Source organism: Megalops cyprinoides, chromosome 13, assembly GCF_013368585.1.
Source record: "Megalops cyprinoides isolate fMegCyp1 chromosome 13, fMegCyp1.pri, whole genome shotgun sequence".
NCBI lineage: Eukaryota > Metazoa > Chordata > Actinopteri > Elopiformes > Megalopidae > Megalops > Megalops cyprinoides.
Window position 1 is genome coordinate 29,270,753 of NC_050595.1, and position 72,089 is coordinate 29,342,841.

Consider the following 72,089-nt stretch of genomic DNA (forward strand, 5'->3'; position numbering starts at 1 on the left):
GGGGTGTCCACATACTTTTGGCCATATAGTGTATGTTAGTGTAGGATGACCACATGGACGTTACCATGCCTCCATTAGTTTAGAACCCCTGGCTTTCATCTTGACTTTTTTCCTTTTTCCCCTTCATGCAACCATGTTTTACTATCTTCTTATTGTATATTTGCCTCTTATCATCACAATAATCTCTGCACTTGTGCAGTAGTGCTTAAGTGAGATGCATGCAATCCTCTGATACACTCACATACATCCAATGGCTATTCTTTGTACTGCAAGACACACAGTGCACTGCAGTGGAATGGGCCTTCATTGGAGGATAGGCACCAGTCTGCTGTTGTCATCCGAGCAGCTCGCAGGCGCCTGCTGGTGCCAGGAAGAGGTGAGACGAGGAAACCCTGGCTGAACCAATCCACCCCTATCCCTGGCGGAACAAAGCCGTTTCGCTCTGTCGCTGTGTGATCCCAGTCATTGCTGGCAAATGATATGGCCAGCAAACCCAGGCCATAGCGCTCAGCCTGCGCTCAAAGCAAAATCTTCATCTGTTTCTTGGATACAAGCTACAGGATTTAAAAATCTATATTTTAGTTTTAGTTTCAGCTCTGAGCATTGTAATTTTATTCTGGGAATTCTATACTTTTGGTTAGCTCCGTTGCAGTTTTGTGAGACTAATCTTTATAATTGTCGTAGCTATTAATAATGACTTAGGAACAATCCATCATATTCATCATATTCAGTCAGTAATACTCAATTAGAAAGACTCTGGCTCTTAAGAAGAATTGAAATGGTGCTTTTACCATAGTGTGGGACATTCGGTGCTAGGGGGCCAGCCTGCTGTAACCATTTGCAGCTGAACACTCATGCTCTGAGCTGCCTGTGTCCAAGGCCCTGCATGTTCTACTACTCGACATGATTCACTCACTGGGAGAGGGGGTGAACGCGTAAGTACCAGTTTCAGCTCTTTACTCATGAGCAAGAAGAACTCCTCCTACAAGCAATTCATACAAAGCAATTCAAAGCTGCTCTTCTGCCGCCTTCTCCAATCAGTCTTTTGTGCTGACTTTGAAAATTTAAAGGAGCTGTGCTTTTCATTTGGATTTTAAGGTGAGTTTTTAATATGCAAAAAAAACATTACACAAATGGTGTGTAATGACTGAGAAGGAAGAACTGAGTTGGGTGAAAGGAGAGGGACAGAGCTACTGCAGGCAGTATGGTATAGGAAGAGAAGACATATTTTTCTTTCTTCATCAGTTTGCATGTATTGATGTTCAGATACTGATTCTAGTGTTTTTTTATTATTGTTTTCTAAAAACCCTCTTTAATAAAATCTCAACTGATGAATAAAACTTCATAATTTGTATTTTGTTTGCAATTCTAATTATTGTTGCATTGTCCACTTGTTTTTCCATTTAACATTTACATATGTATGGAAAACAGCATTTCTCTGCTGTGCTGGTCACACTCATAAAATCTGAATTACAATACTTGGGTCTAAAAGTTCTAATAAGCAATGATGCAATTTCAGCATTTAATTAAAGGATTACGTTTTATCCTTTATGTTAAAACAGGCTTGTTATAAATCCTTAATAGAAATACAGTTTAACAAGCTTTCTTTTTAAACTTCAGAGGAGAGGCCCTGGTGTGATGGGGGTTTGTGGAAAGCCCTCAGTAACTAATTTGTGACTGTTGCCCAGTGAAAACCATAAAAGGAGCCTCATGTTGAAAAGCGTCTTTTGGGGGCACATTTCTCTCATTTTTCCTGTTCAATCTTATCTCTCAGTCTGATGCAATAGTCTTTAAATATTTCTCTGGGTCTGGCCTGCCAATATCTCTCTCTCTCCCTGATGCTGTAGAGCTGCGTCTCCAGATGTGTCCTGGGATGGATTGTGTCAGATATCAGAGTTCACAGAGGGCCTGGAACTCATCCACTGGGCTTGATGCAGGGGGAAGGAAGGCATGTGGTCCTCTGCGTCAATAACTGTGGAACATGTTCGCAATTTAATGCGTCACAGATCTTTGGGGTCTATTTTCATTTACATATCCATTTTGCATTTTGTGCTTCACATTTCACATACTGGAAAGAACTGGAAAGAAACTCAGATGAAGAGTAATTCAATTACATGTAATTGAATTCCATATTTCAAGCAACATAAAACCTTTGGTTCTACTGCTGCTGCAAGAACGGAGGTGGCTAGGACTTGGTTGGTAAACCCATTGCCATCGTGCTCAGTCTAGATCCACAGACAGGGATTCACTGAAGTTACCAGACAGAAAGGCATTTTCTGCCAATGTGCTGTCTCATTTGAAAACCGCAGGGGGCATGGACTGCTCTCTGTGTGTTTTCACTGTGGTGAGCCAGGCTGCTCTGCCACACAGCTACACTAACGTTCCCCAGCCCCCCAGAGTAATGGCCAGTATGATTTGCTCCTCATCATCATAATGTGTGAATCAGATGTTCCTTCTGCCCTCATCAGCTTGCCAGGAGTGGCTAAACATAGGGTTATTCTGTGTGCTTTGGAAAGACTCTCTGAGTCATTGCTGTTAACCCTTGCGTGGATATCATTAACAGCTCCATTCTAGACACAAGGTGAACAGTGACAGAAGTGGACCTCTGACACTGACTGATCATTCTGTTTGATTTGTCCCATAACTGCTGTTATAACCTCTAGATGGTATGGTACACTAGGGACTAGAGGCCGCTCCTGAGGGAGGACTGACTAATCTGGGAATTAATGTTGGGTAAATTGTTGTTGACTACTTAATGGGTGCTGTTGATGTTGGACTTTAGACACCTCAGTCTTCATGTAAAGTGTACAAATCACATTGCCACAGCATGTTCTGCATTAATATCTGAAAATGCCATTGTATGGAACAGACACATTGAGGAGGTCTGTAGATTTTGGATACATACTAGAGTCAAAGTCAGAAAGACACTTCAGGGTACAGCACTGGACCTCCACAGTGAATTTAACATTACAAAGCTGATCAGAGTGATCTAATCCCTGAGAAAGACATAGGATCCATTGTATTGTTACGAAGCTGTTAAAATCAAAATGGCTTCCCCTCTGGTTCATTATACACTAGATGATCTGGGATCATGATCCTCACCTTAAACGCATGCATGACACATATGTTAATTGCAAAACCATCATTTACTGACCACCTAATTCATAGTTTGCTATGTTTCAGAGCACATAAAATAGATTTACAAGAAGTATGTCACATCAGTTAAGATGATCTTGCAGGAGAGCAGATGTTCTTAATTTAACATTTTACAGTAAGGCATGTCCATGCTTTCCCTTTGTTTTTTCTTTCTTTTTTTTTCCAAATAGAGCCCAGTGGTAATGAAAGACAAGAGGGAGTGACTGGGCTGACTAACTCACTGAGTGCTTGCTATATTACTTACTATTAGGAGCCCCTGAGAAAATAGCACGTTGGTTTGTTATGGGGATTTTTTAATTTGGAGAAAGAGAGCAAGTGTAAATAAAATTCAAAATATTAATGCTTCTGCCTGCTCTTGTCAAACCTGAAAGATATTTACAAAATGCTAATCAAATATGTAGCTGGAGTCATGTGCATTAAAATTTTTAAGATAGTTTTCCACATACTTCAATGAAGGGATCACTTCTGTCATTTGGTGGACTGGCAGCTTTCATATCCTGGAGTAGCTGCCAGAAATGACCCAGTGGTAGGGTGAGCATTTACTACAGGGAGAGAAGCTGGAGTTTCCACTTAGATTTTTGCAGTTAGGGGCAGGCCTTTTCACAATCAGCATGTGACCAGACATTGTAGCGCTGACTCCTGAGCTCCAACTATTATAAGGGTATAATGAAAGACATCAATGTTGTGTCTCACTTTTAGCAACTTCAAGAGCTGAAATACAAGAAATGTAAAAAGTCTTTGTTTTCAAACCTGGATTTACACTAAAAGGCTAATCTTGACAATTGGCCCCTTAATACTCACATCCTTCTCATGCATGAAGGTAAAAGTAATTGGGTTGCAAGTCATAAATGTAACATATGAGTAGGAGCCAGAAAATAATAAAATGTTCTTTGCTGTCTGTTAATTCACGCAGGTTTGAGAATACAATCCAATATGGAAAGGGTTCAGCAAGTAGAGACAGAGATTTTATTACCGGTGGAGGAGTCAAGGCTTCTTCCTGCGGGGAAGCGTTAGTACTCTGCAAGTCTTTCAACTCCAACTCCAAGTCTTTCTTCTCAAGCCATGGTTTGGTATAACTCGTTTTGTATAAATCCACCAAAATGTAATTTCAACCCACAGCTCTTCAGACGTAAGACAGCGACAAACCACGGCACCACGCCCTGCTGTCACTACCCGTATAATTCACATGGCGTAATTGATGTAATTACTGATATCCCAGGGGTGGGTGAAAGCTCAACTCAAAATTAAGTTGCAGCCACGCCCTGCCCTTAGTTTCCCCAGATAGGGAGACAACCGATGCTGAGCCAGGATTTAAACACCAGCTTTAGAACTGGTTGGTCATTCGGATGTAGATCGAGGGCCCTCATTTTGGCTTTCCAGGGTAAAAATAAAAAGGCTTTTGGAATTGCTGAGACAACCTCAGAATCTTTGCAATAAATAGCACTGGTGAAGCATATGGTGAACCAAATCACAGTGACCAAGACAATGGGAAAGATTTCACCTGGACCCTCTGCATACTAACAGCTTGCACAATTCTGAACAATATCTTCAAGCTGCACACTCACATTGGCATATACAGGATTTCCTATCCTATTGTCCTGGGTTGGGGGAAATGACAAATTAAGGCAACCATATTAACTGTAATCAAGTTACAAAACAAAGTCTAGTCAAACATTTTATTATTATGATTATTAACAAAAACAATTTAAAAGATTTTTTTTGTTGCTTTCAAGTGGACCGAAAGAGGTAACCATCTGTGAGAATTGGTTTATTGCTATTTATTGACATTTATGAAATGTTTAATCGTGTTTTTGTTGCTTGTCGTCATATTACTTTTTCCTTGGCTGCAATTGTTGGCGAATTTCTCAACATTTGGGACAAACTGAGAAGCGTTACATCCGCTCATTTGCGACATTTCACATGTTGTAAAAATGAGGTGAGATCTACCTGTAGGAAACGGACTTCTACTGAATGTAGTGTAGTACAGCAGCACAATAGAGCAGGCGTAAGAAGCTTCTTGAATAGCTTTCCACTGCCTACTTAGAGGTTGGATTTTTCTACTCCTGAAAGAGTTTTTAGCAGCACTCCTGTAATCCTGAGGCACAGCAGCAATGTATGTAATGTATGCTGGAGTATCAAATACACTTTACATTTGAATCTTGTCTGACTTTTCTGGCCTTTGACCTGTGTGATATAAAAGTCTGAAAGATTTCTAAATCAAGCACTTCAAAGGGGTTACAAATTGAAACAGGGTCCAAATGAGCAGCTATACTTGCTGGACTTCTCACACACTGCTGCAGCCTCACTGAGTCATGCTTTCACAAGTCAGGATATTTTTAGTCTGATCAGATTCAGCTGACGCCCTACAACAAGCCCTATCATAACTACGCTGCATATGAAAGTCATTGGTGATGTAAGGCATTTTAATTGGGTCTGAACTTGCCTGAGAGGAGAGGCCATGGCCAAACAGCCCTGTTGAGGTCTGTAACGTGATACCAAAGCCAGTCCATGTCCATACAAGTTGCTGTAACTTGATACCAAGGCCTGTCCATGTCCATGCAGGTTATTGTAACTCAATACCAAGGCCTGATGATGTTCATACAGGTCATTATAACTCAATATCAAGGCCTGTTCATGTTCATGCAGCTCACTGTAACTTGACACCACAGCCTTACCATGTCCATGCAGGTCACTGTAATTCTATACCAAAGTCTGTCTGTGTCCATGCAGGTCACTGTAACTCGATACCAAGGCCTGTCCATGTCCATGCTGGCTTCTGTCTGCACTGTATTTCATATTTAAGTGATAAATCGATACTGAACATTCTAAAACAGAGAATAGCTTGACAAACATCCCTGAATACTCCTCTCATGCTCCTGATCTACAAGTCTTAAACAGTATAGGTTATCAATAAACTATATTCGCAATCTAAGCATTTCCTCCTATAGGAATCAAGATTTTAATGGTATTGGTAAAGCCAGGCCCTATTTCCAATTGTATTGAATTGTAAGGGTATGAGCAGGGCTTGCTATAAACCAAACCAACAGTTTGGTCCTGTTCAGTCCTGTTTGATCCTGTTCGGGGCGTTTGTGGAGACAGACACATCCACAGTCTCTGAAACCACAGAGAGTGACTTATGAAAAGTTCAGATCAGAAAGTAGATTTAGTTAGCATCACAGTATGCAGTGAAAGCATGTCACTGACATGTCAGAGTAATGCAGAAACAGGAAGGGAAATACATTGTCTTCCTAAACGGAATCAGCAATCACCTGTAATGTCCAAGCCATAATTGTGACATTTCCTTGATATGTAATCAATATCTTGCTAGGATGCTGCCTCGCTCTTCAGAGTGGACCTTATTGGCTCCATTTGCTACATTTGAAATGATAACAATTTCAAGAAAGCTTCGATAAAGGCAACTCAAAGGACAGTAAGATAAATCATGAAAAACAAAGTGGCTTGGTTCCACTGTAATTTCCTCTGGCGCTAATTTGTGTTGTTTTGCCCAAAGCAACCAAGTATTAACCAAAATTTCCTGTAAAGATTACGGTAGCATTAATTCTGGTACCTTTGTCACCACTTTACTTTGCTATGGATGTTTGATCCTTTGTACAATCACGGCAAAGCTCCTAAAGGAAGAAGAATAAGAAGCAAATTCTGGAATAATTTTTAACTCTAACAATAGCTCTGTGGAGATATACACAGTGAAAGGAGCAGGATGATTTTCAGATGAAGCAATGCAAGATAGCCTGTGCAGTCACAGCAGGAGAAGATGGTGATCAATGGAGTCAGGGTTCACCCTGCATGGCCTCATTGGAAGGGTGCTGTCCAAGTGCTGCTGACCCTGTTGCTCATCCTGGCTCAGGCAAATGCCACTCCATTGTGCCTTCAGTAACACAGCACATGGAGTGGTTCATTCCATCCTGCAGTCACATAACAACATGAGGGTGCTGACATCTTTTTGGATATGGGTTCAAAGTACTACTCTAGAGGCCAATTCCATCTGGACAGTGAACTTGTAAAATACAGGCTTTGATTACTCTAGAGATCATACCACAATTTATTCAAGCATCGCTCCTCCCCAACAACCAGTAATAGTCTGGCTTAAAGTTCCTCTCAAAGAGTTGACTCTGCTTTGTATGTATGTAGTGTAGTGTTTAGCATTGATTGTGTTACACTCTTCTCCCAGTGCTATCCACATAGCCTCTTCAACATGACAACTTTTATATGGAGGAAGTAGCACATCATTTTGGTTAAAAGTAATGTTGCAACTTAATGAAAGAGCATGAGGTTTTTAGCCACAGGATACTGAACACATAAATCAGCTATCTTGCAGTTCCTCAGGCCTCCTCCTGGGGGACTTTCGTTTGGAACATGCATGCAGATTTCTGTCTGTTGAGTACACTCCCGTTAAAAGAATCAGTCCAGAAAAAATATCTGCCCAGGACAATCTGATTCTTATAAATGACTCATTCTTGAAAGTGCGGCTCCAAATTAAGGAGTAAAATTGAAATTTGGATCTCCACAGTACCAATTTGCACACATTTTGCTCCACAGTTTGCAGGGTTATATTTAAATAATTCAAGATTGTCATGTTATTTTTAATTGTATTTAGTAAAGGTAGTAAAGTACTTTGTAAAATACTTAGCACCTCAGTTATTTGAATGCCACCCAGCTGGCACTTTGTTAGATACAGTTCCATAACAGTCAATTCACTAAATTGAAATAAAATAATAATTTCATAGTAATCATTTTTGAGTGTCTTCCTTATAATTGGTGCTATGGTGCCTTGCAAGTCTGCATTTGTTTTCACGATGTGAGGCTTCCTTTGTTCTTGATAGGCTATATAGTGTAGGTGTTTGAATGCCCAATACTTCAGCTGTATTTCTTTCCCTGGTATTAAGACTATCACAGCACTCAAGAAATCAGTGTTTTTCCATCTGTAGACAGTGTCGTTCTCATTCCTGCCTTGTTGACTTGCATCCAGACACTTAGTCGACCTACAAAACTTCTTTCTCAAAATATTTTACTTGCCAGGTGCTTTCATAAACGGAATAAAATATGCTGTATCCAAATATGAATGACTTTTGTCATTAATTATGCACCTTCGCACTCGTTTGAATACCATATTACATGTTGCAAATGAGCCTTAATTTATTCTTATACATGGATTGCTTCATTTCTTCATTGCTTCAGTTCTTGTCCTTTTCAAACAGGTCAGCTGAGTGAAATGACAGTGATGGCTTTGGATGGGCACACTGTAGCACAACCCCTCTGCCCCTTTTGGAAATCAAGCCAAAGCATGAATGGACATCACTACACTGTTTGGATGTCATCATCCCCACTGACAGCAAAAAGACTGGGAACCATATTTAGTTTAGGGAGCGCTCTGTCAGTTTCAGGTCTTGTCATTTCTGAAATGTCACTGGGTATGTCATTTCCCTTGTGAAATAGTGCTGCTCATCCAGGCATATATTATAAAATTATGACACAGCAGAAAATACATGCAAAAAGAAGTTAATGAAACTGCCATGCGTCATGGTGTTTATAAAACTTACCTAATTAGCCAATTAGTTTTCAGGCCACTAGTCCTTCTTCACAGCATCATGCATGCTTGATGTTCCGATAAAGGTCTAGTGATTGATGCTCATATGAAAATGCATGCTAGTATCAGACTTTCTCAGAGTATCAACCATTCTTATACATGGATTAAATTGACCAAAAGGTTTTCTACACACCTGTGCAAAGTTTGTGCTGATATTTTATATATATATGATCATTTTTGATGGCAGTGTAATGTGAAATGGATATAAAATTGGAAATGTATTTAAACTATTGAAGGGCATGTTGCAAGTTAATATAAAAAGCAATTTAATTAGTGTAGATATTTTTTGGCCCAAAAACATTTTGGATGAATTACTGTATATTATACATATATTACTGCTCAGGCAGGAGAAAAGGTTGTCTTGCAGAAAACATTGACTTACTGAACGTTCTCAAAAATAAGCATAAATAAATCAAAATCTGATCTCCTGACAACAGATATTACCATGAATAGAATTTTTTAACCAAAATGAAAATGCCATATATTAGTTTATCTGAGGCTATTAGAGTTACCTGATTAAGCGTGACTGAGTACAGTTTGGGCAGCATTCTCAGTAGCCTGAGATGACAATTCAGCTCTCAATTTTAGAATTTCACAGCATACAGGCAAGTATGGTCTATATTTTCTATTTCACATTTTCACACTCGTTCCTCCCTGGTTTGGTGTTCACTAATCAAACGTAAAGCTGTTGCCATGGTGTTGTGCGGTCTGGTATCGGGGAGTGACGCGTTTCTGCTATGATAGGGGAGAGAGAGACGCTGATGAGCCTTTCCCTTCTCTACTTCTGGAGAGAGCGATGAGTCAGGGAGAGGAAGTTTTATTGTGCTCTTTGACGTCATAAATGTTAGTTGCACATATCCAGCTTCTCTGAAAAGTAAATTAGGATAAACCCACTATATAAAGTGGAGTAACCTTGTTAAAATTAGGATTAATCGAATCTTTTCCAGTCAACCAGAATATTAACTCTTTGTGCCTTTGCATATGTGTTAATAATGCGCTAAATAATGTACTAAATTTGTACTAATGTACAATGTTCAAGTAATGTCTTTCCTCATGAGAGTCATGTATTGACTGCATCTTAGAATAGCAAGCAGACAGAAAAATGGCTATAAAATGATTGATTTATAGTCTGAATTTAGCATTTTGGGCTCCAGTGCTGGGCCAGATACCTGCTCCTGTAAAATTCAGTTGTGTACATGGTTTACAAGATGTTAAGGCACTGTACGTCACACTAAAAACAAATGTCATTGTAATAAGGTACTGTACTCAGCCATGGTTTAACACACACACACAAACACACACACACACACACACACACACACACACACATATATATATATATATATATATATATATATATATATATATATATATATATGTTACATACATATATATATTCACATGTATGAACAGTAGGTATTTTCAGCAACTTGACTTGTTACTAGACAGTGATCATTTTGACAATTGCAGGATGTGTTTGGACAGTAATGGAGCAATGGTACATTCAGTAACCAATGTCATGCCTTTAGAGTTAGAGGGCATATTTGAGAAGGCCTTAATCTCAGAGAAGAGGCACACTGCTTCACATCGGTGACCTTCTTTGTCTTGATAAAGATTGGAGGCTGAGTGTGAATGACAGGTTCCTGACACACCTCAGAGGCACGTGGTAAAGCTGCACAAACCAGCCCATTGAAATATTGAACTACAATGATTGGTATCGAGACGCCTGAATTACGGACACCCGAGCATCGTTACAAAACTACGCTTTGTGTGATAGTCCCCACAGTGCCCGGTAGCACAGGGTTATTGTTACCTTTAACATAGCTGTCTTTTGTAAATCTACCTGCTTCTTTCCACCTGCCTGTATCATGTTGTTGCACCTGTGCATCAGAGTAGCTTCATGATAGCTATCACCGCCTACCTTAGTCCATACACAGCTTTTGTGATTTTTCATATTCAGTGGAGACACATAGGGTGTTTTAGTCGGACCAAGTAAAATGTAAAATCACCATGATAATGTATAAAGGTATGCATCTTTTCCCATCAAAACAAGTACCATTTCAAACAAAAGGACATTTGTATTGTATTACTGTACATTAGAATAGCCACCTGTCATTTTTCCTTGAGAATGAGAGGTGGTTTTGTATAAACTTTAAGATGGACATAGGTTGAAATTGTGCAAATTCCCTTTGGGTTATTAAGGTTAATTTTGGTGTGTTTATAGAGCCCAGTGTGTTTGTCTCTCTGTGGGAGTATTATTCAGCTCTGTTGACAGAAAGTTTATCTGCCTTGCCCACTGTAGATACAGTGCAATGATAAGAAAGGCTTGGTATCATTAGCACTCTGTCCTCTCTCTAGTATAACCCACTACTGAGGTAGAAAATGGGGAGCGGCATTTTGTTGTTCAAATTTACCTGAAAAGAGAGTTTTGATTGCACTTCCTTTAGACATGAAAATGCTGTTCACAGCACAGACACAAGAAAAAATCAAGACATGAAACAAATGTGAGAGAATAACACCTTCGATACCTGCTGCTGCAGTGGACATAATTCGCCTCCTCGAGAACAGTTGTGGTGCCATAGTGAGGAAGAACTATTGTGAGAGTGCTATAGTACCATGCATCTAAACAGATCTAGATTTTCTGTTGTAGTCTGTTTGAATTCCTTTACATAACGCATATAACACTGCATCAGTTTGGTATTTTTTGTTTAACTCAAGTTCAGCAGCCTGGGATCTGACATTGTATGGTTGTAATTTTGAATCCCCAACTGCCCTGAAATAGCTACATTAAAAGAGAAAATGAGGTAGTGCCAGTCTGAAATTTAACCCATGCCCATCTGGTCTGGTTGGATCTGAAAAGGCAGATTTTGGTGAGGGGAGTGCCACTGAATTTAATGTGTATCTAACTAGTTTAATACTGTAGAGAGTTATGTTTGTTTATAGTGTATAATGACAGCCCATTCTCTCCGCAGCCTATAATTTAGGGCAAAGAGCAAGACAGCTGGGATGTTGAGCAGGATTCTTTTAAAAGGGCAAGATGCTCAGGGTGTGAACGACTTATGCTGTTCATATCGCAAATAGCTAGCTATAGGCCTAATACCTACTATATACCTGCGCCATTTGAGCTGCATACATTTTTTATTGGCTTAATTTTAAGGGTCTTATGGTCCTCACTAGCTGCTGAGGGCCTATGTGTCTTTGAAGGAATTAAGATGAAGTGTCTAATTGGTAATGCATATTGCAGATCACGAGAGAAGGATAATGAGTTTATAACAGGGCAGAACACCCACAACCCTGGGGGACACACACACCGACAAGATCAGCCCTGTCAGGCATGTGCCCTGGATCACCTCCATCATTAAGTAAAACTGTTTTAATGTCAGCTTCCAGGTTATAAATACTACCATTCTGATGGCAGATTTTTAGAGGCAGGTATCCTTCTCTGTGCAGAAACAAACCTCAGTTTTTGTGTGTGTGTGAGATGTTGGTTGCCTTCAGCAACCCTTTGTGAAGAAAACCAAAAAAGACAACTCTGAACAATCAGCCCAAAGGAATTGCCTGAGGTCCTCTGCTGAGTAGTAAATCAGTTGCCTTGCCAGTGTCTGCAAACAGACACAAAATGGTTGCAAGGTAGCTGATGAATCTGTAGTGTTAGCCTTTAACTGTACAAGTATAACCATTCCTTTCAATAGTGAAATTTCAGCATACTTGTGCAGAATTCAACTTCCACTTCAACTGCAATACAGTATAAAACCAAAGTATGAATGAGAAAAGCACACAATATAATAGCTTAATACTTCATAAATTATATTAATGCATACATGTCTATAGCAACAGCACAATGAAAGCGGTCATAAAAGGCTGTCCGTGAGGTACTACAGCATAAAATGGCCACAGGGGAGAGGACTCCAGATCCCAATGACAACTGGGAGGAGCACACCTGCAAGTGTTTAAGCCAGCTAATTGCTACAGGAGAGAGAGAACTCACAAAAAAAGAAAAAGCTAGAAGTAGTAGTGGAAGGAGTATGGTAAGCTGAGCACTCTAAAAAGCAAGTGATCAGGTGGGAAAAGAAGGTTACTGTTTAAAAATAAGTGTTCTGAAGGAATTACATTTCCATTTATTCATTTAGCAGACGCTTTCATCCAAAGCGACGTACAAAAGTGCATATAGTGGGCAAACAGGCACAGGCACAAGGGCAAGATGTGTACAGGTCAAACAAAGCAGATAGCACTGAAGCTGAGCACAAGGTCAGTGTAGCGAGACAGAACTAATCTGATCTAAGGGTGCATATATCAAATACAATCACTGGGACAATAAAGTACCATGGTTTCTCCTATCACTGCTATGCTGATGACACTCAACTGGGCCTCTGTCACCGCCAGGAGTGCCGTTTCAGTTGAGTGCCCGGGTCTGAACCTGGACTGGTGGGGATCCAGGAGGTTGTGCTTGTGGAGAAAGGGAGACAGTTGGTTAAGAACAGCACGTTCCAGGGATTTGGATACAAATGGCAGGAGGGATATTGGACGGTAATTGTTCATGTCAGATGGGTCAGTGGTAGGTTTTTTTAGTAGGGGGGTAACCAGAGCATTTTTAAGATCTGTGGGAACAAGACCAGTAGTTAGAGATGAGTTGATGATGGAGGAGAGATATGGGGCGATCTCACCAGACACAGACTGGAGAAGGGTGGAAGGAATGGGGTCCAGAGGGCAGGTTGTAGCATGGTGAGCTGTGATGACTTGAAGAACTTCTGCGTTGCTGAGTGTAGAGAAGGAGGACAGGCGGTGACTGGATGCCTTTCCGGTGGATGAGGTTGGAGCTGGAGGAGTGAAGGAGTCCCGGATGCTGGACACCTTCTTCTCAAAGTGAACCTTAAAGTCTTCTGCAGAACGAAGAGAAGGGGAGGGGGGAGGAGGAGGGGAGAGGAGAGTGGAAAAGGTAGAGAAGAGATTGCGGGGGTTAGTGATGTTAGCGTTGATTTTGTTTTGGAAAAATAAGGACTTAGCTGTTGTTGTAGTAGTCGTAAATGCTGTCAGCAGGGAGTGGTAGGATGCTAGCTCATCAGAGGATCTGGATTTCCTCCACTTTCTCTCAGTGGCCCGCAGCGCAGCTCTATCGGAGTGGAGGGAGTCAGTCAACCATTAGGAGGAGGGCGACGGCCGTGATGTTAATGTCTTCAGTTTGAATTGCAATTCTTTTTTTGACACTTAGGACATTTTTGAGTATTTCCTTTTCACCTTAGACCAACCTTAGGCCTGCATAGAAGTCAGTGTGTGGCCACAGTGATGTGCAATGTAAACAGATGATCAAAACATAAATTAGTAAACAACTAAATACAAACAAGCACCCATGAGAAGTGACATGGAACATTTTCTCTGCAAAGGAGTATAATGTGGGTTTTAAGAAGTTAGGAAATAATTGTTAATAAGTGTTAATTGTTAAAGCGTATGTGGCAGGCTCCTCAACTTAGCCTTTCCCAGGTTGTGTTGAAGAATGTCTTCTGTGTTGAAGAATGTAATTTTACATGCTGTGTGTACAGGCCAAATAGTTTGCTTTGCACATTTTTCCTGTATGTGTCATCCCTACATACAAGTAAGCTGATTAATTCATTGTTATTCATGTTTTTTTTTCAAAGGAACATTTCAGGTACTCCTCTTTATCTTCTTAAAATAAAAATACAGTCTAGATGCTTCCAAGGCCACAAGGATGTGTGCTAGGACTTGGCTGCAGGGTTGGAATGTCATGCTTTAACCCCAACATTTCCATGTTTTTCCTTAATTTAGCACGAAGTACATCAACACGTAATACATTTTACTGTACAACAGAAAACAATTCAGTATCCTCACAGTCTGTGTATGCAGCTGAACTCTATTCAGAGGTAGAGTGATGAGTCCTAATTAGGCATGCTGGGTGTAGCTGGCTGACTCACCACAGCTCTATATTAATATAATATCTTTGGGCTGCAGATGAAATGTCATACAGTGATTGAAAGACATAGAACAGACAGTATGTTACAATGAACATGCTGTTTCTCAGTGCAATCCTCACACTCACTCACAAAAACATATCAGGTATGCGTTATTATATGCATTAAACTTGTGTTTGCATCTACACCTACAACACAGATCAGGTGCATGAGCACTTCTAGATGGTTTAATATAAATGAGAATTAGAAATATACGAATTGAAATATCAATGGCTTATTGTACTGCTGATTTAATATCTCTTATAAACCTGTAGAACCCAGACTCAGTGATTGGAATTGACTATACCTGGACAACATCACTTAAAGTGTGTCTGCTTTATTGCTTTGAGAATGTGGAACATTTCATTGGATCACTAACAGACAAGAAGTCAATAAAAGAACACCTTCCTCTTTCTCTAGCCCATCTGTACCACGCGGTGCTATACTTGACCGCAACGGATGGAAGTCCGTATCATGATGTAACTGCAACGATTGTATAATGTCTATAACAAATACTTTTTTGATTGATTGATTGATTGGTTGAGCGAATGCAAAATAAAGTATGGTGCAATAATAGAGGAAAACACTATCCCAAGCTGAAACTGAAGAGAGAAAAAGAGCGAGACAGAAATAATTACGCGCTGTCGCTTTAAAAAGAAAAAGATAGGAGGGGATTTTGGACTGGAAAGGAAATTAGGGAGGTACTTACATGAATATTAATCAAATGATGTGTTCCTTAGAGACTGTCCGCAGCTGGATGTGACAGATTTGGTTGAACCTAGAGAAGACCACATTGTATTACTTTAACAAGATATATGAAAATAACATTCGCATAAGAAATTCACGTTGAGGTCTGCGCAAACTATACAGCCTTGCTTCAGAGCATATCCTGTTCCATTTCCAAAAAGCAAAAAATTCGAAAGCTTAGACTCATTTATTTTTTAGACAAAACTTTATCAAATAGTCAGTTTTTACAATACCTTTACAATGGACACAATTCTGGACAACTTCAACTCGGAGAAACTTTTCCCGAATTCTAACCTGTTGGACCTTGAGGACTTGAATGAAACAGATTTTCTCACCAATGTGGTACGTTCTGACTCATTTTCTTATACAACAAACTCGTTTCATGATTGCAGCATTTCAAATGGTGTCTTTCCATCATGCTAATCATTTATTTCAACGTTTTCCCCTCCCCCGACAAATACCTACTGTAATTTCAAGAGTCGGCTGCAATTCTTTGTAAACACGTGCGCATTTTCCAATATTCGAATTGTTAAAAGACAATTTGCTGTCAAATGTTGAAGTATCAAGAAATGCTTAGTAAATATCAGCAAGTAAATCATTCAGAAATTGTTTTGCAGCATGTTAGTTTCCGCGGTGTGAACTGAGATAGTTTCTTCAATGAAAGCGATGGACCAGCTGTTTGATAAGTAGCTGCTGTCCTGCTCCACACTGTCCAGCTGGTCTCATAATGGCCGTAGGTGATGCAATTCTTAAACTAGACCGTTCGCACACCCACATCATTTCTCGTTACCTTCTCACCACCAGCGGAATAAAAACGTATTCATTACTTAGATGGTATCAACTGGGTAATTAATTCAGGTTAAATACGGTAATGTAAAAATGAAAAGTCTGTCTACACTGTCTGCATTATGTACACTAAGATGGATTAAAGTGTTTGATGTATATGTGTGACGATGTAAGGATACATGGAGAACAGGAGTCTGTGCATGACAATACATAGGTTAGGATAAGGGTAACTTAATTTTCAGTTTGCTTCACTTTGGTAATTGTTTTTGTGGTATTGATAAAAAGTTTGGGGTGACCTCAGTTCCAAATCGTGAGCATTTTTAATCATCTGGAAGTGTAGGAGTGCAAAACTGAAGCAGATAACGGTGTGAATTTGAATGAATAGATTGGGAAGCAATCCATGAGTCCTGTCTCATATTGTTTCCAGTGTGACTCACTTTGGGAGTTCATGGAGTGCAGCTGTTTTGACTCAGACAGCTCCTGCAGAGTGGTCCCATGCTGTAGCAGCAGTTGTAGCATTCAGGGCTCAATGGATGATTCACTGGCCATCTTGCAATTTGATCCATGCACTCCAACTCACAATAATGATTGGTTTTGCATCTGGGCTTGTGTACAGGGCACTTAAAATTGATAGACCAGCAAGGGTCATACATTTATCTTGGAGTACACTCAGATGTCTTTCAGCATTGCTAGCAGTGAAGGGCAGTTGTCAGAAAAAAGCCTCAATGGCTTGATTGTAGCGCTCTGCTTGCACATAGGGACACAGTATGAGAGAGGCCTGTATTTCTGAGACTCGGCTGAGGCTGGTGGTTGACTACTCTCTCAGTGCTGTGTTAGGCTGAATGCAGTTTGTATCGCAGAGGCCTCTGTTCCTAACAGGTCCCTACACAGACTCCTGTGCAGAAAAGGCAGGAGGCAGCACCATTCCTGTGAAAGGGTCCTTTTGTGCTTAAATTGGGAACCTCAGACCCCCGAACTACAGGTTCTATCTGCATGCGGGTACTCAAATGAAAATGGGCGTTTTGTGGCAGTGTCTCTTCCTGCCATACAGGTATATATGGGGGATGGGGGGCATTTAAATGTTCCAGCTTGTGAAGGTTTTACTGTGGCACTTTTCATTTACAGCCTGGAAGACATGAAGGAGTCAATGTGGTATGTTTGTGTGAGATAGTGCCCTATGGCTATGCTCTGGTAAAACTTGATGCCAAAACAGGAAGTGTTTAAAATATATCAGAGAAGCAACAGCATGTGTAAAAGTCTAAATTGCAACAGTAACACAGTGTTATGTTATGCAATGTAAAGTTGCAATTAAGAGGGTCTGTAAAGGGACTCAGATTGTGTTCCATCATTGTCGCATCAAGCTCCGGTGCAAAGGAGAACAGCAAAAATCTGAAACCAAAACAACCAAGAGTCTAAATGTTTCAGAGGAATGTTGTTAATTCCTAACTGTCAGTCACCACCGCCCTGTTCTTCAAGCTTTTCTTGTCTTGCTGAAATGATGTTATAGAGGAAGAGAAATATATGGAGAAAGTACATTTTAAATGTTGTTTAATTTTCGAGTTGTAAATGGCTAAAGCATGTGTGGAAATCATTTATGAATATTGTCAGGCGTACGTGTTAACAGTGTTACTAAATTAGAAGAGTGATCAAAGTTCCTTGTAGTCTAGATGCACCCAGGACACTGAGTAATTCCATGAATGCTCAGAAGCTGCTAAATTACAGCTGTGCATTGAAGGACACACCTAATAAAGAATTTTGAAAAGTCAAACCCACTTCTCCAATTTACTGGTTTGAATTTGGATTCATAATATTAGCATGTGATGAGTTAGAAAGCTTTTCTCTAAAACTTAAAAAACAATATGATAAAATACCATTCAATAAACAGGTATGAGTCTTTTGAAAATTCTTCTAATATATGCAGAGTTGGTATTTGGTTTGAATTAGTGTTTCTGCCGTTGATATATTTCTTTCCCACGTTTGATCAAACAGTGTGATAATCATAGCCTCGTTTAAGATGAGTGCTACTGTCTTTTTGTTAAATATATTCAGCAGAACAAGTCTATGTTTTACTTATGGAGCATTTAATTGTCTCTCCATGATATCAAACAACACAGAGAGATAAGCAGATAAGCAGGATGCTTCTGTGCTGCATTTGTCTGAAGTTGTGGAGAGGAAAGGCTGTAGTTCTAATTACAGTACAGTATGTACTTGTTTCATTTATACTGAAAGTCAGTGTGTAACCATTCTCAGGTTCTGAGAAGCCTTGAAATGCAATAGGGCCACAGGGACCAGGGATTATTGTAGTTCAGCATGCAAATGTGGGCACATAAGAAACTTCATCTTTTGAAATGAGCTGTTTGGTAAGTGTCTCTAGGAGGAAAGCCTTAACAGAGCTATTCATTTAATTGTGGAAGTTTCTGGTTATTCTGGAAACACCAGCTCAAGAATCTGCAATGCCTTAAATGTGCTGCTTAACTTAACATTATCAGTTGTAATTGACATTGGCAGCAAAACCTATAATCTCCTGTATATAATGGAAGTGGTTACTCATAAAATATTGCAAATAATATCACCTGTGGTTCTCTTTGTGTCTCCTCTATGACTATTGACCAAGTGCCACTTAGTGAGATGTAGTAAGGGTATGAATAACAGTAACAGGGTGGAAGGAGGTCTTAAAAATATGAGCCAAATGATTTCACCCTAGAGGGTTTTGTTAAATAACAAATGAAAAGAGTATCTAACTGTCACATTTACCCAGCAAGACCCCTAATCCTGAGCGTTGTGACAGTGCCAGGCAGAGCTGGATGAGGAACTCTGCTGCACAGGCTTCCCCAGCATAATGTATGTCAGCTAGTGTTAGTTCCAGGGGCAGGTGTCAAACAGGACACCATTCAGCAGAAGCACCTGGTTGTAGAAGGAATCACGCCTCGCCCTTGCTCTGGCCTGTCAGGGCTGCGCTACCGAAGCACTGATTTTCAGAGGGGGGCTTTCTGAGCTGAGAGGGGGGCAGAGGAGGCATTCCTTCCCACCAGAATCCATCAGGGAGCCATCACTCCTGGCTGCTACTGTCCCTGGATGATAGCCAGCAGACGGGTATGAAAATGTTATGTAATCTTTGCAATGTGCAGGCCCAGTGAAAAAACAGAGCGACGCCCCTGCTCGAAGCATGCGCAGGCAAATCTGCGCACTCGCAAACTGCTCTGATATTAATCTATCCTGTGTACTGTAGCTTTGCCAAGTGGGGTACAACTTTGTTTCAGAGCCACTCGAAATAAATCCATGTATATGCGGAAGTCAGAGAAATGCTTTAGCACGCTGCATTTCAAAGATTTCTTAGCGTTCTTTGATGTCTCAAAGCAGATTTACAGCCCTGGTCGGTCTGCAGGCCTCTCTTAATATCTCAGCTGGCTGCAAGGACTGTCAGCTGGCCTCTATCATGCTCTTGTGTTTCATACACCAGGCTTGGTACCATCTCTTAAAAAGAATTCTGGAATCATTCAAATCAGGTTGAGGCAAGCCCCTAGTTCATGCAGCAACGATGTCAATCACGTCCCAAAGGGAATCTATGAAAAGCAGTTCCCTTTAAAGAAATTAGGCCCACAACTACACATATGGCCTCTGACATCCACTCAAACTGTATAAATTCTGATGAAAGGAAACCGTGAAATGCACCAGAGCAGGTCGTGCAGGTTTTCGTTAAAGAACGTTACACGCTTTTAAGTAATACTGGAAAGGTTAAATGTTTCGGGTGTGTTCCTGTCCTTGCCTTGTACTCATCCTCATTCATCCATGTTGATGAACAGGTATTACTGTACCATCCTGTCACTGGCACACATGCAGACTCCACAAGCTTGGTAACAAGCCCTTTACATGTTGACTAAATTTGCTCAAAGATGTGAAAATTTTTAAGGAGGACTTTGGCTGACATACTAGTGGAATTTTTTAAGGGTTTCACATATAAAAAGGCATTGTTTTAATATATTTTTCTCAGCTGTTTTATTTCAAAAACGGAGGGAGGTTTTCCATATGTGTACTGAAGTCGTTCAAGGAGAGGCAATACCCTTTGGATTTCTGTGTACAGACATAACACACATGAAAATCTAAATAAAAAATAAATAAATTGGAGCAATTCCAATTCTAGAGTACTTAGTGATATAGTACTGTACTATATGTATATAGTACTAGAGCATAACGTTGAAGAACTTCCATCACAGTAATTCTTGTACATTGACAACTACCATAGTATGTTGTTGAAGCTGCATGACTGGAAAGTGGTCTTGCAAAAGCAAGCAAGTTCTATTTTGTATTTGTGACCTTTGTGGTGATGATGTTGATTCTCACAATAAGAAATAACAATTCTCACAATAAGAGACAAGAATTTGTGTTTGAGGTGATGTTCTGTATGTGCTTTCTGTATGAGCATTAAGACATAGACATGACTGTAGTTCAGTGACCCCAGGCTTACTCCTGTTGACCAGGGCCTGTCACAGGCCCAGTGACAGTTAGCCAGAGTAGAGCTTTAAAGGGCTGGCTGAGTGCTGTCTCTGTCTCTGCAAATAAGTTCAGCATGTTGGAGAGTCTGGCAGAAGCTAGTCGGTCCACATATCAAACAGCAAACAGAAGAAGGCAAAGTAATCTGGAACACATTGTTAAGATGGAGCTCAAACAGAGGGGAGGCAAGCTGGGGACAAGACCGGCATGAAGTGCGGAGCAGAAATTTAGCCTCATCACGAGACAGCATTAGGGTCAACCTCAGTTTTAGCGTTTCCATTAAGCAGGTTTGTAGAACAAATGTACACAGTTTATATTTGATTTATTGTTGTTGTGTAACTGTGCTAAAGCTGCAGTCTGTGTCTGAACCCATGTTGTAGCTGACTTCATTCACAGCCAAGCTGGGTACCCGTTTCTAGAAGCTCCTTAACACAATGCTTCACAGCTGTTTCCAGCTGGCTTTACCCTCCACCATGTCAATACCACAGACTGGTGCTAACTTTGCTGCAACAAGGTGACACATTCCCTCAAAATTCCAGGTGTAGAACCAAACAGTATTCCTAAAGTTCCTTCAAGATGAGCTGGAGGCTTCTGTATCAAACATTCTATGGCTGATAAAGTTATTCCTTAATTTTTTGATGCAATGAACTCCATCATTTTGGAATTTTATTAATGAAATCAGTGCTTATCCATTATCATTCTCACATAGTATACCATACACAAGGAAAAGGATAAGATTGTCTGTTCCGTTAAAGAGCAAATCTCTTGAAATTGAAACTCATTGGAGGTAAATGAAAAACGTCAGATACAGCAGGTGTCTGGACCATAACTGTGATAACAGTGACCTCTGTGTGGGCTTGCTTGCTCCAGTCACTACGCGCATTGGTTCCACATGCTAGTTTACCACATTCCCTAACGGGGGAGCCAGTGGGATTCATAATGGCTAAATTAGAGACTACTGCAGCATCATAGAGCTAAAACAACGCAGAACTGTAGTTGAATGCTATAACTGCCGAAGCCACTAGTGGCCATTAAGACAGGGAAAAGAGAGTGCTGGGAATTTTCATGGTACTCGACTGAAAAGAGCAACACTGCTCTTGGTAATTATGGGCTGTGATTAAAAGCTTGAGTCTGAGTCAGTGTCTTCTTTTTGTGGTTTCAACAGACCAGACATAACTCCCATTACAAACACTTTCTGACTTTTGGTTAACTTTCCTCCAAGCAACAGTTTTGCTTGCAGGAAAAAAAAAATCCTCCTCCTCGTAAATCTGTCTTTGTGTCCACACATTTCTGCCTTGCTACTGATAGTCCCTGTCGCACATGTGCAGCTGCACACCATATAAATATGCACACAAACTAGCCTTTTCACTGGGGACGAGGTGGGGGAGTACAGAGTCAGAGCTCTGTACTTTATAGTGAGGATGCTGTGCATGCAAGAGGCACAAATTACATGTAGTGCACGAGCAGCAGGGAGTCAAATTGCACCCTCTCGACCACAAGCAGTCAAACAGGGTGTCTGCATGAAGAAGGAGACAATACTGGTGGGTGTACGGTGGGGTATACCAGAGCCATAAAAAGCCTGCTTTTAGATTTATTCCAGTCATGAATTCTGGTGACGTGCCCGTGGATCCCGTTAAAGAATAGAAGTGGTGATGGCTGGGCAACCCCTTTCTTGTAATGTTTCTCTGCAAAAAAAAGAGAAAATGCCTTTCTTTGGTTTCTCTAGCCCTCACCCCTGAGTGCCCATGGGATTCTTTATGAGCGTGTTGATACAGGGGGCTCAACTGGTATTTCTTAGCTGGACTGACAGGACTTGAGGAATGCAAGTGATGGCACTTAACCTCCTTTGCCACTCCGCTCAGAGTATCGGACATACAGGGCTCAGCACAATGAGTCGCAATCTAATGGAATAGCTGATTCAGAGGAGCAGCCAGGGAGCAATTACCAATGTTCCATGCATAGATATGAATCACAGATAATAAATCCCAGTTTGTATATTTTTCTGAAAGAAAGATCTTGTAGAGTTGCTGTGTATGTATGCATACCCGCCAAGGTAAGATTTAGGTCATTTATTCTGAGTCAACTTAACAGCAAAAGCTTGTTTAATTGTTGTTTGAATTTTTGGCTCCTGTTTGAAAATATCAGTGTAAACATTGACACAGCTGTCTCAAAAGGCTTAAAAATAAGCAGAATATATCTCCGCTAGGTCTTTTTTCATAAGAAAGAGAAAACCCAGACTGCCTGCCCTCTTCCCTCCCTCTCATCTCCTCCCAGTGTGTGCGATAAATCTCCAGTCATTCTTGAATAAGAGTCACTCTAACAGGAAAATTGCAGATTTTCAAACATTACTGGGCTAGCCCTTATTTTCTTGGCGGGGGTACCCCACACAGTTATCAACTCATTTATTTTTCCACCGTATTTTCTCCCAGATACTTGCGAGCAGTGCTGGCCTCCTCCATGCTAACCTTGCACTCCAGTTTGCTTAGATGTGCCTGCTAAGGGGCTGGCTAATCTGCATGCTTTGCTGCAATTGGTCGAGAGGGAGAGCTAGCGTCAATGCCTCCAAGCAAACGGGCCGAATAGGCTGTCAGTCACTCACAGGCAACTTTTCATCAGCAGCATTCACTGGCAGCATGCACAGTGTAAATATTGTTTCAGTTTATTTGTCTTTATTTAAAAAAATAAAACAAAACAATTAAAAAAAAACTTCACAGTCCCTACCATGTGTGCGCAGTGTGCTGAACTTTTACATTCTCGTGCAAAGCAAAACAGCTTTAGAAAAGTAACCACAGGATTACTTCCCAAGTGGCATTATTGGTTTGGAAAATTGAATAATGGAGGGAGGGGAATATAAAATATTCCTTTTTAACTTGCACTGTTTGACTGAAACAGATTGTCAAGGATGTTTTGCTGAATGTACGATCTGTATCTCATTGCTTATCTCCTGATGAGAGACTTGTGCTCTGGCTGCAGTACCAAAGCATGTGAGCTACACGTTCCTGACCGGTAAACTGATCTGGAAAACAGTCCTACTTATGCTATTGTTTCTGAAGAGAGAGGAAAAGAAGCCTTAGGATAGCTGTTTGGGAAAATAAAACGAAGATAAAGTATTTGAATGGGTACACTAACCTTTCGTAAATCAGCCGTTTGTTTCAAAGGCCATCTGGTGTGTGCTGAGGTTCATGTCCAAACATGTATAGAGCTTCTCCAGGAAAGTTCAATTTCCAGAATCAATTTAGATTTACATTTTAAAAGATAACCCTAGGTGTGTTTTAAGGTCTTTTCCTTGTATGTACAACAGGAATGCATTTTTGCATGGAATGTGTCTTCTTCCATTTGAACTGTTGACAAATGTAAACACATATAAAAACACAAATACAAAGCAACACTTTTCTTCAATTTTCAAAAAACACGCTAGTTGAGCACTCCCTGAACTTTATGGTTAAACACTTTTATTGGGATATACCAGGGTGTGTCTTGTTGAATCTGTTCCCTGGGGCTGTATATTTAGGTTTTGAAATTAATCTTATATGCTTCATACCTGCCCAAGTTAGTAACTAATGAGCACATCCAATTGAACTTCAATTTTGAACATTTGCTTGTGGTAAAATCATTAATCACTTGAAAAGGAACCTCCTGAGGATAGCTGCATTTTGTACGTACAAAAAAAAAAGCTGTAATTGTGCAGATGAAAAGTATTGGGGGCAGGGAGAGAATCCAAAAAAACTTAACCCACTTAAATCCAGCCATGTGGTTTTCTAACCAAGTAAGAGGCTGTTTCTGCTTGGAGATATTTTAATGACAGAGTATCTATAGGGAAGAGCACAGTCATTCTATTCTCTCCGGAGTGCTTCCTGTCCTGCCACAGACTGCAGTCCAACACCATCTGCCCCAGCTGGGCAGGCTGGGTGTTCGAGGAGCGGCTGGAAAATGAGCCTCTCCTCACCTCATTTCCCAGAACAGAGAATGCTGACTCTTAGGGACTAGTAACTGTCTCACACGCTGTGGCAATACCTGCAATCAAGGAGCTATAGTTCCTCTGAGTGTTGAAGCTCCCCATATAGACTGGGAAATAGGAAATTAACATGTCTGGTGTCTTTAGCACCACTTAAGTTGTTTATATAAATTATGTGTTATTAGGGAAAACACGCCAAGACTTCCCCATGTACTTTACACAAAAATAGAGTGAGATGAAATTAAGCTGAAACTCCATTCTTGTAAGCTAGACATTTCATGTGCTTTTTAGTGTTAGTTTATAAAGCTTCTTGAGCATTACAAAACTCTTTTTTGGAATCTGCAATTGTACATTCAGCTCGTCTCATCTGGACAACCTGTGCACTCATGCAGATGTGCTTAAATGAGACAAACTTAATCCTCTGGTATGCTTGTATTGAGCCAACACCTATTTTTCATACCGCAAGTCACACAGTGACACACAGTGAGATGGGCACCGATGGGAGGATGGGCACTACTATGCTGATGTCATCCCAGAAACTTCAGGGGTGCCTAATGAATGCCAGGGGGCCTGAGAGTGGTGAGAAGAGGAAACCCTGGCTGACCTGTCCACCGCAAGCCTGAACCTAATGAAGCCAATCTGTTCTGTTCTGTTGGCACAGGCCACAAGGCTCAGCTCACGCTAAATATGAACACCTTAGCTACTGAGCCCCTCGGAAGCCCATTACAACTGAAAAAATAATATCAAAATAATTTTCTATGGAGACATATTCAGTGTGAGAAAATAGCAACATCAAAGCTTTCAGTGCTGCTATTTTTGCCACATTATCTTCTGCAGTGTTCAACAGTTTTCTTTTAAGCGGCAACACCCCAAAACAGTGATTTTTTTAGCTTTCCTGTTTATATTTCTAATGAGCCTGAGAACAAATAGTCCTGTGGAAAACTGCACGCTATCTGAAATGAAATGCAATTTTCACTCCATGCTTAATATGCACAATACGACACTAATGCAGAAAAACAGGTCTCTTTCAAGCACTTAAAATCTTTTTTGGTTCTGGAGAAACAGCCCTGCATTTGTGAATGGAATTGCGTGACTTGGGTTTGTGGGCTCTAAAGAGAGGGCTGTGGGAGAGTTTGCATCAGTTCTCTTCAGGGAATGGTTGGTCAGTGCATAAAGACTTGTTTAGTTCTGACAGGAATACCTTTGCTGTTTTGAGAGAAAGCTGAAAGATTATCATATTGCTGAAAAAGTTAAAAAAAAATGTCAGGGTTCCTTTTGGTACAAGTGGATGGTAGATGACATCTAGCCAAAATAATGTGCCATATGTCAGTCAAGTAATTAAATGAAGGTTATATTAGCAACATTGGACGTCTGCTGTATTGAGTGCTCTCAGATTTCATCATCCAATAAATGAACTGAGTTATTAAACTAAAATTATTGGCAGCAGTTGTGGTGTAATATTTATTTAAATTGGATTAGGAAACCCTGTCTTATGGTTTCACATACCTTCACTCTGATCACAACAGGTGTGTCTTCTGAGACCCTTCAGTTCCCCGACTGTCAGATCTCAAATATTTGTTCTAACACGTCAGAATTATTAGTGATGCAATAACAGTTCACTTCTTCCTGCTAGGATCAGGATGTTTAAAACACTGTCAACGGGTCACTACACTACTATTTGCAGATTAAATATAGGTAGTCCAGCTATGTTTGTTCACTTTTAGCAGTGATAATGGAGATTGTGTTCCCTGGTTGGCTGTGAAATGTATCACTCAGCTCAGTGTGGGTCTTGACATGCTAAACACATGCACTAAACAGAAACCTCTTATTGCACGAAAGTGGCAGGGGGGTTTATTTATCATTCTGCCAACCATGGCAATTATTTTACTGATGACAAAGGTTTTGATATAAAAGAAATCTGATGGCTGAGAGTTGGGATTTTTACTGCGTCAGTCTGCAAGCCCTTGAGACATACTGGCTTTCAGCCTTTGCTGTTAATTTTTACTATCAGATTTGAGCTCCCCCTTCACTGTTAGTTTCAGCAATAAGGACAATCCATTACCCCAAGAAGCAGATGGTTATAAACAGGAATACACTAAAAATATTGAATTGTGCCCTATGCTGCATCACAGTTAAAGTAAAAGAATGAGTGAAAGAGTGACAAAGAATGGGAAATGTCACCATGCGCTTGTGCCTGATCAACAAAGTAACCTAGACCTCAGTTAAATTTTATATCCAACACTGCAGTGGACGATTACCCTGCGATCGTCCAGGTGTGGGAGAGTTGTATCAGGGCCCTAATGAGTGCACACTGCCGTCATGTGTGTGCTGGGTGTGGGAGAGCTGTATCAGGGCCCTAATGAGTGCACGCTGCCGTCATGTGTGTGCTGGGTGTGGGAGAGCTGTATCAGGGCCCTAATGAGTGCACGCTGCCGTCGTGCGTGTGCTGGGTGTGGGAGAGCTGTATCAGGGCCCTAATCAGTGCACACTGCCGTCATGCGTGTGCTGGGTGTGGGAGAGCTGTATCAGGGACCTAACGAGTGCACGCTGCCGTTGTGCATGTTCTGGGTGTGCACGCTGGGAGCAGAGAGGACGTCATAGGCCGGTGGACGCCCCGTGTGCACACACACACAGCTGCGCTGCTCCCACGCAGCAGCTGGCCTCAACAGGATACACGCACCTGCAGGTTCCTTCAAGGCATGGCCACACCCCTCCCCAGCAAACAAACTCCTCCCTCCTACACATACACCGTTTATATACACAGACATAAAACATTTTACATATTTTATACATTAATATACAGGATGTCAGCTGTGGAAAATATAGAAAAAGACACTCTGAAACTATTTACATGAGCCCTTTTTACATATTGGACTTCCATGACTTTCTTTCCATGACTTTCATCTTAATGTACTTGTCCTTGTGTTTGTACAGCATTTTCATGCTGTTTTGTTACATGCGCTTTGTATTTGCACATTGGAAATTGCTGTGGATAAGAGCATCTAATAAATGGCTAAATGTAAATGTAACAGAAGAGGCACTGCTAAAATAAACAGATTTAGCTGAACATGCCATTAAAGGAACTGTCAGACCATGTATTGAGGCCGACACAGAAAAACTACGCACCTCTAATGAATGTCAACTGTACTGTGAGGAGGCAGAATATGTTGAATATGTCCTCATATTACATGTTTTTGTCAATGTGTTTGGTAGATGTCAGAATCATGATTAAATGTATCTATTAATCGGTTTGGGAGCTGGAAGCAATTTCCAGGTTTGAGGAAAGAGGCTTCTTAAATTACCAGTATTAATAAGGATATTCTGTGGCTCTTTTAAACAGCAAAACGTCCACAGTGGTGCTGTCTTGTGTTTGTGTCAAGCATTACGTGCTAATAGGCTATTTAATTATTCCCATGGTATGGTTCATGAATTTCATGTCTGCCCCATCAACAGCTGTCTGCTTGGTAATTACATCTATTCTTCAAATAACTTGATTGTTCTCATTGTATGTTAAAGGTAATTAAAGATGTTGGGAACACAGCAATGGCACATTTCTAAGGAATGAAAGTGCCTGGTGGGAGTCATTATCTACCATACAGCTTGATTTGAAGACATTTGTATACCACATGCAACCCTGGTAGATGCTCGTAGGAGAATGGATGAGAAAGTATTTTTAAGCTTCGTCTATCTATCTATCTATATATATATATATATATATATATATATATATATATTTATATATATATATATACGTATATATACTGGGTGCATCTGGGTTATACTAGCATCTTTCAATTCTGTGACATATCTGAACACTGAGCTGTGGTTCCGTGGGGCTGGATATGTGATGGTCGTTACCTCAGAAGACAACTTGACATTTTATGACATGGTAAACAACATTTGATTGGATGAAAATGAAAATGAATCCTCTCTAGCACACACAAGAGGAATACAATAAATGGCACAACATCCTTTCTGTTCTGTTCATTTTCTGTAAATAGATACAGTAAGATGGTGTTCAATTGTGGAGTTTGATAGTACATTACTTGCCTATAGTGAGTCACCACTGTGCCATGCAGATGCTGGATGTGTGGTTAAAATGTTTGCTCTGTGCGTTGTCATCTTGACCCTGTGTGGTCTTGCATTTCCAGCAGCACTTTTCGGAGAACATGGAGGACTTTGCCAGTGACCTCTTCAGCAGTTTCTTCGATGAGAACCTGCTGGCAGAGAGGAACCCCTTGCTGGACATGGAGCTGGACCCACCCAATCCCGACATTCAAGCAGAGCACAGCTACTCCCTGAGTGGAGACTCTGCCCCCCAGAGCCCTTCCATGCCAATCAAGATGGATGAAGGGACAGGTCCGTGTGCCACCAAAAGTCCTTTGTATGTCTGTATGTCCAGTTTTATCACAGAATGCACACATATGGTGAAGCAGGGGTCCAGTGCATCATGGAGAGACTCAGCTGGTGTTCTCTTTCTGTCTCACTAATGGAGTTTAGTTGCCACACACAGAGCCTAGCAGTGAATGTAATTACACTGGAAAATCTGGGGCGGGAGCCAATATGTACACACTAACACAGGTGCGCATGCACCCCATGCACACATACACACAGACATGTACACACAAATACATTCTCCTGCACACTGTGTAGTGGAAAAGAGTCTTGGCTGTGTGGCTAACGTCATGCTGGACTTCACTAAAGACATGGGACATAATGAGGGCATATCCTTATTTTTGTAAGCTTCATTGCATGGATATTTTCACAGTAAGGCCTTTTAATAAACACCAAACTACTCTTGCCCTTTCTGAATGCATTAAACAGTTGCTCCAGGTGTTGTAAAATGGGAATGAGAAATTGAAAAGCTGCCCCCTACAGTGCCATCTCTGGGAGTGTGATAGTGTGTACTTGAAAGTGTGTGTTTACTTGTACATGTGTGCATCCGCACATGTTAGGTTTGCCTACATGTGTAGCTGGTCCAGGCAGTACAGATACACTACCAGCTCCCTCCCAGTGCATCCTGGGATTACTCCTAGTTAAGGCCACTTTCTGCTTTATGGCTCTTGTCTTGCTCTCTTGGTTTAACATGCAGAGATCAAACCAGCACCTTCCCACTCTGTGAGCAGCTAACGAGCCTCTCCTAGCACAGGGGAACTGGGGGTCTAATTAACTGTAATATGAGCTCTACAAATAAAAACCCCACTTCAAAGACCTCACTGAGACCATGTTTGCACAGCAAATCATGGTGTCATTGGTAAATACATGCTCTCAAATGGGCAGATTTTGCTTGGATCTTCAGACAAAGAACCTCTAAGTTCAAAAGACATTAGCATGAACATAAACCCACCACCTACAAGAGAAGTGCAAATTAACTGAGGGTGCTGTATCTCCATTATATTGTGTATGGTGGGCAGGAGTATGAATATGCCTTACAGTTTCAACAACAGTAACCCTGCTGTCCTCTAACAAGAAGTAATCTACCCAAACCAGAGTTGTGTTGAATATATTTTATATAAAGTCTCTTTTCTGTGTTTCACAGATCACTAATTTAAAAGGACAGGTATTCAAATTTAGTCCACTCATTTGCCATTGACTCTAGGTTTTTTCATTGTGCTTGTATAAGAGATCTTGACATTATTATGAGTTCTGTTTCGTTAACGAGACCAGCATACAGAAGGGAAAAGCCCACATAATTAATTCCACTCTCTGTCCTGTTGTATGCTCCTGAGTAGAAGTGACAGAGTCAGTTCTGTGGTGCTACAGTTATAAGGTCCTCGCTGTGACAGTTATGGTCTCATTCAACCCATCCTCCTGTCTTAACACTGACCTTCACTTTTTCCAAGGCTTGTTTATTGAGCCGTAAGCCTGTTTCCATGGAAACTACGGCTGGGTCTGGTGTTGGCGGGTTTCCACTGCATCAGTAACCTGGAACCAATTTAGAAAGGAGAAACAGAAGTAGCAGAGCGGTCAAATGTAAGCAAGATCCAGGCAGCCATTTTGGATCAGATGAAATATGTCTTCACATCAACACAATGACAATAGAGTGCATTTGATATAGTGCATTACACAACCGTGGTTGTCACAAAGCCCTGTACAGGGGGTTTTCCAGAGGACATTAAAAAAACAGAAAACCCCAGGGCCAGTCTGGGACAAACTAAAAATAATTCTCTGACCCCTTGCAAAGAGGTGATCAAGTGAACTCCTGGAAAGTGTTTCAATACAATAATAAATACCTAACATGTTTATAGTGAGGTGTGTATAAATGTATAGAATGGAGTGGTTTGGGAGATGGTTGGCTATAGGGCCCACATTCACATACAGTTCTCTACCTATGACAAGAGAGCATCAAGAAGTCCCAGTCTTGATGTATGTACAATCAAGACAACATATATAACAACAAATACAACAACAAAATAAATACATATACCAGCCAGCCTAGTTACTCTATGTCTGTGGCTTCCAGGCTGCAGTATTACGAGTGAACCTTCCATGCCATGGACACAAATAATTCACAGAGGTTCTAGCTGGTCACATATGGTCACCACCTCTCCAGACTCTACAGGATGCAGTCCCCAACCATCAAAGCTCAGTGAGGATAGGGCTTACACATGGCTGGTAATCAGCTTCTCATCTCGCTCCTTGCTCTGTACCCTCCGGGATGAACGCTAGCACCATGTCTTTCCTCTTAGCAGCAGTCTAAAAGCCAGCCCTCCTCTTTTTACAAGCCCTGTAACATTCTGCCAATTCAATCAGAGCGCCACAAGGAGATTGATGAAAAAGTAAGTAGCTGACAAGGACCCCTGGTTTTTTTTTCCTTTTCGCTTTGAAATATCAGGAAAGGCACCTTTTAAAACACCCCCCCACACCCTTTTTTTTAAAAGAAACCCCTTCCCACCCACCATACACACCTTTTTCCCTTTGGCTCATTAACATGGGAGAGAGCTCATTGCGGGAGGCAGGTCTGTTCTCTGTACTGCAGGTTTACAGTGGCACCAGGGAAAGCTGCTTTGCGTTAGCATCAGAGGAGCAGCCGTCCCAGGGGCACGCGCACTACACCTGCTGCTTAACAGCACAGCCTCTGTCAGAGCCGCTGAGTTTCATTAGCACAAAACGCTATCGCTTTAAACTGTGCAGGGGGGCTCGCAGCGTGAGGGAGGCGCTGCTGACGTCCAGGGATGTCCAACCAAATTTAATTGCACGGTTTGGGGAAATTGCAAAGCCCAGCACTTTCACTTTCCCTTCATGCTGGTATGGAAGTGGGAGGCCATCGTCTGAGAAAAGGCAGCCAGCCAGTCGGCCTCACTCCCAGCTGCTTTGTCTCTGTGTTTTTTTTCAGAGTCCGAAGGTATGTGGTCCTTCAGCCAGGATCTGACTGCCATCCTGGTGAAGCAGGAGCCTAACCCCCTGCCAGAGCCCTCCCCCTCCCCCACCCTAGTGAACGGTGTGCCTCAGCCTCTAAACCTGGCTCCACCGCCACGGAGGAACTCCCCGGAGCACATGGTAAAAAAAAAAAAACTGCACATAAACCATTGTTAGTTGGAGTCGGCCACCAAATGCATAATATTCCTGTGCAGATCACTTAAGCAGCTCTGTTTTTGTAGACAGACAGCATTCTCAGGTATTTTATATAGAATCCCTTTGTTACGTTTTATTTGTGCAGATCGGGAGAAAAGATTGTGCACTGTTCAGGGGGTTAATTTATCAAGATGAGTTGCTAAACCTGCAAAGATTGACTCCAAACACAAAGCTGTAGGCGTATGAACTGGATCCTAATCTGGATCCTTAAGGGCCATTTTAGCAGATCCTCTAGCAGATCTTTGCAGAGAAGTTAAATGTGGGTAAAAATAACTAGAACTGGACAAATCCTCCTTGATTTTGGTGGTTGAAGGCTAAAATCCTGGAATGGAGTAAAACCATGCAGACATTGTAGTCCTGTAGGACCAGACCATTTTAAACTTGAACCGCAGCCTTACAATATTAATACAGAACAAATTCAAGTGAGGATTTTGCAATCCTACTCTATCTGCCTTTAATTTCTTATAATGCTTTAAACAAAAGAAACTCTACACAGTGTAGCCCCTGAGGAAGGAATACATGCACAAAACCTCAGTTTTTGCATATGGTGGTGTGAGCTAACAAGACTGCAGTAGCTATAACCACTCTTACAGAGGTGTAAATGATCAAGGAACCCACAGAAGGCCAGAAAAAAAAATATTTTAAAGCTCACTCACTTCAACATTTCTATTTCTCTGGAACCATCTTTGAGGCTGGATCTGAGACAATTACCAGTTTGAATCCACCGCCTGTAGGATTTGGCGATCTGCAATGTAGATACTAACGCCAAGACATAACCTGAATCGCTCAGGTTTTAAACCATATGAAATTGATTTCCTCTGTCATGCATCCAAAATATCAACATAAATTTCTTTAGAGAACCATGCAAAATATATTGCAAAAGGTATCAAAAGCAAAGTTATGGAGTTGAATATGAAGTAAAGGCTTGAAATACTGTTTTGAATAGTTGTGAGCTCACGACAGAAATATCAATGTGGAAAAAAGTCACCTGAGAAAACAAGCTGAAGAGACACAATGAACTGCCTACAGTACAGTCAGTAGCGTTGCAGTGTATGGATGTTCTTAATGGTCTGCAGTTTTTACTCGAGTATATTAGTCTCAGTATCATCTGCCGTATGATTAGAAGAATCAAAAAGGCAAGCCCCTTGTGGGGTGTTGGACCTCCTCCAGAATACATGTGGTGAGACTGATCGCACCCTGCAAGCAGTAAATGTAAATAGTTTAGATTGGTTCTCAGCTGTGTTTACTGTCTGAGTCACTTGGTATGGTCTGTGTTTTATACAAACACCCACCCCCCCGAGAGCAAATTAGGGACACTTTTTCTTGTCACATCTGGACATACTACATCCTCCAGGCAACAAATGTCACAATAATCTATTACTGCACAGCATGCTTCTGTAAATGGCTGACAAGATCTCTGATTGTGTACATTCAAAATGAAAAGATCACTGATTTTGTACAGGCAGTGTAGGGTTCAGGCATGGGTAAATACGTCAGTTTTTCCATCCACCATTTGCTCAAAAGCTGTTGTTTTTCAGGTTTCCAACGACTTGAACCCAATACATTCTATAAAAGCTGAACCCAATGAAGTCAACCAGTTCCTCAATGTCCCATCAGGTAGGTACAGAGTATGGAGGTTCATTTTGTTCTTACCTTTTTCAGCAGCAATGCAAAGGCCAACCATCAAAGATATAGCCCAATTCATCATCATTGCTGACTGATACAAAAATAGTACATTGAAGAACATTCTATTCCACCAGGTTTTTAATGCATAGTGTAAACTTTATACCACACACACCATTGGCAATACTCATACAATATCAAAAGCATGTGAGTGATTTCAATTTTTCGGTCCTGCAATAAGGGATCTTCTGAACAATCCCATGCTTAGGATAGTGGTAGGATTACTTCAGATGGGATGAAATAATATATTTGGGGATATTGAAAAAATCAAGTACTTTATTAGTCCTGTGCCTCCACCTGGAACTTCTCAAAAGCTGCTGTTGGCTGTCTAAATCAGAAAGGTGAAGGACGAAGGGTTCCTTTTGTGTCCAGGTGTCCTCTAAAGTCACCCGCTTTAACTTCAGAGCTCCAGTTTCCATGCTGAACTGACCCAGAGCACCCTGGCAAAGTAAACAGTTTGAAGTGCATTGAGGACACTGCTGTTTTTTTCTTCCATTACTCCGAAATAGCACTCCATCGCTACTGTTGACTTTACAGCCTCCGTTTCCTCAAGCGTACCATTTACCCTTCAACCCCAGTAAAAGAAACACTGACTGTGCTTGGCCACACTCTCTAATTATGCTGCATTGTACCTGATGAAACCCACTTCTGGGTCAGGCTGCGTTTTAGTCTTTTCATTTTAGTTCAAAGATGGCAATCATAATAGTGAGGTTTTTTGTCCAAGTTTAATTATTCCATCAGTCACATGTGGCATGCAGTATAAATGTTGCTTTTTATATCCCAAGTGCTGCTTTCTACTTTAATTATAAACACAGATATTAATGGCTCATTTCTATGGCGAAGTGCAAGCAAATTGCAGCTTGTCACACCCTCCTTCACCCACAGACTGTGAGATCATTCATTTCTGTAGGGTTTATTTCTAATGTCATTGCCCGTGGAGAGAGTGGTTTTCATAGGGGGAATATCTGAAACAGAACACACCATTGTTATATTAAAAAGTATGTTTTTTTTCTGTATGAGAGACTTTAGTTTCTCAGTACCAAAATAGACAATTCAGGGTTTTTTGAACTTCATACTATGTATTACCAGCACAAGGGTTGCTTCTTTTGAGGAACACTCATCCAGTTGAAACATTATTACACAAAGAAACTGGTTAATTAACTCATTTGTGTTGAATTAAGTTTCTTTTTACTGGTTAGGGTTTCAGTGTTGTTGTAGGAATGTTTTGCTTCAATTTACTGGTTAGAAAGGCATCATGGTCATAAAGCCATGCAGGTCTACATGTAGGCTTAATGTGAGGCAGTATCTGTTTTTTATCAGTGTGTCTCTGTCTGGTGAACTATTAGAGGCATGATAAATGGGCGGCCTGACCTGAAACACCTGTGTGAAAGTGTCTGCACCTGCGCAGCCCCAAGACAGCCAGTAAAAACACAGCAGTGAAACAGCTTTACTTTAGCTTTAGCAGTGAAACAGATTTACTTTAGCATTTAGCGGTGACAGATGGCTTTACAAGCTCGAGGGGCATAGAGCATCGCAGAAACAGCTCCGCACATTGACCGCAGAACCTCATGTGCCACTCCTCCCCCTCAGCCCCTCAGATCTGTGTCGGATTTTTTATTACAGAATGGAGTATTTTGATAAGGACAGGGCAGCTGTGTCTGTGATTTGTCTGGCTGGTTCCACAATAATGCTGCCAGTAATAATAGAATTAGTAGAATTGGTTCTGCGTATTCTGGACTCAGGTCAAGCTAAATGCACAGTCTATTCCAGTGCTTCTTGGAACTGAGTTATCATTTGAAGGAATTTCTAACCTGGAATCCTCATGCTGAATTCTGGTAAAGACACTCCTACTCACAAATGGATGGAGTTGAGCAATAAAAACCTGCTTTGCCTGCTCTTCCATTGGAATTACAGTGTCTTTTTTCATTTTATCTAGCTGAATTGAGGAAGTCAATTATCATTTTAATTATGAAAGCCTTGCCAAGCAGTTTATTTTCTACTGCCAGTCTAAATCTCTTGTCCATTATTTATGCTAAATGGAGAGCTTTCTGCAGTTAAAGTCAAGCTAATTTTACCATTCTCCATTGGGTGTGAGGGTTAGGTTAAAGGTGTGAAGCTGTCTGGCTCTTTCTGAAAGTGTGTTTTTATGTGTGTGACCTTTAACACCCCCCCCCCCCCCCGAAACTGCCACAGATGAGCAACTGCAGCTCCCTCCCACCCCTCCGAGCAGCCACGGCAGCGACAGCGATGGCTCCCAGAGTCCCCACTCCCTGCCCCCCTCCAGCCCAGCGCGCCTCCAGCCCCGAACCTCTGCTGCCATTTCCTCCTCGCCCCTGCTCACCGCGCCCCATGTAAGTGCCCACCCCCGATTTGTATGTGTCATGCAGGCTGTGTTCTGGGATCTGCTCCCTGGAACACAGACTTGCAGCTCCACTCCACCAGGATACCATGGATTTGTGGCTTTTCACACCTATTGTGGTCATTACCCTCCTGGGGTCATTATTAGGATCAGGCATACATCATTGTTTTCTCTCTCAACTCTGAGCTGCTGCACAAACAAATGGCCTCTAGATGCTTATATCCTGCAGGATCCCTGCAAGATCCCAGGGCAGTAGATAACCCTCTCTAAAAAAACATTCAAGGACCTTAAGGCCTGCGGGTTTCCCTTGGTATTCATGAACTGACATATTTTTATTAAATGATGAAGTCAGTAGAAATTGGCATACACTATTAAGCTCCATCAAGGCTCAAGGAAATGGGCTCAATCAAGTAATATGTCTATGGAATGATTGAAAGACTGGTTCACTCAGGGCTTGTGTGTGTGTGTGTGTGTGTGTGTGTGTGTGTGAGAGAGAGAGAGAGAGAGAGAGAGAGAGAGAGAGAGAGAGAGAGACCCAGCTCCCACCAGACACATGATATGTGTGTTTTTGGTCCACATTGATCCCTGGGTCCTGCACTAGCTCCTCTCCTGTGGCCTAACCACCCATGCTGCAGTGGAGAACAACCCTGGAGATTGTGCCAGCTCCTCTCCTTGTCTGTAACAGAACAGACTGCTGTCTTAACACCTCATCAGCTACAACCTCTTTGGACTGCTGTCTCTCAGACCATCCCAAGACCAGTCATGACATGTATAATATATAATTCAAACATTGCAGGCTGTGGCTTCCTTTAATCTCATCTGCACTTTGTCCAGCATATTCTTATATCAACAGGCCTTGAAACAGCTGCTTCTGGATGTTTTTGATCAAAATATCTGCAGCGTCTGCAGGTTTTGTTGCAACCCAAGTGTCTAAACAGCTAATCATTGTTTTGATTGAGTCCACTTGGTGTCTGATCACAGCTCTGAAGTTAGCAGTGGTTTAGGGGAGCTGGAAAAGTACCTGCTGCGTTGTGTCTCTGCACAGCAGGGTTTAGGTGTGTTTTGTTTAGTGGACTGTGTCTGTTGAGAGATGGCTGAAAGACCACGCACCTCCTTACTTCTGATCTTTCCTCCGATTGGCACTTGGAGAGCCTGGCTTGATTGTTTGGTCCTCTGAGCTGCTGGTCCATGTATCTGCAGAAGCTGCAGGGCACCTCAGGGCCCCTCATGCTGACGGAGGAGGAGAAACGCACCCTCATCGCGGAGGGTTACCCCGTGCCCATTAAGCTGCCCCTCACCAAGACTGAGGAGAAGGCCCTGAAGAGAGTCCGGCGGAAGATTAAAAACAAGGTAGCAACCCCCCTAAAAAATCACCCTGATTCCTTTGACTTGGCAGCCTCTAATGACTCAACAGTCTGTAGACGTAACATTCCTACCAGCTTCTTCTTCATTCCTGTGCAGATCTCCGCCCAAGAGAGCCGCAGGAAGAAGAAGGAGTACGTGGAGTGTCTGGAGAAAAAGTAAGCCGCGAATCGAACCACCCATTTCTCTTCATCACTGTGATACTGCTGCTCACCAGCTGGCTGTGCTGTCATCCCATTTATTGTGAACCACATGTGCCGGAGAGAGCCAATCATTAGAAAAGCGTCAGCGCGGTCAGTCGGCCTGTCCTGACAAGTCTGATTCATAAAAGCACATGCATTCCTACCTCATGAAAACATGACAATAATCTTGTGGAGATCCTATTTCAGCCAGATGGCTGATGATGTGAAGGACTATTTTTCTCGCAAGGCCACAAAATAGCATGGTCCATGTGGCAAGCATGTGATTGCAAGCGTGTGTGTTGATTTATCCCTGACAGGGTTGAGTCATACACGTCTGAAAACAACGAGCTGTGGAAGAAGGTGGAGACCTTGGAGAGCGCTAACAGGTGAGGACAGTGGTGGTAGGGTGAGGTATGGGAGATGAGCAGATCCTCAGATTACACTCTTTAGCCACTTTCTGGCTTGATCCGGTCTGAGAGAACTTGGATGAATGTGCAACACTCTAGCTGAGAGTCTGTCTATTGTCTCTATTTCACACTGTTCCTCACTGTTCCTCAGTGAAAATGAAGCAATGCCCCTGTTGCTCCTAAGGATAATGGCCTTGCAGAAAAATGCATCATGGGAAGTGGCAGAGGCAATACTGCTGGTAACTGAGGGCTTCTCATCAGCCTTTAGAATTGCTCTCTGGTCTTGACCTTTGGAAGGTGTAAAAGGGTAGTTGTTCATAATGTAAAAGCACTCTTTTACTCAGGCTTGCTAACATTTATTTCCAAATCAATGAAAAACAAAGTGAAATTTAGCATCAGTAAATATGCTGATTACTTCCACACCTATCCTTGTTCATTGTCCCTTATGTGCTGTTCTGTGTAGGAATTTGCCAATGCAGATGGGATAATTCACAGTCAGTACTCAGGCTTCTTTGTTCTATAGGTGTGTTTTGTGTCTCATTCTCGCTGGCTAAATTAATGTGTAGGTGGACGATGTCAGCTCAGGTCTGTTCAGCGCGGTGGTTTGCATTTTAATTGCATTTCCACAAGTATACATGAGCATGGATCCATTCCAACAGCATCAAAGATGAGCTGCCTGTTCAAGCTTGCTACTCTAGCTGGTAATACAGCTGGTAATACAGCACACAAAAGTAATGATTCCAAATGCCCATGTGGGAGCTACTTTGAAAATAATTAAACATTGAAACTGAACAAGACAAAGTAATTATGCTGCTACTTATTTCAATCATTTCTCATATACTTTTGTTGGGTGGCATTAGTGTTCAGGTGTAGTTTGACAATAATAAGATCCTTTGAAATTTGTCCAGCTAACTTAAGGACCAGCATTCAAAGGCACATTCTGTCTCTAGCTGAGGTCTGACTTTGTGCATTGTGTCTTTAGCTCAGGTGTTAGTTTGCGCATCCTGTCTCTAGATCAGGTCTTGCTTTGCAGTGTCCTTGCAGTTCAGCACCTTCACTAATGCAAATGTGTATCAGGAGAACTACATTTCGCTCACTGAAGGGACCATAGCATGCCACACTGGTTGTTCATATGCGAAAGACAACATCCTCATTTTTCAATATACATGGTCATAATAAACATGCCTGATTCTATTGGTTCAGCCTGTTTCTGTCAGGTGGCCATGCCAAGTACCAGATTGAGTTGATGTGCCTGGGGGGTAGCACGCCCAGGTCAGCTGCTGTTTAGCTGAATGAGCAGAAGCCCCATGTAAATAGTGTGAATGCCTTATGAGTGTCACAGAAGTATTATGTCAGGCCGGGTCACCTCGTTGTATTTTATTTCCTCAATCTTCTCCATTGAAAAAAGGGGTTCATGATGTTCGCTGACCTTCTGCAGGGAGTTTGCTGGAATCAAAGGAACACTTTTAAAAGCTGTTAGTCTCAGGCACTTACTGCACTCCTTTTACAGTAACCTTCAGCTGGGCTTGATTCATATAACAAACTGTATCACAGGGCCATTCTCACATTCACAATGCAGCAGCAACAAAAATCAGACTGATCTTGAATAGACTATCCAACAGTAATCAACACTTATTCACTCATTCTACTATTTTTCATCTCAGTTTTTTGCTTTTAACTCTTGGAATGATGAAACGCCTGATGAGTGGTCATGTGAGCGGCCTCCTCTTTCAGCTGTTTGGATCTGCAGATATCTGCAAGTTCTGCACACATCTGATGCCCCATGCTGTCTTCATTTCAAAGCTTCTCGGTCCATAATGTGCCCTGCATTCCAGTTAGGCAGAGGAAAGCTCCACGAGGCTGATCGCTCGTGTTTTACCAGAAAGCAACAAGGGGTGCATTTAAATGGAGAGGGGAGTTCAAAGCACCCGGGCTTGTAGATGTAGAACACTGAAGAGAAAACTGCATTTGAAAGCTTTCATGGCCTTCACATCCATGCCTCTGCTTTTTTAGATAAGAAATGGCACTCGATCTTAAACATAGTATCAGCATATTCTCGCTGTCATGCTGTTGTCACAGAATAAGACTTGCATGGACATTATTAAAGTTGTATGTGTTGGTGGGATTAATCAAGAGTCTGTTTAAATGGGCTTCAGAGCCCTGCAAAACCCCAAAGATGACTTTGTTGTCACTGAAATTCTCAGACGCTAAACTGTTTGGTTCTGGCTTGTTTTGGCTGTGTACAACTCAGAACCTTTGAAGAATACTGGCAGTAGCATTTGTTTGTAAAAGAAATCCAATCCCTAATATTTTCAGTATGCAACAGAGACATCACTCTGTACAAGACGTTTAAACACCTCTCAGACATTGTCTCCTGCAGCGAAGGGCCCGCGATGAATGGAGGTCTAAGAATGTGTTTATGTCATCATTTTTAGAGTAAATTAGCTTCAGTAAGTGTTGCAGCATCTAATTAAAAATAGGCATTTGCAGTTGCCTGTATTGACACAGCATGACAGTTGGCTTCTCCTTATCAAAACACATAGGAAAAAAAGATCCCTTTCAATGTATTGTCTTGGAAGAGAGTTGTTAACATGGGAGGCTTGCTTGAAAAAGCCACCGATGCAGAAACCCTGACTCAGCTTCTTGGGGAACTTCAAACAAAAGCCACAAGAGCCAACAAGGCAGTGTGCAGATTTAAATTTCCACTAGAGGACCGAGAATGAGAAACTGTAGGATATTTGTTGATTCCTTGTGCATGAGGCATGATTTTATTTTGAGAGGACATCTTACCATTTCTTTGTACTGCTTTTTCTGCATGATAACAGACCTGGGTGGTAGCTTTGAATGTGTTCCAGTGTAAAACCCTTCAATGCAACAGTGACGAAAGAGCAAGTGACAAAGATGAACGATCTCTGCTGCTTCTGCCTGCAGGGAGATATTTCAGCTATATCCACGGGAGGCCATTTTAATTGTCTATTTTACTGCCCTAATAGTTGGTTTCAGGGTAGGGCAATATTGAAGCGATTTATCGTGGACTACATGCTGCTTCTATAAACCAACTTGCTTTGTTATAGCTTAGTCCACTTTCATATTGGTATTCATCAGTGCATACTCATGGAGATACATACAGTGGTGGTCAATGCTCTGGGTCCAGCCTTCAGGGCACTATATCCTCTAAAAGAAATATGACAGGTTTAACCATTGTGAAAGAGATTTTATATTGTGCCAGTGTATGGCACAATTTATAATAACATAGGTATTATTTTAATTTCTTTGTTTTCCAGCTTTGGATATATTTTCAATTAAATACAAAAAACAACAGCTGATTGGTACTCCCCATCATTTAGTGTTACTATTTCTAGGATTACGCTTGTCTGTTATATGTAAGAGGTGTTGACACGGATCAGTTGAGTTATCATCAGTTGAGATTCAGCGCCCTCTTTTGGTAAAAATATTCATAAACATGTTGCATTCTTCTTGTGCCCTACTGTATTTTGTATCTGTAAGAGCATTCCACCACCTGAAAGTGAATATAGAAATATGGATGTTCGTGACATATTCCTATTCTAAAAAAATACGAAACTGAATTCATGCTGGTCATCCAGAAGCCAGAAGGTTTTAGTGTTTCAGTATAAGGCAAAGGAGCACCTCTGTTGTATTGTGTGTTTTGTTTGGCTTGGTTTATCTTGCATTCGTGTAAAGATATGGATACAGAGGAATACCGAGAGTGCTCTCACCAATGGCTGATCTCGATCTTGACTGAATTCAGAGCGCAGCATAAGCGTGGTGATACTCTAGGTGTCTGCATTGATACAGTTGGCAGACTCTATATATATTCATGCAACACTTGCGCTTTGTGGTTGTACAAAGGCTCATATGGAAATTCTGTTTTTCTCACACAAAGTTTGTCAATGTCTGTGAATAATGTGTACACAGATGATCTTCTGAACTGGAAATGAAGTTTCTGTACCACACAGAATAATGAAAAACAGAAAATGTGGTTTTATAAGCAAATGTGTTGTCATTGCTATATTGGACAGTTTATTGAAGTCATACCTATGTGTGACTCACAAAAAAGTGCAGATATATTTCAGTATTGTTCAGGAGAATCAAGAGATGATCATCAGTTCACGTCCTTTAGATCCCACTTTAATACGTTACCTAAGCAGGTTGGTTTTAGTGAAGCCCTTGTAAGGAAACCAGACTGTGAATTCATACCAGCATCTATGAAGTCCTCTGCTGAGAAAATGTTTTAAAAATGTAGTTTTAAAAATCACTAAAATGCTAATAAAGAATGCTCTGTGTGTTTTTCTGCCAATCACCATGTAGCCTCTGCGATGTGTGAACTCTGTATTATTTACGTGAATGTGTTAGGCCCGCACTCACCCGCACAAGTGACTCATTATCACAACAGAGCCTTGTATTGTGTATGTGATCAGATTCGATTTGAATTCAGTCAGATTCCTCTGAAGACTGCATCTAATTAATTAATTGCACATGAAACCAATAACAGTCCCTTGGAGATTGTCAGTAAACTTCCAATTTGCTCTGCACTGGCAGCTATTTCTCAAATAATTGAAATTTTCCATAATTACAATAGATATGTTCAGAGTGAATTGTTAGATTGCCTCTGTTTTCACACAAAAAGAAAAAATGATATCTAACGCATGGTATGCTTTCAATTAAAATAATTACACTAACATCACAGAAATGTCAAACTGCAAGCTAACATGGAGGAAGTAATCAGTTATGCATCAGTCAGAGCCTTGCTGTCTCTGTGCATGTCGGTCACGGTCTTGTATGTGTTTGTACAGTTGATTATTCAGAGTCTTGCGTCTGTCTGTGCAGTTGATGGGACACATTCTTGCAGGCACTTATACAGTTGATTGGTCACATTCGTACATGTGAATGTACAGTTGATCGGTTACAGTGTTACATGTGTCTTTCTTTCTCTCCACCATTCACCAGATCTCTGCTTCAGCAGCTCCAGAAACTCCAGGCCCTCGTTGCTGGAAAAGTGCCCCGTTCTTGCAAGATGGTCTCAACCCAAACGGGGACCTGCCTCATGGTACAAGCTGTTATCAAGTCATTTCACTTGCACACAGTATCAATTTAATATCAATATAAATATAATTTTTCATTTGACCTCAACAACAGCTGCATTCATCTACAGCACACACTTCATAACATTCATCATGAACATTTTTGACACCCAAACCTAAATACCTTTTAATCTATGTAATCTACAAATGCAGACGTTAGTGTCTCAAATTAACCATCTTAATATATTAATACATTAATGATATAGTGCTCACAGTTCAAATTTTGGCAGTATTGAAACAGCATTTGATAAAACACGTGCAAAAATATTCCATATGAACATATGGAGAAATACTATACTTCTATACTACTATACTACAGCTGAATATTTCCTGAATCAACTGAAAGGAAATATCACATTATAGTGTTCATCAGTGTCCCATCTGGGAATCAAACCATACAGTTCTGGTGTACTGCAGCCTTAGAGACATACTAGTTTCCAAACTGCTGTGCAGAAAGACCTGGAATACATTGCTTCTCTGATTGCCTCTCAAAGTGGTAGAGTTGGCATTACATTACATTATTGTCATTTAGCAGATTCTCTTTTCCAGAATGACTTACAATTTTATCCATTTATACTGCTGCATATTTACTAAGGCGCTTATGGGTTAAGTACCTTGAGTAAGGATACAACTGGAGTTCCCCAGCAGGGCAAAGAACCAGAATCGTTTTGGTGACAAGCCCTACTCCTGACCATTACTCCAGACAGCTAGTCTGCTGAATTGCAGTGGACAGGTGTGCTGTGCTGTGCTGTGCTGCTGTGCTGTGGGCTCACTGCCTCAGGCCACAGAGACTACAATAAGCTGCAGCCACACAAGCCAGAGATAGCCTCCTTTAGAGTGTTGTGCTGTCCTTTGCATTTGCCTACATGGGAGCAGAAGCTCACTGTTTGTGTTTTAAACCAACAGGTGGTGGCGCTTTGTTTTGTCCTGGTTCTGGGCTCCTTCATACCCTGTCTGCCTGAGTTCTCCTCTCTGTCCCACACAGTGAAGTCGTCACCCCTGCCCTCGGCCGATGTCTACACCGCCAGCCAGAGTAGGTCCCCTTATCAGCTATTCATTTATTTATATGGTTTTGGTTTAGCACACTTAGATTTCACATGTTTTCCTTGCATACAGCTGGACGTGTACAGAGGAAATTCAGATTAAACTACTACAACAGCAGTGCCATGGCTGGGATTCAAACCTGAAACCTGGTTACAAGCCAGGTTCCTAACAACTGTGCCACAGTGTCACAAATAAAAACCTGCTTTTCAAACACAAGACAAAACAAATTGAACTGTGTGAATCTGGTAAACAGGGTGTTGAGGGTGTTTCCATGTTTGAATTAGTCATAGTTTGTTGCAAATAGTTCTCCAAAGCATTTACGCTCAATAAAACTGATCCAGAGGCAGTTATAAGTAATGTCTCTATAGTAAAAAAGATGGATTTATGGAATTAGAGAAGATTACCTCAGTTTTCAGCTATTATAAAAACATGTTCAAGTTACAGTATACACTGAGGATGCCTTCGAGTAGTGCTAGAGCTATGAATCACTTCTTATAAAAATAGATGTTCGATTTTGCTTGTTTGCCATTTAGAAAAAAGTATGTAAGTACGAAAGGTCTGAAAGTGCAGTATGAGGCTTTCATATGATTCTGACAATTCATACATCACTAAAATGTCAGTACTGCTTTCATTCCCAGATAAGATAGACTTTTTATTCTATTGTTTCCATGAACAGTGCAACAATGACTGCATTGTGAATTTTTACCATCTCCTATTATTTGAACAAATGAAGCTTCTTCTGTGCTCATTATCTTGGAATGGTAGACCTCAGATATGCTATGAAAGATTACAACTTCAAAGTGGCTGTTTGCAGATGTCTCAGTCATAACCATAGATACAGAATTACTAGATGGGTACAGTAGCTACTTTATATCTGTTTGATTTGATCAAGCTATCACATATTGCATGCTGAATGGATGCACACCTGGGATATTGGTACCTGGATTTGTTCTAATCATTCCTTGAAGAATTAATCTGTCTTTAAGAATCAATGTGGCTTAAAGAATTTCATAATAATTCAGTTTTTGCTCTATGTAGAACCACTCTAGTTTTTTTCTGTGGTGATGCTCATTTGACTCATAAAGAAATTTGGACAGCTCGGTTGAGTTCAAAGGCTCGTGAGTAATGAAGACACGATCCACAAGGATTCTGCTGATGATTCTTATTGGTTGATGAGTGCCCCGTTGCCAAGGAAACCTGAGATCATAGAACAGCACAGAGCCCTGTCCATTGCTCTAGAGAAGCGCACAGCATCATAGGAGCGGTGATGTATAATCATGAACCTGTCAGAGTGAAAGTGCTCCTTTGACATATCGTGGTGCTATTATATTTATTGTTTTACTGAAGATTTACTTCAGTAATACAACTTTAACTGAATTTTTAAAATCTTTTAAACATATCAATAAAGGGTAATAACTGCATTGACGAACTACCATTTTAGTGAAGTTAAAAAGAGCAGTAGCAAGGGTAGAAACCTGATCACAAACAGAAGTCTTTGTGAATGTCATTATGAATTCAGGCACTTTTATTCAAGAGGTTGAGTCTAAGCAGGACCTTAGCCCTGTCTGTGTGTGTTTCACTATAGGCCAGTCTAAACAGTACCTCACTCCTGTCTGTGTGTGTTTCACTGTAGGCCAGTCTAAGCAGTACCTCACTCCTGCCTGTGTGTGTGATTCACTGTAGGCCAGTCTAAGCAGTACCTCACTTCTGTCGTTGTGTGTGTTTCACCGCAGTTCGCTCTCGCAGCCTCCTCTTCTACGACGACACTTTTGACCTGTTAGATGGAGGCTATGGAGGCTTTCTAAATGTGGAGGATGGCAACACCTGGGAGGAGGCACCCCACGACTTCACAGAGGACAGGCCCTCTAAGGAGGCCCAAGGGGAGCACGAAACTGCCAAGTACCTGAGTAAGGCCCACGCGGACATGATGGACTACAACAGTACAGGTGCCAAGCTCCTCCAAGAAAAAGAGCAGTATCACAAAAGGTGAGGTGGGGTCAAGTGACGGAGAGGAGACACCTATTATTCACTACAGTGCTGTAGGCCATTCCATAGCAAGTGTGCAGGTGTATGTTTTTTGTATGTTTTGCAGCTGAGTGGGCCGACAGCAATTGAGTATTTTGTGTAAATCAGTATAAGTCATGTGTGATTGATTTTGGATTTCCAATAAGACTGCTCAATTTGAATCAAAACCATACAGAAACATTTATTTACATGACAGGTATGCCAACTAGACAATTTACAGGTTGGAGACACACTGCCATTCCTATACTCTCCAAAGTGTAGTAAAAGGTCTCAGTCATTACAGACCTTTGCCTGTGTACTATCTTAGCTCATGTTAATACACAGTAAATGGTTTCCATGTTGCTGTACACTCTCAGGTTAATTGCTGATATTGCACTGTAGCAGAGTGTGAAGCATGGAGAAGCTGCCTCTTCCCAGAGCACTTGGCGTTCCCCTGTACTGACCCACATTCTTATTAGTGTAACACTCCTATTAAAAGTGTTCTGTGTAGTAACAAAAAGGGTTCTTTATTTCTCAGCTGTAACCCTTTCTGGTGCTCTAGCCAACCATAAAGCTTCAGGCTAGAATCCAGCAGACTACAGTAGAGTCCTCTTTGAACCATACAGAAACCATCGTACAATGCAGTGAGCCCTTTGGGAGCATTTTAAACATCACTCCATGAGCTGACCTTACACAATGTAATTTTTGTTTCTGGAGTGGTGCTTTGCCTACCGTTTGTGGCAAGACCAGAAAATCATTTTTAAGCATTGAAGCATTTTTTAAATGAGCAAAGGTAACAGCAACAGCTGTGCTGATTAGATGCTGTCAGTGAGCTACATACAGAATGATTCTAGAGGTCATGTTATTTAGATGAGATGTTGCTAATGACCTGTCTCCCCTTGTTGTGTTCCACAGAGAGGCGACCCCTGGTGGTGGCGCAGAATATTTCTAGGATGTTTGTACAGAGCTGCAGCCAGACGGCAGCATTCCACACTCACCTGACCCTGGCGGAGGTCTCTGGCACCAGGGCGCCCCCCCTGCAGAATGCCATAAACCCCCTGGCACCTCTTCCCCATCACCAAGATGCCAATCCAGAGAAAAAGACAGAGGGAGAAAGAGGCATCACCACACACACACACACACACACACACACACACACACACACAATTCAGATAGAACTTACGCACTTGCAGCAACGTGAAAGAGAAGAGAGAGCTGATTTTGGAGCACAGACTCATGGGTCTTCTGTGGAAGTAAATGTGCCTGCCCACACTCTATGAGTGGGTGTGTGTGGGGGCAGTGTTCTGTGCTAAAGAGGTGCTTGAAAAGCCTGCTATCATGTGGTTTGACAACACTGAATATATACCAGGTAGACGAGCAGGACAAGACAAGGGCACTTTACGTGAAGAAGGAACAAATCCCTATGATCTTAGGAAGGGGGTAATAACATTATCAGCCAAATAATGTTACTAATGTAACTAGACCATTTCGATTCTGAACACAATTGCATTTCCTTTTTCTGAATTCTCAGTTTACAATAAATTCACAGCATACATTGCTATACAAATTCCAAAGATATTTAAAATATCTATTAATTTTGTAATTTAGGGGGATTTTCCAGGAGTTATACTCAATGTAATTATTTCCCATTCATGACACTTCCTCTGGCTGTGTATTACAGTAATTTCACATTACGGGATAAAATCCGTTTTCCTACTTAGATTTCTATTTTCTACAATGTGCCCTTGAAGATTAACCTTGTATCAGTATTACAGTTTTCTAGAAAGAAATCTCAGAAATTGCATTGGTATAGCTAAGTGCCTTCAAGCTCCTTTTCAGTACAATCTTACTGCCTTTTTATTCCCTCCATCTATTGCTCTATGTTTATCTATCTAGTTCAACAGAAATATTTTAATTAATTTCTACGCACTTAAAATATATATATTTTTAGCAACAGAGCAGATATTATTTCTCCAAAAAAACTGAAGAAGGAAACTCCTTTTTCTTTTGTAAATAATAATGACGATGTAATGTTTACATATCTTGTTTTCATAACTGTTAAACAGTTTGCCAGCTTATGTTTTTATTTATGTATCAGGAAAGTTTTGTATATAGAGTGTAATATGAATAATGGCAAAATATGTAAATAGCCACTAAACCAAATTTAAGATTTGAATGCCATATTCTGAAAATACTCCTAATACACCAAAACTGGAAGAATTTTATATTGTGTGGTTATTTGCAACACATGCCCGTTATATCAGTCCAGACAATACCAAAAAATTTAAATTTAAATATCCCATTATTGTAATTTTAGAATATTTCATCTTTCAGTGGCAACTGAAAGCATAAATTGATGAGAAGTAGTCGTAAGTATAGTAATAAGTAGCATTAAAATAGTGAACCTATTTAATGAATTGTTTATGTTAAGAATATATTCATGGAAATTACTCAGTACAGTGACTAATTGAGAATGAATGGCATATTTATTTAGGAATTAAACTGGTTTTGGAGCAGTAACCCATTTAAAATAATTATTTTACCTGTGAAACAAACAGATAAATGTAAATATATTACACACATACCTACTGATGAAATGGTTTTTGAAAAATTGAAATGTCAAAAATGATCTTGTATGTGTCTCTGGAAAGACCAATGTCTGTGTGAAATAAGGTTACTTCTTCTGTCCTCTGGGGTCAGAGTGCTATAATTGATACTGAACCATAATCTGTGGGGGAGAATCAAACTGTGCAGTTTTTTTTTAACTAGAAGCAGAATGACATGGTAAACACTAGTTAGGGAAGAGTAAGGGACGAGTGGACGTGCTGTAATGGACAGGAACTGGCAGTAATAGGAAAGGCACTGTGCATGTGATTGTAAAAAATGCACCCACAGTACATGCACACACAGTTTCTACAGCAGTAAGCCACTCTTTACATTTCTTCACACTTGTTTTTTCCTCCTGAGGTTTCATCATTACAAATCTTTATGGGCTTGGCAACTTTTTAAGTTGCAGTCGGAATTTCTCATTCCTTCTCACACCAGAAATTTGTATGGGGGCAAACTGAAAACTGTGTTAAAATCTAACATTTCTGTGACGGCTAGGAAATTTATAAATGTAAAAACTCAAACACAAAAGCCTTGTGATAAAACAAAACAGAAGCGCATTGTTATTCTTGATAGTCAGTAGGTGTCAGTATAAACCAAATTTGACAACATTTTATGAGAAAGACTGTATAAAGAAAGACTAGATAAATAAGTTCAAAGAAAGTTCATATGGATAAGTTCAAAGAAATCACAGAATTGTCAGGAGGTGTTAAGTGCATTTAATTTTTTTCTTGTTGACAGTTTTTCTTAATAGCCCCTTGACACAGCAAATATTTCCTTCATAATTGTTGCCCCTCTATGCCCAAACTGATGATGTCAGAGCGAATCACCAGAGTGAGTGTAGCGCTCCTAGTGTCTGGGTATGTCTTGTGCTTTGTTGTTGAGCTCATACATCCTTGATAAGCATATTGCTCACCCCACTGAATGATACAGATAATGAGGCTAAGAGCCAGCTTCTGACAACCTGCCTTTTATGTGTCCTTTTTTGCATGAGATGTATCTGTGCAGGTCAACCTTCAACCCTGCTAATGTAAGACTTCATTTAGAAATATTGCCTCTACATGTAATTCTCAATGATGCTTCACTCCTTAACTTTAGCTTCATGGATGCTTTGTTGTATTTTGTAATGCTGGGTATGGGGCCATGCTTGCAGGTGTACCCAGCTCTGAAGGAGGTAAAAGTGTGTGATTTTAAAAGTTCAAAAGCTGTCTATGATATGATGGGCTTTAGAAAGGAATAGAATAGAATATGATTACTGTTTGTACTTTGACCAGTTGCAAACAATTTTTTTTCTTTTAATCACAACAATTTAAGCTGATCTATAAACATTTATTTCAAATATAAAATAATAGATTATTAAGGAATCTCTCTCTGTTATTAACACAACATTCGCTTCTTTGAAATCCACTATCTAACTATCCACTGTCTCACTTGTCAAATGCCAGGAGGTTGAGAAACATATTATAATACATGCAGATATTTTGTGAAAAAGTGAAAATAGGTAGGCATGTTTTCTGTCAACTGGCTAAACAGAAAAAATAGCCTTTGCTCACTGAGGTTAATTATTAGTGACTCATTGAGTTGTCAGATTCATGGAATTTCAATTTCCTCTCACTATGTTTTTGCATTGAAATGTCCATTATTCATCAGAACAACCTTTTAGACCATTATCTATGTGAAGATAGGACTGCATTTCTCTGACTGCATACAAATCCAAACCGCCTCCTCACTTCTGCAAAGGCTCAGAAAAAGCTTTTATTCATGGTACCACTGTTTGCCTTTGCCATTCCTTGGCCTTGCTCTGTGTGTTTGCTGTATATATGATAATTGAAAATGCATATTATAAACAGGGGAAGTATTTTTATATGGAAAATGTATTTTACTATTCCTGTGATGTCATGTTGAAGTGATTGCTGATTTTTCATATTGTGATATTGTTAAACATCAAAATGCATGTCTTTATGTTCAAGTGATAAAAAAAACACTTGTGTTGATTGTATGTGTTCTGTCATGTAGAGTTAGTTTGAAGCAAAATACAAAATGCAGCAGCAGCTCATTGTGTGTTTGTCATTGTTTACCTGTTATTTCGGTGGATGTGTTTTTCCATTCGCAGTTGGGAGGGCACTCGTTTATAGCTTTTTATTTGTATTGTGGGAAGGCCATTCAAAGGCTGTGCAGCATTATGCAAAACTGGATCTAATCAGACACAACACAATGATTCACATCTTTGTCTCAAGGTTGATTACTGTTTTATTGGAAAATACCCACCCTCAACCACCGGTTTTGATGCATGGTTATGGTTCACTTAAATACACTACTAGCTGCAGTTCAAAATGTCTTGCATTCACTCTAAAAATAGTCCGACCATTATCCTGAAAAACAGCAACAACAACAAAAACAGTTAAAGTAAATACAGAGCGTGGGCAGTCTGGTGGAAAAATGGCTCAGATTGAAAAGCCCATGTGACCAAAAGCAATTTCCACACAATAAAAAATACATGCTGCATAATCTGCCTTGCAATCCCTTTCCGAAAGGATCCATCTTCATTGGCAGGTCTCTTCTCTACTCTGCCCTCCAGTGGTGGAATGAGTTCCCCACAACAGCCAGAGCGTCAAATACATTTGCTACATCTGCAAAACTCCCTCTTACACCTACTCACGCACTTTACAGAATGCGGTATTTTATATAATGACTCCTACTATCGGATTGTGACACGTACTTAGTATCTCTTTGCTCTTAGCCTAACCTTTTTGTATACACTTTTGTGGGTTGCTCTGGATAAGATTGTCTGCTAAACGATTAAATGCAAATTTAAACACATAGCCTGCATGCAATTGTACAGAATAAGCACCCATGCTTATTCAGGTGCTAATTCTGTTTTTTAATGGTTTTTCACTGCTTGGTGTGTTCAGGACTAGTGTCCTTTTCCAAATCACTGTGATTGTTACAGAAATGCCGATCTGCCTTATAAATGTGTTGTTAGTTGCTCATGATGTTTGAGCTTCTGTGTATTAGCGTGACTACACAAAGACCTTAGCAGTAATGTTGCTGCTTTGCCTTAGTATGGACAGCATAGAGAGACAATATGTGACAAAGTCACAACAACATGGTATAGATTTATCTTATAGATTTATCTTACTTTTGCCTGTCATTTTCTTGTTTTAACACACACAAGCTGTAAACCCTTGACATTTTCATACCTAATTTCTATAATGAATTGACAGTATACAGCAGTAAAAGACAGTGACCCTCTCAGGGTCAAAATGCACAACATTTGCTTTTAAAGCATAGAATGATTTGATTGTATATAGTATGTTCACAAAATGTCACATATAGGTCATGGTACTGAATCTTTTTGTCAGGAATGGAATTTACTTACCTTCTTTCAGAGGAGTCCACATCAGAGCCACTTTTCCAAGGTTGAAGCATTTCAGTCTATCACAAGATGTCATTTGTTTTGTTTTATCATCACATTGAAGAAGCTGGAGGGGATGTTTCTCAATGAAGCTGGCTTTGTCCATTGTGAGGAGAACAGAAATATTCAGGATGCACATGTTAATTTTATGCACACACATGATTGTGATGGTATTTGAGGTATGCAAAACGTGGCTGTAAAAAACCTCAAATGGCTGATGGTGAGCCACTGCCATTATGTAAAGTATGTTCAAGGACAAAATAAAAATCATTAAATCCCTCATCTTTACAACTGACCTCCAGTACACAGATACTGCCCCGCACCCAGGCATGAGGAGGAGACAGGCTCTCATATGTATGCTGACAAAGGAACAAAGGACAAAATCTCAGTCAAATAATCCAGTTCACCAATTTGAAAACAAAAGTTAGACCTTTGGAGAGGACCACTTTATCATGAGTGTTCTTTGCTAGGAGAAAAAGCTACAAATAGATGAAAAATTGCCTCTGAATCCTCCCTGCACGAACAATGATCAGTGGTTAGACCCCCCCCCACCACCACCAAAAAAAAAAAAAAAAAAAGAATTGAAAAACAGGAAAGACTGTTGAATATAAATCATTCAATACAATATCCATTGCATTCAATATCATTTTATATATATATATACTATATATAGAATGATATTGAATGCCATACACAATGATATGTGTATATATACCATACAATAAAGGTAGAAATTCTGATAACATTCAATAGCTTCCAATAACATTCCACTAACATCCAAACTGAATTAATGATTTCCACTTGTAAGAATGTATGTAAATTGCAAAATGAACATAAATGAACACAATACTGACTGGTCACTGAAAATGCTTACAAATGGATGCAATGTGTAGCAATAATTTTGATATAGTGCATTGCTATATGAGATGAATATTGCATTTAAGATTTTTACAGGCTGTAACTGACTTGCAACTATTCATTTAAGTGGAATAAATGTTAAAGCAGCTTGCCAAATGCTTCATCCAGTGCCTCATCATCACAACATACCTATTTTCATGTGATATTTCATGTTCCCTTTAATACTTGTACTCTAATTGCATGTTGTTTGTTCATTTATTCACTCATCTGTTTGTTGGAACTGATCTGTGTGGAATGTGACATACACAAGTTGAAGCTGCCTTAGGCATTGCCTTGAAACTGTGATGTAGCGTCTAGATTATTTTTTTATAAGTAATTAATTAATTTTAAAGTAATTAACACATGGCCTTTGCCGATTTCTGATGTCTTCCCTCAGATAGGTGGAGTGGGCTGTCTCTTCTGACTCCAGCTGGCTTCTCAAAATGCTGAACATATTCATTCTCTCAGAGTTATAAATACATGGAATAGCTTATCAGGATTTGTAGTGGAAGCAGAGACAATTTAGAGTATTCAAGGTCAGCCTTGACGCTGTCCTAGATGCACTCAAGACTATAGTAAAAAGTATGAGCCAAGCTGGGCTGAATGGCCTGTTCATGTCTGTAAAATTCTAACATTTTTGTAATCCATTTTATTAGACCAAGCTATAACTAGTTAGCATTACCTCGCTAACCAAATGGTAGCCTGCTACAATGTGTTTTAAGTGTAGAATTTTACATGGCACGATGATCGGTATGAAAGAAACATTAGTCATCAGAATTCAAAGATGAACTTTTTAAGCAGAACAGCATCAAAATGCCTGGACATAGAAAATTTTGTTTTCCTTACAGTTCTGCCACGGAAATTTTACATCAAAACTACTTAAGCAAACAAACACCACAGTAACTGTGCACCTTCTGCCTTACCTTCAGTCAGAATAAACTACTGCGCAAATGACACCAGAGCTATGAGAAGGTGAGAATAACTTCTGTCCCAGTTATGTGCCTGCAGTTTTACAGGCAGTGTGTTCATTTTCTAGGCCCATGCATCAAACCATTCAATAATCACTCTCTTCTATCAGCCAGCTGCTACTACAGTGAATGTCAAGGGAGGGCACTTTCATATGGCTTCCAGGGGAATTTTTCAGCATCATTTTTCAATACATATGACACACTCTCTGTCCCTTATTAGCTTAGCAGTTGTATTCACTCTTGCCTGTAGCTTTTCTTCATCATGATTTCTTGTCACCAGATAATGTGCTATGATTAAATATGACCCTTGTTTTGTAGGATGCGGTATGCAGTAGTTTTCAGTGCTGAGACAAAATATGAATACTAATTGATCACTGTATTCATGTAGTTGTTTTCTGGCCCAACACATCTCCCTTCTGACACTATATATATATATATATATATATATATATATATATATATACATATATATATATATATATATATTGCAGAAACATGCAAAAGCACAGGCCTTGCGTAAGGCTTGCGTTGCATAATTGACTTGCATGCATTAATTGCATGTCATTGCTACAACCCCATGTGAAAGACAAGGCTTTGCTCTGCACTGCCTGCAGCGAATGTTACCTGCTTTTACGTGACTCAAGGCCTGACTTTATTCAGTTTCATGTTGCGTTGTGGGTTGGTGCTGGGTCGACCTGATGGTGACCTCACTGCCGCAGACGCTGGAAGACAGTCCCTTGACACTTGGTCTCATCTGTGCCAGCAAAGAGGCCACAGCTTACCCTTCTTTGGTCCTAATGGCCTGTCAAGCTGAAGATGTTGTGAAATCCAACTTGCAAGGCTGCATTCGATTCCCCATGGGGAACTGCTGCTATACACTTGGATAAGACCTTAACCCAGAATTTCCTCAGTTAATATCAAGCTGTATACAGGGATAAAACCTATGTTGTAACCTATGTAAGTCTGAATAACAGCATCTGCCAAATGACAATAATGTAATGTAAAGGAAACTGTCTCACTCAAACAGTATGTGAATGATATTCAGATTCCCTCTGGATAACCACCACATCTGTTAAATGAGTCAATGTAAATGTACATTAATAGTGATCTTTAACATTTTGAACACAATCAAATTTACATTTTCCCAGAGCAGTATGAGCAATATGCTGCTGGCAGTCTTTGCAGTGTCAAAGTCGCAGGTAATAATTACAGCAAGACACTGCACAGCCACAGCTCACAGTCCTGTTCTGTTTTGTGTTCACTTCAATGGTGTTTTGATCAAGGGTGTATTGAGCCTTACAAGGCAGAGAGAGATCTGCCAGCAATGTTTCTGTGGTAAAAGCCAGGCTGTTAGAGGGGATTTTATTGTCAAAGTCAGTTTAGGTACAGGTGAGAGACTGAATGTGGCAGTAATGCCCAACTCTACAGTTCCCATGGAAATGCTAATTTAACTGCTGCTGAGTTGCTGCACATGCTAAACTGTTCCACAGCTCCTGCTGATCCCTCCCATGTCTACTCAATGTCAAGCACTGAAGAACACTGCTTCATGTGCCACAAACCAGGGAAGGATTTTGGAGGCCTGTTACAGTGGAAATAGCCTCATAGCCTACAAACACTGAAAGCAACACACTGAGCACACTGAACCATTTTCCACGGATAACCGAAATTTTAAAAAATTGGTAGGCATTGGAATGAATTGCATAGACAATAAATCATGACATTGGAAGGGATAACATACTACTCACTTTCTGATGTGCAAGTCTTTTGCCAGCAGCCATTAACTGAGAATGCGGAGGGACGGATGGAGGTGTAGGCTAAAATAAGGCCTATTCATCTGGGCCTATTATACGCCTCTGGAACAGCACACAAAGGCGAAGGAAGACTGGGGATTGCATTTACATTTTGTCGCTTAGCAGACGCTCTTATCCAGAGTGATGTACAAAATGAGTACATTTAACAATACATTTACTTTGTTGACATCAATTATATAATTGATAATTGAGTATTATTCCAGGTATCACACCTCTGCAATGCACTATATTGACAGAGCTGAGAGGAGAACCATGAGCTTCCTCTTTAGTGATTGCCCATCACCCACATGAGTGGGTAATAATGCATATCTTACATGCATATTGTTTGCATAAATTCTGTTTTTGCACATATATATTGGAAAGCTCGTTGCATTTATCTGTGTCTTAAACACTGAACTCCAACACATAATTTGGGCATCCCATTGAAAGGACATGTCACGAATAATAATTCAATTTTTTTATTTCAATGCTGCACAAATTAAAGCCTATGGTATAAAGAAAAAAAAAAACAGGAAACACAGCATTGTAAATTAATTGAATTGAACCAAATAATGACACTTAGTGTGAATCTTTATTTGAAATGAGACATACTGTTTAGTATTTTATTACTTTGGATGACCAATCTTTATTTTTTACATCTTTGAAAGTATTTTCCCACAAATACTTAGTTAAAACATTTTGACTACAAATAATAAAAAAGCATTTACATTTCACTATTTCTACATATTCTACAATAATAGGATGATTAAATACAACAATACACAGTTTAAAACATGTTTATGTAACTAATTCAAATTCTTGCCAAAGTTAATGACTGGCTCTTATAGTTACCGTAGTTGTCTTGTAGATTAATGATTAATTTTTAATGCAGCTGTAGGTGTATTAGTCTCTCTTCATCAGCTATGAGACACCGTCTATTATTTGCTTACTTTGTGCAATGTGTGTGGATGTAAATTGGGGTTTAAAGTACACTCAATTCTCGTTTCTGATTCAAAAAAAGCTTTCCCTCATGGAAAAAAGTAAGGTACATATATTCTGTCTACAGACATGTGGTTGAAATACATACAATTATTCCTTACCACAATGCATTTCAACCCTTTAACATCTCATAAAAGTTTTGTAACGGAGGAGCAGTACTCTGAACAGTGGCCTGTGTATCCGTGTGTTTACCCTTGTATGGAAAAGTGTGGGCTTGTTTTTAGGAGAGGTGAAGCCAGATAATGAGATAAAACAGTGCCAGATTTTTTTCTTACACAATGTGCCTATTTCTAATTTATTAAAGCAAATATAATTTCATTTTTTTCTTGCATAATTTTACACTAGCATGACTAAAATAATGAACAATGGAAACTAGAAATGGAAGGCAGCAGTGTAGCATAGTGATAAGGACCAGGCCTTATGACTGAAAAGTTGCTGGTTTGATTCTCTGCTGGTGCACTGCTGCTGTGCCCTTGGGCAATACAATGGAATGTAAACTGAAGAAGAGGAAATAACTGAACAGCTGTTCTCAGGAGTGCCGTTAATCCCATCCCTCTTCCAAGGGAAATAATAACAGATTTTTAAAAAAATTGCTGTAGTAATGCTACTCAACAGAAGCAAAGGCCTTTCTTTGCTACAATGTTTATGGAAATATTCAAACTCCTCCTGATTTGTGATTTTCCTACTTCACAACAGAAAAGCATGCTTCATCTGAAAATGAATTCCCGTCATATAGTTCTTTAAGAACACATCACCATGTGTCCTGTGCTATATAGCTTGAAGAGGCTGAAACGCACTGGCCTTGGCATCTCAGTCCTCATCTCCTTCTACAGGTGTGTGTTGGAGAGCATCCTCACTTCCTGCATCACTGTGTGGTACGGTAACTGCTCTGCTGCAGACAGACGGGCACTGTAGCGTGTGGTAAAGACTGCACAGAGGATCATAGGCAGCAGCCTACCCACCACCAGTGACATTTACAGCAGTAGGTGCACGAAAAAGGTCTCCTGCATCATGAGGGACTCCACCCACCCTGCTAACAGACTGTTTGCCCCCCTCCCTTCAGGCAGGAGGCTACGCAGCATCAAGGCCAGAACCACCAGGCTGAGGAATAGCTTCTTCCCGGACTCTATGAGACTGACAAATTCTCTATCGCACTGAACAAATGCTGCTTCTCATGGAACAATTTTGCTGCTATGACTACTACTGTCTGTTTATCTTTTAGATTTTTAAAAATCTTATTCCTCTCCTCACACTCTGTCACTTTATACTCATATTTATATATTTATTTACTTATTTTTATCTTTAATGGTGTGTTATTGTGTGCTTCTTCTTTGATTTTATTATTGCTTCTTTCTGATTTTATTATTATTATTGCTATTACTGAACCGGGACCTGAGCACCTCATTTCATTCCCTGTCATGTACAATATATCCTGGAGGGACAATAAAACATCCTTATCCTTATCCTTTTCCTTATATGTTCCTGGGGTAAGCGTATCAGTGGTAAGATCTTGTGGTCAGTGGAGTTGAGCACTCTGGGTTTCTCTGAAAAGAAAAAATAGGAATGTAGCAAATAGAAAAGGAAATAATTTTCTTGTAATACATTGCATTTTAACACTGCCTTTTGAAAGGGGAGATTGACATGACAGTTCACCTATCCATTTCACAACCACATTCTAGAGAGTTTAAATGGTAGCTAGCTCCAGCCAGGACACAGGAAAAGTGTCTGATTTACCAGAAAGCGTTTTGAACCACTTTGCCAGCTATCTGTCTGGTGATTTAGAGGTCTGGAGAGCAAAAAATTATAACAAAATCGGGAAGATGAGACTCAGCTGGCAGAAGATGACACATGAAGGAATCCTCAGGCTTTGCTTAGAACATATGGGGTTGACAGGCAGTGCATGTAGCACTTGGACATGACCAGTGGCGTTGTTAGGTCCGATCATTCGATGCTATAGCCCCGAATATTTTAAGCCTAGCCCCGAATATTTTCGCCCTGAAAAAGGATGTGTTTATAGCAAAACAACAGACTGTGTAACAGAGCAGAACTTGACTTGCAGCGTCCGAAGGTGTGATAATATTTATTTATTATAAAGGTAGATATAACCTCCCCAACCTACCGATGCTGATCTCCCTTCAAAAGAAAAAAAAGACAAGCCCCAGGCAAACTTAACTTAGCCCCGGATCTTTTCAATAGCTAGAAACATCCCTGGACAGGACACGTAGTGGTTTATGATTTAGGCCTGTTCCTCTCCAAAGACCTGCAAGCTGCATATGTCTGCAGTGCAATCCTTGTAATTCTGAAAATAACCTGTGCTCCTGACCATGTGGTTACTCTGGTCAGTGTCGGGTTACGCTGTTGCCATTATGCAACTGCTGATCAAAGAAAAAAGAAAAAACACTAGTCGCGCTTTACTTTTTGAAATAAAATATTTAACCTTTACTGCTTTATGCAGAAGTATTGAAAAGGCTCATCCTGGGTCCTGAACAGCCTTACTCTCTTGGAGGTATCTCCTCAGATTTCATAATTAGAGCTGTCACTGTCTTGCAGCTGCATTCTGCAATGAGGACTTATAACTGTAAAAAAAACAATCTGCCGGCCACCAGGCTCCAGGGAAAATCCTTTGATCAGCTTGAATTGCCTTTCTTTACAGTCTTAGAGAAGTTTAATTTCCCTGTAGACATAATAGACATAATTACAATATCACAAATCCCCACAAGTTCTGACTAATTCTTACTAATAACACTTTATCTAATACCTTCTCTTAAACATCAGACAAGGTTGCCCTCTACTTCCACTATTTTTTTCTTTGGCCATTGCGCTATTAGCCCAGAAAGTTAGACTGAAGAAATCAATGGTGTGACAATAGGAATAGAGATGAACAAATTTAATTTTTGATTCTTCATTGCAACCTTTTTTAAACTCAATATTTAATGATTAGTCCAAGACCGCTATGGAATAACCTCTGGATTATAATCCTCTCTCCCAGATTTCTTGGGTTTCTAAATGTATCCATTATATTTATTGTGCAACAATCAAGAGATAGCTTTTTTTAGAAGTAAAGGTAATGTATAATTGATTGAATAAAGAATCATTTCAACATATGCAAATCAATCTATTAAATCATAACTTCTTAACAGCAATTGACAATAAAAATGAATGTATAATGTCCTATTACGTCAGTAGCTATTTAACATGAAGATGTTATAATATATGAGGATTCTCTGATACATGCAATTTGAGAGTTTGAGATTTGTGAGGAAATTACAATAAAATATTTAATTCAAAAACGTTCAACCAGGAAACAGAATTTACACCCTTGTTACGCCCGCAGCATGAATGAGAACATAGTTCACTCAAAAAAATCAAAATTTTCCAACAAGGTTATATTATACTCCTGCACCTTTGTCTGTTAGTCACGGTAAATTGTATATTACTGTATTGGATGTTAAACATTTTTGTGTTGTGTGTCATGGTGTAGGCATGGACTGTGGATAATGTTTGTGTGTATTTCATCTCATTTTTAAATATAAAATTGTATACAATACAGGAACTGAGGTCCCTGAGTTAAGTAGTTAAATGGAAGTTATCAAGCAATTATGGCTATTGTGTATAATGAAGTTAGAGACTTCACATTGGTGGTGAATGCGGTGAGCATTTACTTACTCTTTAGTGTCCGCGATCCTCGTATGGGAAGGTGCTAAATCGTTATTACAGTGGATCCCTGCTGTATGCGAAAGTGTAGAGCAAGAGGTTGTTTATTATAACGCCACGTGCACTGCAATGCCCTTGTCAGCAAATGTTTAATTTTTGACTCGTGTGAAGTGGTAGGACCAAAAATACTAATGGAATTATGTAATACATTTGACGTATTCTGGAATATTTGAAACATTCTGGCATTTTAATGGAGTATTGCATGCACCAGGCAGAAAGTGAGAGATTTCAGCACTTTCACCCAGAGTTTGAACAACCAGTTTCTCCAGTTACACAACTTTCCCGCAAATACATGGGATTCTGCTCAGTAAAACACAATTATAATTTTTTGCCGGCACATCACGTCCTTCGGTTAGGCTATGCTGTCTTTAAAAATAACGACAGATCAGATAACAACTTGCGTCTCATATAGCCACTTGTTTAGGCGTTTGATCCGTAAGTTTAACGGCGACTGCTATAGCTACAAATGTTGTGACAGGTCGATAGGGATGCGTTCGTTTGTTATTGAGGCTTGTACATTAAAAAGTCCCACATGAACTGAAACATAACTGGAAGCTAGTATAGCTAGTAACACAAGCCTCTGAAAACAGTCTGTTTCACTCGTGTCGGACTGTAAATGGCCGTTGAGAAGTGTAAAAAGCCTTTGGGTGAAGTCACCTGGTAAGCAGAAAAAAACCCACTCATGTTAAACTGGGTATCCAGTTGTTGCTTAGCTGGCGTGTGAGACAGACCTGGCGGTGACAGCTCTTGCTGGCTTGCATTTGTGCGTCCACGGGCGGCAGCGCAAGTGATCACATTTTGGTTGCCTTTCAGTTCTGGTGGGAAAACGTTATAGCGCTCATTGCAATAAAACGTTTTGTAGTGTACACATTAATTTCAATCCAAGCGAAAGTTTTTAAGGCACCGAGTAGCGTGTGGCGTTAAAATAGTGCTTCATTTTGTTGACGCTTGCCCTACTTCCAGCTACCGATGGCCGAGGCAGCGGATTGTATCGGGGATAGTTCAGCTCGCTCCGTCCACAGTTCTGCGGACTCCACAACGGCGGTGATGGTGCCACCGACCTTAGAGGACCTAACCGAGGAGGAGGACGTTTTCCTACCTGAAAGTAACCATGCTGGACCGAGCAGGACGGAGGAGACTTCGGGAAACGGTTCGATGAGGATCCAGGTCCTTAAAGAGAGGCCGACGAGCAATGAAATAGAGAATGAGTTTTTGCATCTCACCATCAGGAAGCAGGTATCATACAGGTAAGTATCGCTCTACATCACACTTTTACTCCATATGTACATGGAATGAGAACTGTCCCCTGAATTGCGTCATACGCAGCCTCGTGGCTTACGACTCCATATGAAGTGCATGGATCACATTTCATAAACATTTTTTGTGCTTTTTTCTGACTCTGTCGGTCGTGGTTTTTAAACCATTTTATGTACAACACTGATTTATTTCTGTGATAGTGATTTCTGGCTGATAGAAATTCATTGTTCTAACAAAGTGTAAGCGAAAAATGTTCAGGGACATTTCATTGTGACCACAGTGAAAGTGGCATATTCTGTAAGCATGTTTTAGAAGAGAACAATTAAATTGACCATTTGTATAAATGAAGGAATTGTACTCCTCATAAAAGCATATCTCATGTGATTGACATGGTGGCATGGTATGGATTCAGAAGTGAAAATGATGGATGTATGTGCTGTGACTTTAAAGGTTTGCTGCACCTGTAAAGGTGTCACATGCTTGCATTTTCGACAGGCAGTATCAAATGGTGTATTTATCAACCAAGGGTGTATTTCACAGAGTAAGTGCCCACATGGATATGCCCACAGTTGCATATTACAGAGTGCTGTGTTAAGGAAGACAAAGACATTTGCAGGTCTGCTGGGTGCAAGGTGCCTGTGTGGGAAATCAAATTGAGTTTTATATGTGGCTAGATCTGATTTCATACTAAGTCTTTTGCACAGCTGAATAACCTGCTGTAGCTGGGAGCCCTCCAGGCGATGCTGGTGTCCTGGCCTTGTTTGCTGTAGCAGACTGTGACCCCAATATGCATCTGACTCAGAGGGCCAAAAGCATTTGGGTGATATGGTTGCTCTAAACACAGTGATATTAGATGGTCAAGTGAAGCACTGTCACACAGCCCGACATGCCTCATCACTCCCACATTATTGTGAAAAAAAAAAATCCGAACAGCATTAAAGATGAGTCAGTTATGAGATGAAGAAAGGTTTTGAAGCTAGCAGCTGTTACGCTACCAGAACACAAAATGTAGGCCAAAGGAGCAGCATCCAGCACAACTTCACCAACCTGCTAGTCATAATTGATAAACCTGACTGAAACTGTAAGCTCACTTTAAATATGATGAAGTATTAAACTCACACATGTCATTTGTATGCCAACAGTCCCGGGGACATCATTGCAACCAGCACACAAATTTCATTCTAGCACGGACCTTAAACGCATCTGCAAAAATATGAGTTTTGCTGTACCTGATGGCCACTTGAATTATATAAGCCTGCCAGAGTTTTACTAGCAATGGGAAAGGATGTGAGCCCATGGCTCTACTCCACCACTGCCAATAGACGTTGGGCTGTGCTACGCTGGAGGAAGGAGGCTTATGTAACAGGATGAGGGAGGCAGGGATCAGGAGGCTTCACATTATTAAGGAGTGCTTAAGAGAGGCTTAGTGAGTGCAGCACTGTTAGCGTTACCTCCGGATGCTTTTGTTAGAACTCTATACTGTATTCTCTGGAACCACGGCAAACCCATTCAGACAGACAGAATGTCCTTTTAGGTTGGTGTACTGTAGTGCTCGGACTCATGGTACCTGTAAGACACATGAGGTTAAAAATGTTCTTCAGCTGGGACAGATGCAGAGAAAACAGTTGTCTGAAAATGAAAGAAGACCACTGTTCATTTACAAGGTCAAACCTGACTGATTTATGCCTTTTTTTTCATGGTTAATCATGAGGTAACATGAGTTTGCATCAGCCTGTTTGCATTGCTTCCAGCTTCTGAAATAGCTTTAGGCTAGTCTAGTGCGATACATTAAATTACATTATTGTTATTTAGCAGACACTCTTATCCAGAGCAACTTACATAGGTTATAGTTTTATCCATTTATACAGTAAGGCAATTGTGGTTCAAGTACCTTGCCCAAGGGTACAACAGCAGTACCCCAATAGGGTATTGAACTAGCAACCTTTTGGTTACCAGCCCTGCTCATTACCTCTATGCCACACTGCTGTGGTATTATTGGATGTGCCTCATTGGCTCAATGCAGAGAACTCTGGGCTGCTGTCATGCTAGTAGCTATGTTGAGCTGGCTGGGGTGCTCTGGAGAGTTGGTGAACTACTGCATCCTCGTAATAGTGCTTCAAAGGCCCTAATGTTTCATGTCAATGGAAATGGTGTTGAGTTATTGATATTGCTATTTGCGTTTTAAGCCTTCAAAGATCAGACTGCGGCTGTGACAGATCCAGACTGCAAGGTGGAACTGATGTGATGTGGAGACCCATAAAACTGGATCATGACCTCTTCTAGTGGAGTATTGTTTCTGTGGAGGGAGAAAAGGATGGAGACGTACAGAGAGAGAAATTCTGGAAGGTGTTAAACAGTTGAAGTAAAATGAAAGTTAAAATGAATTGTCATGTTTCATGTCAATATACTTTTTGTATTTACAGCCCATTTTATATGATTAACATTTGGAATTAGTTCATGCCAAGAAGGGGAACAAATTAGGCTTTATATGTAAATACAACTCTATAATATTCCTTGATTATTATGCTTTAGTCAACCGAGCATCAGAACTCAATGATTCATAAACTTTTTCTTAAACATAAGAGTACCCCTATTAACATTAACAAAGGTAACAGAGGTTCCTCAAGGAATAAGTGAGGGAAGTTGGTGTCTAAATAATCAAAAGATTTGGTCATAAACAGGATCTATTTCTGTGATATTCCTGAAGTGTAATGCACAAATCTCATTTCATTAATGTCGTATGTTTTGAATATGTTCAAAAAGTAGTACAAAAGTGTGTTATTGGCGTTCCAGATGTTGGGTGCAGTATCTGAATTTTGACATAAATAGGCTATATTTCCTTGTGCCTAGCTACTAAATTTGTCAGCATATTTGACAAACACAGATTTTAAAGCAAGATACACTTTCTATTTCAAATGGATTTAAAGTGTTGCTGCAGTGACATGAATGAATAGAATTACATACTAAAAAAAGGAATGTAAATACATAATGCATAAAGCAGCTCTCTTGATGGGAAATGAATCGTAAATCAAAGTGTCTGATTTTGGCTAATCATAAATCAAAGTGTCTGATTTTGGCTAACAATTGGAGAGCTATATTGTGTACACTTTGATTAAAATGACAGCCATTTAGTTGAACATGAAACGAGCGGCAATAAATGGGTCCTGCAATAACTGTTGAGATAGAGGAGCTGTGATTTTTCTGTCACCGATTGCCCTTAAGGGCACACCATTAGTTTCACTCAACAGTGTATAACCAATCCATCCAGACATGATTACATATTGACATTTCCTGCATGGCAGGGCCATGCTCTCAGATTGAATGACAGGGAACACAATTTGTGCATTGCGAAGTTTGCTATTTAAATGCAAAGCAAGGCGGCGAGTCAGGCAGACAAGCTTCACAGACCCATGTATAGCGTCTTTGGCATTTATTCACAACCCTGATTAAATTGATCTGAAAAAAAGCAACCGTGAAGATAAAAATAAAAATAGAGACAATAAAAATACTGTTTTTTTGCCTGTGTAAACATTTTAAAAAATGACACTTGTACTTAAAATGTTCTACTCAGTTTTCACCTTGACTTTGGCATTACTAGTTGTATACATGAGCCGTGCCTCACTGCAACATCCTCTGCTCTCACACAGAAGAGCTGAAGCACAATGAACGCAATGCTCTGATACATGTACATGCAGCAGAGGTTTTTCACACTACACATCCCACAGTGCACCGCAGGACGCACACTGAAAAGAGGATAGGTGAATCCCCACTGAATGCCATTTTAGGAATCTATAGGCGGCTGATGAATCACTAGAGAGTGCTCCTGAGTAGTACAGTGATGATTTCAGTGTTTATTCATCTTATATTTGAACTAATTTAACTTATATAAGAACCAAAATCAGATACTTAAACTAATGATTCTTTAATACTAATTAAAAAAACATCATTAGAATAATGTTAAATTAATGTAAATTCCATATTCCCTGTCCAATTTGAGCTCTTGCTTTTTACGAAAATAAAGTTTATCCACAATGTACTGTACATTAATGGCTTGGTTAAAATGCAGTAATATCAAGGTTGAATACAAAATGCTAATTCCATGACCTGGCATGTGGCAGTATAGTATAATAGTAAGGGGCATGGCTTGTAATCAAAATGTTGCTGGTTTGAGTCCCTGCTGGGGCACTGCTGTTGTACGCTTTGGCAACGTACTTAAACCACAATTCCTTCAGTGAATATCCAGCTATATAAATGAATGATATGTAAAAACTGTAACCTATGTAAGCTGCTCTGGATAAGAGCATCTGCCAAATTACAATAATGTGATAACATGACCTTAGATTAAACCATAAATGCCAAAGGTTTCCACTTGGCTGAATTTTAATCCATAACAATGACAGCTAGGATGGAAAATCCTCCATCATTATTTTGTGTCCTCATTTTTGTAAAAAATTATGGCTTTGTTAGTTTTAAGTGTCACCAGAAAGATAGCGCGATACAGATATGTCTTATTTATATATATAGTCTCTGGCCATAACAGTCACTGAATTTCACAATGAGTTCCATGAGTGAGAGCAAGCCCTATGGCCCTGAAAGGTATAAAACAATAATTCAACAACAATGCATTCAAAGTATTCATTTATTTTTACTTTTAACTTACAAAAATCATTTCAAACATCAGTATTTGAATATTAAGTGGACATTAAAAAGAAATGTTTATTTGGAAAGTCTATGAAATGACAAGTGTTCAACAATATTTGTGCTGTTACACATCTGATAATAGTTGTCTTTAGAAATGTTCCCTGCTATGTAACATTTAATGTCAAAGAATAGTTCAAGGGTGTTGTAAAATGCCTGGTCAGCTGCCTCGGGCGGTAGTGTGGCACAGCGGTAGGGAGCAGGACTTGTAACCGAAATGCTGCTGGCTCCATTCCTTGCTGGGGCACTGCTGTTGTACCTTTGAGCAAGGTAATTAACCCGCAACTGCCTCAGTAAATATCCAGATGCATAAATGGATAACATGTAAAAAGTGTAACGATGTAAGTTGCTCTGGATAAAAGCATTTGCTAAATGACAATTATGTAATGTAATAAAGTCATAGTCCTCCATACTCCTGCTGCTTTTGTAACCTGTTTCTCAATGATTGACATTGTTAACTGTAGATTCATAGTCTTTGATTTCAGACAGAGGCTTTGAGGCATTCTTAGTGGTGAGTGCAGCTCTGTGGCTCTAAATTGCTGTGACATAATAAACAAGAAGGTGAACTTGAATAGACGGCCAGTACAAACTGACCCTGAAACTGACAAATGGGATTACAAAAATTTCAGTCAAAGCTAGCAAAATTCCATTTATGATGGGTAATTGTGTTTATGGAAACCATGATGTCTGTCGGGTGTCAGGACTGCAGCATCTTAAGCCGGTTTGTTTTGCTTTCCCCGTCTATGTGCTCTTGTTTACTGTTTCCTTGTGTTCCAGCCCTGCCCCGCTCTCCGCCCTGTCTCTTCCCACCTGATTACCTGATTGTCTCCACCTGCCTGCCTGCACACCTGCATCCCATCCCCTCATCAGCCTAACCCTATATCTTCCCTGCTTGTTGCTTGTCTCATTGCCAGTTCGTCTCAGTATTCTGTTATGATACTCGCTGTTCTTTTTCCTGTTTCTGCCTGCCGGCTCTGTTGCCTTGCCTGTTTTGCTCGACTTCGTGTTCTCGGATCTGATTTTTTGGTATTGGTTGCTGTTTTTCTGGTTTTGGACTTTGCCTGTTTTGACCCCGTTTTTGAATTACCCTTTGGATTCAATAAACCCCTTTGTGTACCAGTCTTCCCTGTCTGCGCCTGAGTCCCTGCCCGAGTTCTGACATCGGGTACCTGATAAAATTGCGTACACAGCTTTATTCGGGGCAAGTTACACAACCTACATTTCTTTTTCTTATTACATGGTTAAGGTTTAATAGCCTTGCTCAGCTGTGTGGCAGCAGTAGTCCACTTTTGATTCAATCCCACAGTCCTCAGGTCCAGAGCACAAAGAGCAAACAATGTCTCCATACTGTTCCTCTCACTCCTGTGAGGTGAGGTCATCCCACTGGATATGTCACAATTGCCTGGCTTCCCCTGGGAGAAACAGAGCAAGATGTTAAGTTTTCCTGTCTAAACAGGACAAAGGAGAACAGGTGGCTCTCTTCATTAAATTGTCACCAAGCACCCATTGCTCACTGAGAGGAGTGTACGCAGGGATGCTATCTAGTGACCCGCAGCCGCTGGACACAGCTTTTGAATCACACAGGGGTACTTGTTTGCACCCTGCTGTCAGGGACTACAGGCCTTATTCAGCATGTCCTTTTCTGTCCATATCCATCAATATCCCAGAGATACCAAGCCTGCCTTTACTACATGACATTATATTCATTTAGCAGACTATCCAGAGCACCTTCCAGCACAAAAGGAACAGAAGTGTATCCATTCCAGTTCACTGAGTGTCAGACCAGGCTAACAAAACTCACAGACCAATGAGTGTAAGCATAGCACTGTTCAAGCCCTACCACAAGTGACCTTGTGCAACCTAACTTAATAAGGGAAGCCAAGTATAGTACCGTACATCAGTCATTAGATCACAGAATCCAAAACACATTGCGATACTAAACATAAAATAAACATCAAGTAATACATACTGTACGTGTGTTATTTCAGTGTCAGACAGATCTGCCCTTTATGTGTTGAAAGCATCGCTCTGTGGCCTGTGTTTGATGGATGACAGGTTATCAAAGACTTCCTGTTACAAAGCTTTCACCCACACAGACCTGGCCCCGCTGAATGAGGACAAGTTTGTATGGTTACGGAGTCATGCATTAGTGCTGATGCTATCATTTAACACATTTCAGACATGTTCCTTTAATGTATGTACTGTCCTCTGTGAAATGGATTACATAACCTGCGCCTAATGCTGCATTGCAAATCAATCGCTTTTAAATCAGGTATTGTAAACATACAATGGAGGTTCCAAACAAGGATTTGACAATCACAACCCCTACAAAATTAGCCAAACTAGACAAACCTGACCATTTACGACTAGAAAATGCCACTTACTACTTCCTTCTGACATGAGCTGTTCACAGCATCCCTCCTTCCCTCCTCAGCCTCATCTCCCCCTTGTTATGAAAAGACAGGGGGTCAACAACTTTGACTAAATGAAAGTACTGCTGTAACCCAACCTATATCATCAAACATGGCCTTCACACTTTGATTTGATTGAAATTCATATATACTCAACACTTGGTACAGTTTTTCTGAATGTCAGAGCACAGCACATTAACACTGAGTAGAAATCATGTTCACAGGAGCATACAAGAAAAAGCCTGCTCAACAATATCTAATATTGCATCTACAGAATTGCAGCTGGTGGGGTAAACTCCATATCCATAGAGGACGAAAAGCCCTTTCTCAGGTGTCCCACAGAAACAACCATAATAAATTTGAGGTCTGACTCCTTACAAACATTTCCTTCTGTACCACCTAACCTCATTTAAATGGGTAGATTCAGATTTACCTCCATACAGAAACACAATAAAGTGGGACCATTTTTACCTTTCTTTCATATCTCCATTTTCTTACCTTCATTTCCTCTGCATCTGGTTCTTCTGCTGCTTAGTCTTGTCTTTCTGCATGACATCATTGCAAACCCTCCAGCACCCCTAATAATGCTTCTCACCATTGGTCTGTCCTGTCTACCTGTTCATGGTAGCTTTTTGCAAAGAAATGTGGCCAGTTCCAGTTAGCAGTATAGATACACCATGAGTGTGAGCCTATACAATGTCCCATAGGAGGGATTTTACCTGTAGTCATTTTGTAAGGTACTCTTCCTGATTGCTTTGTTTGCCAGTAGCAGTAGCAGTGGCAGTAGTATGGCTTGGTTTCCATGCATCTGTAGAAGTTGGATGTAGTGCAGTACATGAAGTTTAGTCTATTTAGAGGTGGAAAGAGGTGTCCTAAGTGGCTTAGTCTGCAAGGCATTTGCCTTGAGTGCGGGCTGAGTCACACTGTCTTACAGTGGGCCGTGGCATTTACTGATAATGACTGGGATCCCACAGCTGCAGAACAAATAGGCTTTGTTATGCCGGGGATGGGGTTGGCATGTCAGCCAGGGCCTCCTCAGCTCACTGCATTCAGGCACCCAACAATTTGTCAGGCACCTGCGAGTTGCTTGGATCATGTCAGCAAAGCAGCACCTGTCCTCCAATGAGCACTCACTTCATTGTAATGTGCCATGTGGCTTGTAGTGTGAAAAGCAACCATTGGCTGTGTGTGAGTATTTTGGATGATTGCATTCATCTCGTCTCACCTGTGCAGATGTTGAACTTGCATAAAACGGGTTGCATAAAAGAGAAAAAAAAGAAGACGAATGTCCTGTGTGTTGATGGGTGTAACATTCTAACAGTATAAATATTTCACATGTATAATTAAAGCATATGCATGACTTACCATCTAAAATGGTGTTTAAAGTGTATTCTCAACCTTCTCCCCCACCCTAAAGACAACCTGAGTTTTTCATAGGGCTGCACATGTAATCCACATTCCCCTAAAGGGACCGATGCAACCCCAAAATGTGTTGCACCAAGCTTTAAATATACATACTGTATCAGACACTCAAGTAAATGTCTCACTTCGCCTGCCTTGGTCAAAGCATCATGTTCCACAATTTTGTTGCTGGTTCAAATTTTAGCTTTACTCACTGTTGAACCATATGTGTATTTATAGTGTTGTGTCTCTGGGCTGGATGAGGCACAGCTCGTGGGCCACATGTGGCCTCTGGGCTCCAGGTTGCTCTTACTGCCGAAGTAGAGCAAAAAAAGGAGACAAAGCTTTACAGGAAGAGGTATACAGTATACTCTGGTAGAAGAATAGAGTCATGGTTTTACTAGATATGGGACCCAAGGGTCAGAATTTGGGATATCAGGTAAGAAACTGGAGCATGGCCCTTAGGCAATAGATGGTGAATGAAAATAGGAGAACCAGATGGTCAGTATCTGTTTAGATTATGATTGCTGTATAGGGGAAATGTAGTCATTTGCTCACTGCATATGTAAAATGACAATAAAGTCATAAAATGTTGTGTTCTATGAATGTTTGATATTTGTAGAAGCAGTCATTTGGGTAATTGGTATTTTTTTCTCCAGGGATCTGAGCAGTAGTGCTGCTGGGTTAGTGGCCTTTCCATTTGCAGATTTCAGCTCTGCTGTCACCAATGTTTTCTTCTGTTCATGCATAAACCAAATTAGGAGGCTTCTTCACACACATGCTGTTTTATTCAGAAAGGCCAAAAATAAAACCAGATCCAGCATTGCCCAGAACAGACGCATGGTGTTGCAAATGGCCTGCTGAAGGAGCATAATGACATTAAAGCCACCTGGTTTTGGTTATGCCCTCTTGTTCCTCTCCTCAGTGTCTGTTCTGGTTTGAAGATGAAGGATCTTGACTCTACCACAATGTGATTATCCAGCAGCTTTTGTACCTGGTTTCATGGTACAGTCTGTGGAATAGGCCATATGGCACACGGGTAATGGGGTTTGCACGTCTGGTTTTGTGGATGGGTGCCTAGGTTGCACAGAATCTCAGACTGTTAGTCTTACTGTTCACCCCCTTTGGAATCATTGCCATTTTATTAAGAACTTCTTGTTCATGACTTTATGCAGTGAAATAATTCAAAAAGGCAGTTATTTGTAATTTCATGAGATGCCAGTTTCATATTAAAAATGACCATCATTGAAGTCAGTGTAAAGACCTCAGCTAATGCAGTCCTCTCAGCAATTGCAGTTAGGAATGTGAATACAATGTTTAGCATGACAAACTGAATGCTAAGAAGCAGGTGGGCAGTGGAAGATACAAGGGCAACATTAAACATGCATCTCAGTGACTGCATCTTAGTGAAATGTACCAGAGCTATGTTAGCTATTGCACCATATAGTAGAACATAGAGAGGAAGTTAACAGAGAATAAACATTTATTGAAGTTACATACACACTAAAGTT

General features: G+C 40.5%; 1 protein-coding gene across 1 annotated transcript; it reads left to right on the forward strand.

The window, feature by feature from the left end:
• The first annotated feature begins 15,549 nt into the window (after positions 1-15,549).
• LOC118788420 (cyclic AMP-responsive element-binding protein 3-like protein 1) lies at positions 15,550-47,962 on the forward strand. Its single transcript, XM_036544409.1, has 12 exons — positions 15,550-15,813; positions 28,855-29,062; positions 32,040-32,203; positions 33,817-33,895; positions 36,155-36,312; positions 37,521-37,670; positions 37,782-37,840; positions 38,182-38,250; positions 43,240-43,339; positions 44,280-44,406; positions 46,151-46,403; positions 47,337-47,962. The coding sequence occupies exons 1-12, from the start codon at positions 15,712-15,714 to the stop codon at positions 47,371-47,373; spliced, it is 1,506 nt and encodes a 501-aa protein (XP_036400302.1). The 5' UTR covers positions 15,550-15,711; the 3' UTR covers positions 47,374-47,962.
• The last annotated feature ends 24,127 nt before the right edge of the window (positions 47,963-72,089 follow it).

Coding starts and splice junctions, on each gene's coding strand:
- LOC118788420 (XM_036544409.1), top strand. CDS start 15,712: ATGGACACAATTCTGGACAACTTCAACTCGGAGAAACTTTTCCCGAAT. Junction 44,407..46,150: donor TGTCTACACCGCCAGCCAGA/GTAGGTCCCCTT, acceptor GTTTCACCGCAG/TTCGCTCTCGCAGCCTCCTC. Junction 46,404..47,336: donor AAAGAGCAGTATCACAAAAG/GTGAGGTGGGGT, acceptor TGTGTTCCACAG/AGAGGCGACCCCTGGTGGTG.